We start from the raw sequence: 55426 nt of genomic DNA, 5'->3' as shown, positions 1-55426 counted from the left end.
CCCATGGAAGCCAGAAGCCGAATTTCAGCATCTCTTGCTAGAGTTCAAAGACTTGTTTCAGCACTACCTGATATATGTGCTAGGGTCCTGTGCATAGTTCTCTGACCAAGCAGCAAGAGCTTTTAAGTAGTAAAGTAGTAGTTCTCTATCTCATCCTCTACTCTTTTTTTTTTTTTTTTTTTTTTTTTTTTTTTTTTTTTTTTTTTTTTTTTTTTGGTTTTTCAAGACAGGGTTTCTCTGTGTAGCCTTGGCTGTCCTGGAACTCACTCTTTAGACCAGGCTGGCCTCGAACTCAGAAATCCACCTGCCTCTGCCTCCCAAGTGCTGGGATTAAAGGCGTGCGCCACCACTGCCAGGCTTCATCCTCTACTCTTAACCTAGAAAATCTCTAATGATACTTACAGAAAACAACATAGAAATTATCAAAGGAAAATGAAATGAAATTTGGTTGTAATTCCATGTAGAAGATTCTGGTTTATCACGTACCCACAGACACATGAACCTGAGAAGGGTCAGATTGCTGCCATTTGTAAGAGTCTGCAGGGGAAAATATTGGTTTTTACAATTATGACCTATGTGATATTAAACAGTTGTCCAAATGCTCTGTGTTTTAAATCCTGTATCTTTAAAGTTGGATGACAGTACTGTTGTCTCTGGGCGTTAGGAGAATTTAATGTATTAGTATGACAAGAATTTCCAGTGTATTGCATAAGGTATGTTAAGCATATGTCAGGTTGGTCTTTATTATTTATTATTATACTCTTTCATGATTTCCAACTTTATCAAAACAATGTGTTCTCTAAATGAGATCAGAGCAGTCTTTTCAGTGTAGTAGGAATCCTGCAGGAACAAAGGCAATTTTAGACATTTCTTGTGTATTAATCACTCAACTGAGAAACAAATATCACAGGTGGCATTCATAATATCACCTTGAGTTGTAAATAAGCAGGTGTTTCAGAATGTGGTGGCTAGTGTCTTTTGGCAAGCAGATTTCCTGGCAGTAATCCTTCAAACAATTGGTCTTTTCTTTGTGGACAGACTGTACTCTGTGCAGGTTTGGTGACTGTGGCCTTTTTACATTGATACTGAAGGGATGAGTTATCGAATTCCAATCAGTAAAGAAACAAGTTGACATGATGGCAAACTATCATGTTTTGTTTCACTCAGGAATGTGAGTGTAGGACCTGAGAGCTGGAGAAATACGAAAGGGTCTGATCTGAGTCAGAACAACACTGAGGACTAAAGTTTATCATGTAGCAGCAAGTAGCTACCATGGGCTCAACGCTGCTTGTGCACCCATTTTATAATGTGCACTAAGCATATTTAATGCTGCAGTGAGGATTATGCTATTCTTTATCATTGTTCACTTGGTCTCACATCCATTTTCACTCACGTTCTCTCCATTCTGTAACTCAGAGATTGACATATGAAGTCTACGGTTCTTAGGTTCATTGTTCATCAGATTCTCTTAGCTTGTGTTGCTAGGAAATACTTGCATAACACTAGGATTGTAGAAAATTAGTAAAATACCAGGACCTTCTTAGCTTCCAATGGTGGCTTGATATCCTTGGGAACTCCAGCTTGTGCATCTCAGATCTCTCCCTTTCTGACACACACTTTAACCTACTTTCCAGTTTGGTTTTCTAACTGGACTATGCCTTTTTAACTGTTTTCCCACGTTAAATATTTCTGCTGTCAGTCATGAACTATATTTCCTTCCTTTTACTTTGAGAATGATAGACATTATTTTTCATTTAAAAATAGAGTAACAAAGTGGCCTGTCCTCAAGCATAGAGATAGTTTGCAATTACATCTTCAAATTTGTGCTCATTTTAAAACATGAGTGGTTAAACTGTTGTACTCTACCCAAATGACACATGAGAATGGTTTTCATCAATTGTATTTTCTTCTAAAATTCATAGCATCATGGCAGTAACTACCGATCATTTCTTAATAATTCATTTCTCCCAAAACACTCTGTGGATTGCTCCCAATACCCTCTGTTGATTGCATAAGCAGGTGAGGGCAGGCACAATATAAGGTGAGAGCCTGTGTTTGGTTAGTGGATAAGGAACGTGGGATGAGAATTTTAGAGATGAGTACACAGAGTACAAAGGAGGAGAGAAATGGATAGAGAGGAGGAGGAGATAAGATGGAACCTGTGGGAGAGGAAGAAGACCCAGAATCACACAGTCCTGGGAGCCATAAGTATTGGGGATTTCTTAGATAGATGATTAAATAATAAGTAGGTTGTGTTTGCCCCAAGTAGGTGTGTAGCTTGTGTTTTTATCAGTTGAGTTTATAATTCATTGTGTGAGAGTTTTATGGGCTATTATGGGTTAAGAACTTACTAATATAAATCTGACTGATAAATTACAAACCTCTAGAGTTCTTATTTTATCTGGTTATAGGCATTTGTGATGGCTAACCACTGAGGGTGGATGGCTCAGAATGTGAACAGAATCCACAGCAAGAGAACCCAGAGATGGGTGGTCATTGCATGTGGCTAGGCATGAAGGGGTAGAGACCACCTGGGCCAGAGAGAAGCCAGCATTAACGTGGGATGGTGGCTAATTGAATATTTCAAGTAACAAGTCCCTGATACCTCTCTATAGCAAGCACAAACTATGCATCTTCCTACCACTAACATATACTACTGTGCTTAGAATTTAGTAGAGACTTATATTTGTGGAATGAATGCATAATAATCAGTGCCATTGGCAAAGGGACTCTTTCATTCCAGGTCTCCATAAGTGTGCTGATGTGAGTTTTATAGTTCAATCTTCAAGTCTTGCAAAATAGATATAAACATTCTGGGTTTTTAAAAACTGAAGATGCTTAAAAGCTTTTATAAGCAAATCAGATCATATGGAATTAAAATCATAATAATGTCTCACGCCTGGCATTATCTCCAGCTATCTCTTCCTTTTTACTATGTGAATGAGAAAATGCACTGCTATGTGCAGTAGAGGAATGTCCTGGGGTTTTGTTGGATTTTCAGATATGTGGGAAACATTGGATTGAGACAAACTCTTTCTTCTATGGGAAAAGGAAGTCAAATATTTCCTTCTGTGAGATCAAGAAAGATAACCATTTTTGTTTCATAAACTACACTTTTGCAGATAAAAGAAAAGAAATAATTGAAACAATCTGAAGAAATTATAACTCCCATGGTATCGCTCTCAAAGCAAACCCAGTATTGGCCAGTGAATAGTGTAAGGCAAGCTTTTTTACAAACTGTAGCAAATGCAGAGAACCTTGCAGTCTAGTACTTGAAACAGTTCAGGACACAGTAAAGATAAGTAGGGACTTACCAGCAAGAAAGGTAGGGAGATACCATGAAAAGGAAATAGCATGCCAGTTGCTGTAATGCTAGCTAAGTCAACCAGACAATTCATGCTGAGAAAAACAAGGGTAGATATCACCTGATGACGATTGGGGCATGCTGAAATGGACCAAACATTGAAGCAACTGTGTATTAGGAGTGAGCCCTCTCCAAACCGGCTTTGACTGATTCTTGGTTGAACAACAACATGCAGTTTCAACAAGCCTTAAATGGCTGAAAGCAGCCTGGTAAGACTGAGGTCAGAGCACATGACTCAAATATGGAACTTTGGCTTCTCTTGCAATTATCTCGTCATTGTCTAGATATGACTGGTACAGGAAGTGGCATTGATGCCATTCACAGAAGCCTCTGCTAAATGCAGAACTCAAGTCTTTAATTCCCTGTCCTATTTCTCAGTCTAGACTTAGAACACATCTAAACTGACAAACTAGCTAGATTGCTGGTGAAGGGATACTCTGTGTTCAAATCTTGTTCTGTGTGGTAAAACCACATGAATGGGTAGTGTTCTTTATATCTGATGAGGTTTTCCTATAAGCATCATATGCCAGGCACCTGACTATAGAAAATAAAAGTGTACCTATATATGTCAGTTTTAACAGATGGAATTTAGTATTGTCTCTATTGATTTCTGATTAGCAGGAGCTGACTAAAGTAAAATCATTTGCTGGGAATCAAACAAGTCATTGTTGATTCAGAAATCATTTCTTGACTCAGCCTTCCTTGACTTAGTATTGGTTTAAAGTGCTTCAGCTGGGAGGCACCCAATAGGCTGTATCTCCCAGATAGAGGCAACATGAGGATTCCAGAAATAGGTGCAATTTATAAGACTTTTGCTGCTGTGACTTTTTCTTCTCACAATGGAGAGGACCATTTCCTAAGGTTTCTTCACATATGCACTGTTCACTTGGCCAAGGTAAAGCAAAGCCTTTGTTTCCATAATTCAGCAATGCCCCAGTCTGCAGGGCAGTGAACTGGGACAGGGGGACCATCTGAAAGAGAGAATGGGGAACAAAGGCACTCAAAGAATGGACAGCAAGTCAAGAAGTCTGATCAAGCTGTCAAATTTTAATTTTTCCCAAACCACCAGGTTATAGACACATAGAAGCAGGATATGGGGAGGGGAATGACGTAGGGTCTCTTTGTTTCTGGGGAGCACAGGTGTTCTCAGGGGGAGTACAGATGCTCTCCAGAAGAGGATATTGGCTGGGTGAAAAGTTCACAGAAGAAGCAGGGTGTAACAGGTCACTACGTACCTGTCCATAAGATCTATTGGTCATTTGTTCTTATCTAGGCTAGGACTTTCCCACCAAGGCTACCTTTCCCTAGGATCTATGATTATTTGTTCTTAGTGTGTTCCCACAGAGGCCAAGACTCTGTAAGGAGTTAATATATAAGCAGGGTCGCTATCAACACAGTTAGTACAGACTGGTGGAATGAACAGCATATGTTTTTCTGATAATACAAACCGTGTGAATACTGAGTGTGAGTGAGCGCATTTATTCATTTTGAGCAAAGTTGTATTCTTCTGTGATTGAAATGTTATCTGAATAGGAGAAATTTCCTGAACAGAACACCAAAGAATCAGGCTGTAAGATCAATTATAGAAAAATGGGATCTCATAAAATTGAAAAGCTTCTGTAAGGAAAAGGACATTGTCAATAGTACACAATGGCAACCTACAGATTGGGAAAAGATCTTTATCAACTCTATATTGGATAGAGGTCTAATATCCAAAACATACTAAAAACTGAAGAAGTTAGACTCTAGGGAATCAAGTAACCCTATTAAAAATAGGGTAAAGAGCTAAACAAAGAATTCTCAACTGAGGAGTCTTGAATGGCTGAGAAGCACCTAAAGAAACGTTCAACATCCTTAGTCATCAGGGAAATGCAAATCAAAACAATCCTGATATTCCACCTCATACCAGTCAGAAGGGCTAAGATTAAAAACACAGATGCTGGTGAGAATGTAAAGAAAAAGGATCACTTTTTCACTGCTGGTGGGATTGAAATATGTTACAACCACCCTGGAAATCAGTCTGGAAGTTTCTTAGAAAATTGGACATCAGCTTACCATTCCTGGGTATATACCTATAACATGCTCCAACACATATCAAAGACACATGCTTCACTATGTTCATAGCCTTAATTAAAATAAGGCTATCCTCTGGAGGCTTGTGGCCCCAGTGTAAAGGAATGCTAAGGCAGTGAGGCAGGATTGGATGGTTGGATTGTGGAACACTGTCATAGATGCAGGGGGAGGAGGGATGGCATAGGGGGTTTGTGGAGGGGAAACTGGGAAGGGGGATAACGTTTGAAATGTAAATAAGCAAAATAACCAATTTAAAAAGAGATGATATTAAGGACAATCAACTGAAGGGTGCCCCCACTGAGGGTTTCTGCTCAATGAGTATAGAGTGTCAGAATGGCAAGGTAGTTACGGTTCTAGAAATCTGCTTTGTAGTAAGCACATCTATCTGAGGAATTGTGCACTGTTTTCTCAAAATATTTGAGAGAGCAGATGTTCCATCATATATCTTTAAAATAAACCGAACAATGAAAAATGGCTCGTATTTGTGACAAATTTTGCCAAAGAATAGGTGTAGTTACTCCTGATTGTAATGTGTATGTTAAAGACATTGCATTTTATCTTTGCTTAATTAAAAGTACAATGCACTACTTTCATGAGCATTGATGATTGACATGGATTTGTGGGTACACTCTGTGACACTGGGAGCAGAAGTAATTGTTTAAACAATGCTGTGCTAACAAAGGACACTGTTCACATGGCTGTCACTTACTCTGTACACATTTCTCATGTAGGTTCAAAGTGTTCAGAAACAGAATGTGACATGATTCAGTATTGGGTTACACAAGTTTTGTTGAATCAATGAAACATGTTTCTTTGCCTCTTTTTCTCTATAGACATATTTAAAATGCATCTAAAGTATGTAATATTTTTCAGAGAAAAGGTTGGCACATTAGAAGAAAGTGGAGGTTAATTTAATAATATTGAATCAGTTTTCAAGTGCCTGGCTTTGTGTGGTTTATTTACTGTCAAGACATTTGCTTGCAAAACTTCTCTGACAGAGCAAAAGTGTTTTGAAAGGAATCTTCAACTTGATCATAGAAAATACCAAGATGATTATTTAGTGCTCACAGAAAGACATATCTACTAATCTTCTAGGGACTGGACCCAGTTTCTCTTGGCTAAAAAAATGAAAAATGGATATTTAGAATGGTTATATTTTAAGCCACTAAAGAAAGTGAAGATAGCTTTGATGTGGGAGAGGAGTAAGTTCTCTCTTACTGATGAGTAAGGTGACTAGTCTGGGCTCAGACATAGGCAAGGAGGAATAAAAGAAAGGCTGATGAGAAATTGCTCTGTGGATAACAAAACAAAGCAGGTGAAGAGAGTTGAGACTTTGATGTTTCATTTATGTTAATTGTAGATTTAAATCACGAGCTACCTCTCTATTACAAATACCCCCCTTCTATCTTTCTTTCCTAAATCAGTATGAGGTCCTCTCAAGAAGTGAAGTAGAAGTTAAGTTTTATGTAGAAGCCTTTAGTCTGCAAGTTTTATTCAAAGGTGTCTTTAGAACTGCCGAGATAGTATTTTTAATTTTCCCATATTCTATGAATTTTCTTCCCCATTTCCACAAGTAAGCTCCTCTGCCTACATGGCCCCACTTAACCCATTGAATATTGATTGTTGATTGATTGTTGACTGATTGACTGGTTGGTTGATTTATAATAAATTTTAACTTTTACAGGAGAACCATAGGATCCTAGGAATCTGGTTCCAACCTACTTTCTGTGGTGACTGGGGTATTGTAAACAATTTCAATTCTCTAGGACAGCAAATTTGTCTTGGTCTGTGTTAAATCTTTGTGCTTCAAGCAGTGAATGGCAAAAGGTAGGTGATCAACAAGTATTTGTTGTAACTATAAGACAGTAAAGAGGAGAAGAGTAATATAAATATTATTCAGAGCATTTTTATAGATTAATACTGTGGACATTTCTGAGAAATCATATGGGTGTGTTAAATAAATTTTGTAGGATGATTATGAAATTAAGATACTTTAGTGGTAATAAAAATTATCCTACTTTGAAGACATAAAACAGATGAAGTTTGAAGTGGCTGGAAGAGGTGAATAGACCTCAAGTTACTTTTGTGCATTGCATATAAATACTCATAACAACATATTGCCTATACACGAGGGGCATGTTCACCCATACATAATATATATGTCATAAATGACCATATTTAGATATCTGTTTAGGTGCCTAGTCTTTCCCTAAACCCTAAATTTTAAAACCTAGCATTGTTGGATTCATCCACAAATGGTAGACTTTATTTGTTGTTTTTATTTACCTTGTTTTCACAATTACAATTCTGTGTCTCCACAGGTTTCTTTGAATCAACAGAGTCTCAGAGTGTTTCTCTTTTTGAGATTCCAAGGAAGCCTTAGAATGCAAAAGACGCAGGAAAGAAGATTCCTCATGCAGACTTTGTTTGCTCAGTGAGGCAAATATTGAGTACAAACAAAATGGACATCTTTTCATTCTTTTTTTTTTTGTTGTTTTTATATCACACTTAATCACATCAATGGCCCAATGTAACATGAATTATCTTAGGATTTCCTTGGATCATAAGGTGAGCGTACCTTCTTAGAACTTCTACTCGCAATGCCACAAAGCCTCAGTGTGTGTACTGGGCTTCATCCAGTGATTTTTATGGAGCCAGTGACAAATGGAAAATGTGATGGGAAGACATTCTATTGTTAGACTTCATTATACTACTATGCAGGGACTACAAATTTTTCCTGGAGTAATAGACAATGATTATCAAGGTGAGATTAAGGTAATGGCACAGGCAATTCAGAATATAGTCACCATTCATACAGAATGTTGTAGCAAACACCTCTGAGTTCCTGTAATCTTTACACAAAAATCTATACCAAAGCAAAATATTGAGTCTTCTTGTTTTCTTTATCTAAAAAGAGATACAATAATATTTTAATTTGATTAAATCTTTCTAATGCTGTAAATCTTTAGAAAACCTAAAAGAAATTTAAATTCTTCCAACTGTATTTTTTGGAGTATTAAAATAAAGTAGCTTTTAAGAATGAAGGCACAGCATAAGCGTAACTTTCAGAAGACAAAACAATAATGGAACAATAATGGAAATAAAATGGATTTTATGATCCAAGCAATCCATCTATGTCTCCTGTAACTTATTTTCCAATTCTTTGTTAGCCTCAGCTGACAATTTTCTTCAAATATTAGTCCAAACCATCTGGTAAGCTTTTAGATAAATAGCTTTTGAGTAGTTAATCTGATATGGGGTTGTGGCTAGTAAGTTAATATGTCTTGTGAAGGAATCATTGACAATTAGTTATTTCTGCTGTTAGGAAAAAAATAAACAAAATTTAACTGAAGCAGCAGGAAAATTTTAAGTTTTGGGCTAGTGGCATTGTTCTAAGCTAGAACATCACATGCTGCAACTTTAGCAGCAAAATCCTACCCATCATTCTTGTAATTCAGGTTTTGATGCTCTGTGACCTTTTGCTGAAATGCTGATAGTCAATAAGTATTCTCAGTCTGCCCAGGGAGCTGCAGTGGGCACGTGGGCACGTGGTATTGGAGGATCCTTTCTAGTACCACCGCCCATTCCTGGCCTGGGGGGAGGGGCCCACCCTACCCTTGCCAGTCAATACCTATTTTTTGTTTACCTCTTGGAAACTAGACTGACAAGGGAGACAGATGACAGGTGGGGGGGAGGGGCGAGTTGTGGGGGTGCCAGTGGAGGCAGGGGCGTGTCTTGTTAGCCAGAGGATGGGGTGACTCTGTCTCAGGCTTGAAGTTGGTGGAGGCACACTCATTTGGATCACATTGCTGAGCTGTGGAAAAAACTTTAAAGTGGTAAGCTGACTTTAGGGAAATCCATCGATAGTGGGGTGGACATCAACTGGGAATGCCTGGAATTCTAGACTACTTGCAGAGTCAGCAGTAGAGAAAATTGCAGAGCTAGGTGGGAGATTAATTGGTATTTTCTCTGCTTTAGGATTAGAAAAAGGGGTCAAGGGGTTTTGTGGAATTTTCTCCTTTTATTAATAATAATAATAACAACAATAAATAATAATAATAATAATAATAATAATTATTATTATTATTAATTTGGTTGTGAGCCTAGCCTTTAATGGCTGAGCCATCTCTCCAGACCTATTTTATTTATTTATTTTTGGCAGAGTTGTGAAAAGTACAGTTTTGCTGTCCAGGGGGAGGAATGTGCAACAGAAGCTCCGACTTAGCAATAAGGTATGTCTACCTTTGTAATGGAGTCCTGCAGAGTGCAGATTGGTTAGGTGACTGGAGGAGAAGCAGATGGGACACAGGGTCCATGCAGCTTTTTGGTGACTTTAATTATGAGTGATTTAAGAGGACCCATATTTTTCTAATCTGAGGGATCTTTTGTTTTGTTGTTTTTGTTTGATTGTTTTTGGTTTTGGTGTTTAGTTTTATGTGATGACAAAGGAAAGGAGACATCTGTTTCAAAGTATTGTCAATAGGCAAAACTGGTTTTCCTTCTGGGGTAGATGGGTGGTTTTTTTTTTTTTTTATTTGATATTTTCTTTATTTACATATCAAATGTTATCCTCTTTCCCCATCCTCAACACCTCCCATTGAAACCACCTCCCCTCAAATGCCCTCAAATTCCCCTAAGCTGAGACATTGAGCCTTCATAGGACCAAGGGCCTCTCCTCCCACTAATCCCCAACAAGACCATCCTCTGCTACATATGTGGCTGGAGCCATGGGTCCCTCCATGTGTACCCCTTGGTTGGTGGTATAGTCCCTGGGTGCTCTTGGGAATCTGGTTGGTTGATATTATTGTTCTTCCTATGGGATTGCAAGCTTCTTCTGCTCTTTCAGTCCTTTCTCTAACTCCTCCATTGGGGACCCCATTGGAGTCTTGCAAGGGGTGTGCTCTGTGAGGCAAGGATACCATGGCTGTAAGGGGTGTGCTCTGTGAGGCAAGGATACCAGGGATATCATCCCAGGATTGTTACTTGCTGATATGCTTTCCATGTCTCCACTGCTGTATCACTCAAATATCTGACATGGCCTAGTTTGTTTCCTGGGTCTGTACCCACTCTGTTGGTCAGCTTTCCTAAAGAATCAATATGAAGATATACTTTTATGTAATAGTCCTGTTTAGACAAATTGATGATTTCATAATTCCTGATAATGATCTTATAGAACTGCTGAACTGAGTCAAGTAATTGTAGGACTTCTGTATCATGAGCTAATTGTACTAGGAAAAGAAAATATGGTAAGAACAAATTTACAGTCAAGAAAAAATTTTCTTCTAAGTAAGAAATGAGGCTACTAATCTTGGTAACTACTGGTCATAAACTGGGAATGATCAATTTCTTATGTGACAATGACAGAAAATAAATGGTTGAGTAGATTATCTATGTAAGACTTCAAAATAATAAGACACAGGCTGATGACCTGTTTCTTGGGAAATCCTTGCTATCCTGTGACACAAAACTCTTGCTCTAAACTTACTATAAACTTGTGAAGCTAGAAAATACATGGAGAACATTTAATCAGATATGATGACTCTTAATGAAAGACATGTAAACAATTCTTCTGTAATTTCTTTAACCATTTTGACCTGTGACATGAGCTCTTACTATGGACTTATAGAATGTAAAGTTATTTAGAAAAAATGTAACCAATTACACTGCTCTATTGATTATACCTGTGTTTATGCCAGAATTAAAAAGACAGAGTTAATTGCCAAAAGCTTTTGGCGCTTGAAGATTCTAAATCCCACCTAAGTGCATGGATGTCAAGGCGGATGCACTCAGCCTTATTCTTGCTCAGGGACTGGCTCCCCAAATCACATGGCTTTCTATCGCCATGCAAGTGTTGTGGAGGCCTGAAGGTAATATTGAATGTCTTCCTCTCAAATTATCCTGTAAGTTTGCCAACTTGGCATACTGCTATGATTCTGCTCTCTGTATCCTCCCAGTGCTGGAGTTACAGGCAGATACAGAGAAGTCCAGTTTTTTTTTTACTTGGTTGCTTAAAATTTAAATGAATGTTCTCAATGTTAGAATCAAATTTTATCCACTAGACCATCCTGTGCCTGACAGTTCTATAGCAACTTCATACAGTCATTTGAAAAGAGGGAACCTCAACTGAAAATGTGCCCCAATAAGAGTGGCCAACTATCTAGTGAACAGTACATCTTCTTGATTGATGATTGATTTTGGAGAGTGCATGTAACTGTGGGTGGGGTAATCCGTGGGCAGGAGATTCTGAGTTGTGAAAGAAAGCAAACTGAGCATGTCATGAGGATCAAAAAGAGAAGCAGGGTTTCTCCATGGCCTCTGCATTGGCTCTTGCTTCCAGGTTCCTGCCTTGAGGTCGTGCTCTGATTTCCTCAGTGATAAACTGAAATATAGAACTCTAAAAAATCAAATAAACTGTCTTCTCTTTAATTTGCTTTTGGTCATGTTATTTCATCAGAAGATTAGAAACTCCAAATAAAACATCCTAACCCTAAGAGAGTTTGGGTAATTGTGCTTTGTTATTTTTTTTTCTGGTTTTGTTTATAATGACTTATTATAGTTCAATAAAAATTAATAACTGTCTGTTTTCTTGGAAAGAGAGTAGTAAGACATTTACAGCATTGACATCTGCAAACAGAAGAATAACATGGGAGAAACTGAGAAAAGAGTTCTAACCCACGGGGTCAGATGTTTTTCCAAGATCAAGGTATGGACTGTTTTTATGTATATATTCATGGAAGTCTTTTTAAACAAGCATTGAAAGTGCTTATATTACTCAGCTTGCATGAAGTTTGTTAACATGAAAGTCACTTTACCCAATATGTTGTTAATTTCTTGCCTTCAAAAAGTTGGTTTTATAATTACATATGTTTAATCTTGATTATCCATCAAAAAATTATAAAAATTATTCAGAGTTTTGTTCTCCACCTATGGGTCACAACCTTTGGAGTTGTCAGATGATTCTATCAAAAAGGTCATCTAAGACTATCACAAATCACAGACATTTACATGACAATTCATAACAGTGACAAAATCAATTATGAAGTAGTAACAAAAATAATTTTACGGCTAGGGTCAATACAACCTGAGAAACTATATTAAAGGCTCAGAAGCATTAGAGAGAGTGAGAACCAGCCACTGATTTTGATAATCTTATTTAAAAATTTAACTAATTTATTTATTTACATCCCTAAAGCAGTTTCCCTTTCCAGTCCCTTCCTCAGCCTTTCTACATTCCTCTCCTCTTCCTTTCTGAGATGGTGCTCCCCATCTCATATCCCCCAACCCTGGAACATAAAGCCTCTCCCACTGAGACAAGATAAGGAAGCCAGGAATACTTAGCTTATTATCTGCTACATATGTGCTGGCAGCCTTGTTCCAACACCTGTCTTGTTTTGGTTGGCTGCTCAGACTCTGAAATCTCCCAGGGGTCCAAGTTTTTTGACTTTGTTTGTCTTACTGTGGGATTCCCAACCCCCTTCATGACCTTCAATCAAACTCCCAACTCTTCCATAAGTGTCCCCTACCTTAATCTAATCTTTGACTGTGGTTATCTCTATCTATTTCATTCTGCTGCTGGGTAGAGCCTCCCAGAAGAGAGTTATGCTAGGTTCCTGTCTGTGAGCATAACAGAATTATCATTAATAATGTCAAGAATTGGTGCTTGCCCATGGTATGGTTTTCGAGTTGGGATGGTTATTGGTTGTCCTATCTTTCAGTCCCTGAGTGAGGTAACCCAGACCAAAAAATACATGGGTAGTATACACTCACTGATAAGTGAATATTAGCCATAAAGTACAGAATATACATCATATATCCCACAGACCCAAAAAAGTTAAACAAGAAGAAAAGCCCAAGCAAGGAAATTTGGATCACAGTTATAATGGGAAGCAAAATAGTCATAGGTGACAGAGAGAGGGAGGAAACTGGGTAGGAGAGGAAGAGGAAGGTGAATAGGAGGCAGGATCAGATATGGGGAGAGACGGGAAAGAGTCCCAGAGGGTCAGGAGAAAAATGGAAATCTGTAGCTACAGGGCATGGGAAGTGGAGGAGAGAATCTCTAGGAGGTGTCAGAGACCTGGAATAGAGAAGGCTTTCAGGAGTCAATTCAGGTGACCTTAGGTGAGGTCTCTGACACTGGGGACATGGAACCTGAAGGTACTTTATCCTGTAGCCCCAGTGAAGGGATAAGCACACCAGCACAGAAACAAAATTTTCCACCCAAAATTTATCCTGTCTAAAGAAATATAAAGATGGAGTAGAGAGTCTTACAGGAGGGTGGGGTTTACTATGTTTTAGGTGTTTAGGTGTATAGGTGTATATTATATTCTGGTAGAATTTAGCCTGTGCTTAGTTTTCAGGTGTTCTTGACAGAAGGTTAGGAATCACAGCTAAGAATGGGTTCCCTGATAGTAGCACTCTGTTGATTAATATGTAAAGATGGCTTTATAATCTAGTCACAAAATAACAACTATTGTTTTTAAGAATATACTCCATTTTGTTAGCTACTTGATAGGTTTTTAGTAGTTTGGAGACAATTATTGTTCTCATAGCTTCAATGGCATCCTTACATTACAAAATGTGATCTTAAAGTTAGGTTTACAACACAAAATGTGAATTTACATTAACCCAGGAAATCTGGGTTTCTGCAGAGTCCCCCAGAGTCTCCAGGGAGTCTATGAAGATGAATCTAGCTGAGATTTCCATCATTGGGGAATATGCAGCCTGAAGTGGCCACCTCCTGTAGCCAGGAAGGACTCCTAGTGGAGGGATAAGGACACCAATGTGCCCACATAACTTTTAACCCCAAATTTGTCCTTCCTGTAAGAAGTACAGGGATTCTGAGGAGATTGTGAGGGAATGGCCAACCAATGACTGTCCCAATTTGAGATTTATCCCAGGGTCAAGAATTAATCCCTGACACTATTAATGATAGTTTGCTATACTTGTAGACAGAAGCCTAACATAACTGTTCTGAAAGGCTCCACCTAGTAGCTGACTAAAATAGATGTAGAGACCCATATTCAAACGTTAGATGGAGCTCTGGGAATCTTGTGGAAGAGATACGGGAAAGATTGAGAGACCAGAAGGGGATAGAGACTCAACAGGACCAACAGAATCAAATAACCTAGACCCTTGTGGGCTCCCAGAAACTGAACTACAATTCAAAAAGCATACATGGGCTTGGTGTATTCCCCCAGTAAGTAAGTTACAAATGTGCACCTTGGTCTTCTTGTGGGTCCTGGACAAATAAAACAGGGACTATCCCTGATTCTGTTCTCTGGCTTTAGATCCTGCCCTCCTAACTGGGTTACCTTATCTAGTCTTACATGGGAGAAGATTTGCCTTGTTCTGGAGTGAATAGATGTGCCAGGGCACATTGGTGGCCATGCATGGGACTTCATTTTCTCAAAGGAGAAGGAGAGGGGGAATCATAGAAGACCCATGTGAGGATAGGATTTGGAGGAGATAGGGCACCAAATTTGGATGTAATGTGAATAAATAGAGTAATTAATGAAAAAACAGACAAGCGAAGCAAAACAAAGCAAACAAAAGAAGAAAGAAAGGCCTTCCAGGACAGGGGAAATCACGGCATTCATGGATTTCAGCTATATACAACTGGTGATTTCAGTAGTACCAATGCTTAGTTCTAATCTAGTGCCTATCCAAATTTCCTGTATTAAGTTATCTATGTCAAAAATACCAAACCAAAACTTATGAACCTTGGAAAAAACCTGCCAGAAATAAAGGTTTGGATAAGAAAAAATAGGAGAAAAATAAAGGAAGGAAATATTAACCCAAACATAGAATGTATGTTTCAAATTACTGATTTGTATGATATTATCAAACAGTATCTATAATCAATACAAACTGTTAAATAAAATAAAGGAAAACAATCTCAAAGGGTTGGTAAGATGCCTTGGTCCGTAAACTACTTGCTTGGGAAGCAGGGGGACCCGAGTTAAGTCCAAAAGATTTACATAAAACTGGGCACAGCAACACAAAACTTTATCATAGAGAGATGGAGTCAGGTAGATAAATGGGGCTTATCAATAAGACAGCATTGAATCTTGGGTGAATTTCTGGCTGGTGAGAGTCACCTTTTGTTGTTGCTGTTGCTGTTGTTGTTGTTATAGTAGTAGTTGTTGTTGTTTTGTTTTTAAGTATAATTCCTGAGGAAACATATGTATATATGCATACATGAACTCATCACACATAAATATGCATACACTTACACATGAAAGAAAAATGGGAAAAAAGAATATTCCCTTCAAAACCAAGAAATCTATAGGAGATTGCTTAAGATCCCAGAGTGCTAAGGTAAAAAGTCAGTAGGATTAGACTTTTAAGTACAGGTGTAATGTAGCAGGAGACATGAATAAATATGGTCACTGGTTTCTTTTACTTTCTACACAGAGTGAAATAATTTTGAGAAACAACACTGGACTCTTTAATTACTTAGCTTTGTTCTCAAAACATAAAAAAGATTTTTTAAAAAAAAATTTGGTAAATTTTATTTTTAAAAAGAGGATCTGAATTACAAAACTTATAAGAAAATTATTAACTCTCAGTCACATCCTCTGAAAGATTGACAGAAGGAAGAGAAAACTTCTCTGCAAATGGCATTTGGAGATAGAAGACAAACATCTACATTTTTGAACTATACTGAACGCTGTGTTCATATTTCCCAATTATTTTTTTCATATGTTTCTGCTCAAGTTTATTCAAATTAATTGGGATTGTGTCAATAAATTCATAAGCAGCGAGTACTAATGTAACAGAGTATAATATGAGTGCATATCTACCCTTTATCCTGCACCCAAGCAACTCCAAAAATGTTCTGCCCTGGATATCTATGCCATATCCACCACTTGGATGAGATAAAATTTTACAGAGAATATTCAACCAGAAAGAAAAAGTAGCCCACTTCAGTATGTTTTTTTTTTGCTTACAGTAGAGAGAATATAGCTTTTTCTGCAAAAGAAAGTAGAGAAAGAGGATAAAGTATTGAAATGGCCAAGGACATCTAGAGATATGTCATTCCTGCTGAGAGAACATAGCTGCCTTGCTGCAGACACAATGGCTTGGTGTAATTCTATTTTCTCTTCCTTTCCTTCCTAAACAGGACAACACTTGTCCTATGGATAACAATATAGTACTGAAGTTTTTTCTTACAAAGAACAACTCCATGTCTTTTTGTATGAATAAGGTACACTGATAAAAGGGCAAAGCCAGACCTATCAACAACACAATTGCTAACCAACTATTCTACCTGTATATCAGAGTGAGGGCAGCGTGGCAGCAGAGAGAATAAACTTTAAAGTTTCTTGCATACCCAATGGCTGTTTACATTGAATACAACTGATAGCCTAAAGTGAAGGCTTTCTGATCAATAGATGACAGATTTATAATAAAAAAACAAAGTTCTCAATTTTCATAAACATTTTTCCTAGGTGTTTCTGTTGGCATTAACAGGCGCATATGTATCCAAATCACTAACAGGAAGTTACATGACTTCCATGCTTCTACAAATAGAGAGGCAGTTTGGTCTCCCCACATCAGTAGTTGGGCTTATTAATGGGAGCTTTAATATAGGTGAGTTATTTTACACTTAGTTACTTTTATATGTTGATTTTTCTTCTTATTTTCTAATTTAGACCATTTAATCTGACTGAGAATCATATTTTCTGAAACTGATGGGTAGCTCAGTTTGATGTGAAGGAGCCGGTTATTTAAGTATTCTCATGATGTCAGCTAATGATTGCCACACACTCTGACAGTCTCTCTCTTATTTTCCTAAGGAGTGGCAGAAGATTTAATATATTGATATGTAATTGTCTCATTTTATAATTCAAAGAGAAGTCAAGAAATTTTCAGGGACATTTTAGAAGGGTGTTGTGGGAGCCTGAGGGAGTTTATGTTCCAAAAAAGATAGCAAATGTTTCTTTCTCCCTACTCTGTCTGTGAGGTTGATAGCTCACCACTTCTAGTCTGTAGGGAAGAGGCAGAACCTTTACTGTGTTTGAGTTCTGCAAGACATAATTCTTAAGAAGAGTGGATGAACTCCGACTCCTGATTTGTTGTCATAAACTGGGATATAGGAGTACAAAGTATGAAAGAGGGAAAGATTCCCCCTATAAACCAAGTGACATGGAATCCATGGTGCATCTTGTCTCTAGTTTAAGCATAGTTTTTGCTTTCTTCTGAAAGACCCCCAAAAGGGGACCCTCACCCAAGTCCGGACCTGCACAAACCCAAGGACATATGAAAAACCATCTTGATGCAATTGCAGAGGAGGTTTAATGACGAGGGCCCTCGGGCTGGAACATATCTCACACAGGAGATAGAGGTTCCGACCCAGAACCCAGGAAACTTGGGATATTTATGGGTAGGGGTTGGGGAGAGCGGGAAAATTTGGCGCGGTTACATATGATTGGTTGCACTTTCGCGTGGCTACACGTGATTGGTTGCACTTTCGCGCAGCTACACATGATTGGTTGTTTTACAAATTTTGAACATAGCACTGGGAAGACCAAGGGAGGGAGGGGTAATCAAGAAAAGTGGAACATTTCAGAGGAATCCAGCCCAAATGATCTAGAGTCATGTGAAAATCACTCTGCACACTCATTCTTCTCAAAAAATGTGGTTTTACCAAGTCACTGTCCCCTATACCATCATTACAAAACATTTCTCACTTCCTCCAGTCACAGTCTCACCTAGATGGCTTGTATTTTTTATGGTCAGGAATGTGTCTTCCTGCCTTGGGCCTCTTCCACCCATAGGTGGGCCTACTGCTTGAAGCTTGAGGAATGTAATTCATCCAGCAAGTGTCCTGGGGTATGAAGGCCTGAAATCTTATTTTCAGTTCCTCATTCTGGAATCTGCACTTTTTTGCCCAAGGTCTAAGGGCAAAAAAATCTACACATATTTCATAAACTGGCCTTTATAATTTTTCACTCTATACTTCCAGGTAATATTGTCTTTAATGTATTCAAGACAAAATAGCAAAGAAAGTACTCACTAAGTTGCCCAGGTTGGTCCTGAACTCACTCTGTAGTCCAGACTGACTTTGATCTTGCAGTCTTCCTCTGCTGGCCTTCTAAAAGTTGTGGACACAGGTTTTGTACTACCATGTCCCAATTGCTGTGTCAATTCTCAAACATTTAAAAAATATGCTCCCCACATTTTTGTTTTTTAAAAAAAATGAAGCTTTCTATTAAACTGCAAAGATGAATTTTGGTTTGACTTCTTGATTCCCACAATGTAGATCTAAATTGTATAATAAGTTGTACTTGGACCATTAGGATTTTGAACAGTATTATCTGGTTCAAGGAAAGGAGTGACAGTGGAGCAGGCATGCAGCTTGCCATATTGAGCAATAAATGTGTTTATAATAGTATGTTTAAAAACATGAACCCATGAAAATCTGCATAGAACAGGCACAGGATAGGGCAGACATGACATGGAAGCCTACATCTGCTTTTGTGTCCTATCACAAGTTGAGGGTAATCCTGAAGAGAGATTTTAATATGTTACAGAGTGGAAGAGATCCTTCCTTTAGGATCACAAATAATTTACATATCAAAACAATAGGGAAAACATCCATAGCTCCTGTCCCTATGTCCTTAAGGTGGGTGGTAAACAGTGAGCCCTAGAGTCCAGATGCTGGAGAGGCTGTTGACTAAGTTTGCTAACACTTTACTGAAGAAAGCATTCTCACTCCCCCTCCCAGGAAACCTTATGTTGATTATACCCGTGAGTTATTTTGGAACAAAACTGCACAGACCTATCATGATTGGTGTCGGTTGTATGTTTATGGGCATCGGGTGTTTTATAATCTCGCTACCTCATTTTCTCATGGGCAGGTGAGTATTCTATTCTTTATGATGTGATTCTTTATGATTTTAAGTTCACTCTTCACCTGCAGAAAATGAGGTTCAGAGTTTCCTCTCTGGGAGGAATCCTGCTCCCTCTTATTACTGAAGTCTAATATGGAAATTAGAGTCTTCAGTGTGACAGTATAATTTGTGAATCTTGTGGCCTCGGGTCCATTTAAGGTCTCATCCGGTCCATTTGTTAAGAGGAGGCTTGAGACACCTCTTTCATGAAGTTGAGACACATGAACAGATTCTCTGAGTCTGTCGATGGTTGTTCTGCCTCCTTCATCAGGACTATTTAGAAAGTTGGTCACCAGATGTCTACAGTGACATAATCATGTGTTACTAAGGCTGATTTTTATTTTCATGTTTATCAAAGTAACTTACACAGAATATTGTAAAAGTGGAATTACATTGACGTGTTCCTTCTTTCCTGCTTTCTGGGGACAATTTTCAGGTTTTTTTCAGGTTTTTTTTTTTTTTTTTTTGCTTGAGTGTCTAGTTAGGTTTTAATACATTAGTGTTAAGTGATTTGAATTTTTTTCTATTTATATTAGCTTGACTAAAAATGCTAACATAGAATCATGCTATTTTTTGCATAGAACTCATTTTTTTTTACCTTACTTTTATTCATTGTTCATTTTTTTCTATTTGATTGACTTTGTTTATAACTCTCAATATCTCACAAGTCACTTGCTAACTTATAGAGGAAACCTCTCTCAGCACACATCAGGGCCTTCACAGTGGTCATGGGGATGCACTTGATGTTTCCAATACCTCTCCTGCTTGTGAAATACCACCTTATAGGTCAGCTTAGTGCCTTCTCCTTGGAATTCTCTGTTATTATTTTCCACATGAGTTTGGTTTTTTTTTCTTGTCCTCAACTATTTCTTCACCCTGCCTCCCCATTTTTCATTCTTTCTTATTTCTTTCCTTTTAAGATCTTTCATTTTATGTGCTTAAGTGGTTGAACTGCATGTTGTGTGTCTCTTTGTGTGCTCATCTATGTGTGTGTGTGTGTGTGTGAGTGTGTGTGTGTGTGTGTGTGTGCGTGTATGTGTGTGTACATCACAAAGAGATCAGAATATATTGTTGGGACTCAGGAATGAAGTTACAGATGGTTGTTCACTACCAAGTGGGTGCTAGAAAAAGAACAAAGGCCCTCTCCAAGAGAAGCAAGTGTCCTTAACCACAGAGACATGTCTCTAGTTCCACTTCGATTGCCTTATTTAAAACATGGTCTTACTGTGTAGCCCAGGCTTAACTGAAATTTACTATGTGGCTCAAATTTGACTCAAACTCTTGGTGATCCCCTTCTTCAAGGTTCCCAGTGTTTCTATTCCAAAGATGAGTTGTAGCAACTACCCTACTTTGCTTCTTTCTCGCTCTTAATTATTCACTGGAGGAGCATCCTACCCTCTGGTTTGCTGTTTCCTCTCCCACTCTTCATTCTGTAGAGAAAAAAAAAATTCCTTATAGACTTTAAAGGTATTGTCTCAAAGTTTGTGGATTTTGGAATCAGAATTTGTATTTTAATTCCTGTGACCACTTTCTCCTTTAGCTTTTAGCTCCACAGTCTTAAACTAATGATTCTTGATATAAATCCTTTGCCAGCTATCAAATGCCTACACTCAGAACATTGTACAAAGTTTCTTATACTCTTTTTTTCCTTCATACTATATTCTTCCTTTCCTCCCCTCCCCTTTTTTTGCAGCCCCTACTTGGGCAATGGCAACCTATGTTCTATTAATATTTTGCCATCTTTATTTTTTTTTATTATTATTTTTGATTTGCTATTTTTATTTAAATTTCAGATGCCATCCCCTTTTCCCATTCCCCCCACCCATTAATCCCCTATCTTGTCCCTCCTCCTCATTTTTGCCTTTCTATTGTGTAAATTACATGCAAGTATTAAGGTCAGCTCTAGGTTGAGGAACTAGCAATACAATAGATGCAAATAGTCCAGGAACAAGAAAGACAATAAACCCAGATAATCAAAGAACATGCAAGACAAATATTATTGCCATCTTTATTTTTTAACTTTATGTCCTCTCATCTCCTTCCTACTTTCTGGGAGACTTAACTTTGTCATCCAGTCTCTTGAATGGGCAAGACACTGGTATTATCATACTTATGAATTTTTATTGTCAAGGATACATTGCTACCTTGACTATTTTTCTGGGGAAACCTCTTTTTATTTTGTCAAGAATTCAGTGTCTTTTCCTGTGTGACTCTCTCCTTATGTCATGATTGTCTCAGGCTCCTGACCTTCTGATTCAGTGGCCATTTGCATATCCACATCCCAGTCTCAAAATTGTATTGTACTTCATTCAGTTGGCTACATTTGCAGTCTCTCATCTACAGTTTTGTTTTAGTAGTAGTTGTTATTTTGCAATTTTTTATTTGTATATTTTGTGGTAGTAGTGGCAGTATATGTGTATAATTTCAGGTGAGGTCATGAAACAACTCTGAGGAGTCTATTCTTTCTGCTTATCTTCTGGTACCTGAGGTAGAATCTAGGTGGTCAGACTTGTACACAATCATCTTGAAGGTATTTGGTATCACACATCCTGTTTTCTGTTTGTTTTTTCTTTGTTTGAAATAGAGTTTTACATAGTTCAAGGTCTCCTCAAAATTGCTCTGTAGTTAAGGAGTTAAGGATATTCATGAACTTTGGTCCCTCTAGCCTCCATCTTCTGAGTCCTGAGAATACAGGTGTTTCTCACTATACCTAAATGTATTCATTGCTTAGGATCAAATCCTAGATTATTGACTGCCAGACCCCAGTGACCAATTAGCTTCATCTCCATATCTATATCACTTATCTTTGAGGAAATGGTCTTCCCCCCCCATTTCATTTGAAACCTTTTACTGCCATGTTAATACCAATTTGGGGAGTAAATGGCCCTTGAATGAACACCTTAAGTGAGCATCAAACCAAATGATGACTGTTTGACTTCTTGGGTATTTTTGAAAGAATCAAAATTTTGTAAATAGAACCTAATTTGATTTTACTTTCTATTTTATTTAATGTTACTGATACTTAATGTTAAAATAAAATGTTAACAATATTCATGTTAAGAAGTATTTGTTTATTATTTTGTTTTCCCACCTTCTGCCAAGCATGATAATTCTTTGACACTGTCCTGTCTTCATGGGATCATGGGAAAAAAAATTAAGTCCCTTGGCCAAAATTCACTAACAACCTCTTTGGGAATTTTTAGACAGTTGTTCAAATTGAAAGTTATTCTGACTTCTGTACTATATCATGTAGCATAGAAATTATGTTAACAAGTATAGCTTACTGCTAATATAGAACTCAGGAACCCATGTTTTTTTTTTTTTTTTTTTAATTTAGCATAGTTTGAGAACTAAATCCAAAATGATCTTCAATGGAGAGAGACTTAGATGGACACATTTTCCTCTGTGTTTGCATTGTCATTTTCTTTCTAGACAATGATCCTCAATATTAATGGCAATAAATTATTAGCACTTTTAGTCTCATGACACTGTGTTGTTAGGTGATGGATTCTGTCACCTCTCATTATGACATGTGTATTTTTCCTCTGTTGAAATTTTGAAAACATGAAAGAATGACTGTTTGAATTCACAGAAAAAATGTAAGAATATGTAGATTGGAATTTTAAAACACAGTTCATGCTATCACCGGTTAGGAACCAGCGAGCAGGCAGTCTTGGTCTATTCCCAAACCAGTAGACAGTCAGAGACTGCATTTTTCCCTTTTGCCACAGTGTGTCCCACCAAAGTTGCCTCTGCCTCTCCATAGCCCCAAAACAGTTGTCTCCTCCCCATAGCTGGCTGCTGCCAAACTCTCCCAAATTTCCATAGCTAGCTGGGGTGCACTTCTCACAGATCCACACTCTGCTGTGATTATCTTTCCTTGGAGCTCAGTTGAGTCTCTGTGAGGAGAACATCACTAGTTTAGAATCAACAGATAACACTATCATTGGGTGCAGAACCTAGCATCTTAGTTTCATCAACTATTCTAAGTTAGAAATCTTCCACTGTCAAGTGGATCCACCACCTGAACTAATAGTCTCTGGTCTACATTGTGTCTGCCTTGCTTCTGAAGTCCTTTTCCTATTCCTCTCTGGACAAAAAAGTCCCACCTCCTCCTCATGCAGTGATTGGTTTCTTGTCCTCTTTATTATCTAATCAATTATGAAAAATTTCCACTACATCTCACCGTTTCTGCCCAATAAAAAAAACTTTTCTCTTATAATTGAGCATAACTATTACCATTTTATAAAGTATAAGATACACCTGACATCCAGGCCATAATTTTTTGTCAATAATAAAGCACTCTGTTATCTATTCTAACTTTAAAAAGCTTATAATTCCATATCTGTTATGTCCTGGTTTAGCTTGAATATTATCTGAAATCATCATCTCAAATCTGTACCATCTTTCTCAATGCTAAACAACTTGGTTATAAAATTATAACTAGTCTTCAACCCCGTCAGAAATCTGAGCATGACTAATATTATCTGAAAATATAGGAATCTTAACACAACTTGCAGAACTGAGACAAATTGTAGAGACAGCTGCCTACCTATAAAGCCCCCTGTATCTCAACAAGTTGGAGCATCAAATGTAGGTATTTGGCCCAGAATTATCTGATAGACCTTGTGGAACAGGAATTATCAAGGACTAGCTTATTCCGTCTTGGCAGAACTGAGCTGTCAACTATCCTGTAACTTGTGTTCTCTCATGAATAGTACGGGTCTGTATTAGAAATGCACAATTTTTGCCTATTGGCTACCTTGCTGCAATGTAAAACATCATCTGTAGGTAGAGATGTTCAGTTTATTCTTTGAATCCAAGAAAAGGGTGTCAAGAGCAGATATGCCTCAACAAATGATAAATAACATCAAATGTCACATTCTGTGGATTTCTGGTGTTTTTGAAAAAAACAACTATATATGCAAGTAATCTGGACTGCTGTCTGTTAACTACCTTTAGCTATTTCTAATAGAAATAATTTTAAAAACACCCTAACAATTAACTCAGAGCCATGAATTTTCTATTTGGCCTTTAACTGATATGTTTAATCATCTCAGATCAGTTTGTAATGGCAGTTATAAAAGGACTGAATCTAGGCTTTGTATTTTTAATTTTTTTTTTATCAAGAGAAGAAATTTATACCAATAAAAATCTTGATTCTGTATCAAAATAAATTCTGTTCCAATGTAAGAAATTATAACTTTAACTTAGTAAATATTATAAAAATTTCTACCAAATGAGATTATGGCTACACAATCATTTCTAGCTATATCCTCCCTGCTAAATTCTGATCATTTCTAAATTCTCCAGAAAGACAACCTTAGAATAGCCATATCCAACCCCCAAGCCTAGGGAACTGGGATGACAACTCTTCGTAACTACTTCCTGCTGAATATGGGTGTTGAGATATCTTGAAGGGGGTCAGGGAAGGTAGGGAAAATGTCAGAGTTGGTTAGGCCTTAAGAAGGCCACGGCAATGATTGTTATAATCTCTGATGTCTGTATCCTGACTGGATCTGACTGAAAGTCCATGAGACCAGGAGTTCAAGCAGACCAGTTCAGCATGTCTAATGATCAAACTCATCAAAGCAGTACATTGTGCAATATACAAATCTCAAAACAAAATTTAAGGATCATCAAGATATCTGTATGGATTGTATTAGTCTGTGAAGGGTTTACAGACAAGTTATGATGAAATTCTGTTCGAATCATAAGTCTTCATTCCTGCTGTGTGAGGAATGGCACAAAGAATCTTTATCTTTTTGTTTGATTCTCTTGAATGTAGTTCTTCAGGGAGTCTGCTTCTAAAAATCTGATCTGTATAACTCTGGAAGATGTACAGACACTTGTCACCTCTTATAAACACACACACACACACACACACACACACACACACACACACACACAAATGTCTTTCTCCCAAATCAGCATACCCTTCAACTGGCAACCAGGAACACTTGTGGCTTGACTTCTCTCCCAGAGGAACAATAAGACAACCACAAAATTCAAAATCACACCCATTTTGATAAATAAAACAATACAAAACAGATGAAGTAAACTAAAAAATACTGTGTGAGCCAATTCTTAAGCCTTTTCTAATTTGTAATGCCAAGATATTAATCCAAAATTCACATCCAGCCTGTGTACAAAGAATATGAATATCCTGCAGACTAAATTATACTATCTGTCTGTTATGCTCTCTGTCTGGAGCTACAGACTTATTAATACATTTTTATTTGCAGGCAGTTATCACTGCTCTCTGCTTGGAGCTGGTGAGTATATTTTTCCCTGTACTAGTTCTGAACCATAGGCGAAATTCCCCATGTGACTAGGGCAAAAGCTGTATTTTAATCTATTCTAAAAGCAAATAGACCAAACCTTAAAATTAAATCACACTTCTATTAATTTCTGCCTAAGGAAGCAGGCAGCTTTTACTCTCTGGCTCTCTGACACAGAGCAGCCATCCTGTCTTTTTCCACATCAGGGGACCTCAGAGCCTGTGAACAGTCTGTTTTCTTTGTTTTAAGGTTACCCTAGAACCTTTCCACCCCCTACCCCTGCAATTGAGGCATCATGTAACTCATTTTTTCTCCCCTTGCCAAGAGCAAATCTCTAACTCACAGACTAAGAATCTTAAATTTCTAGTGGATTCTTGCCTAAGAGGTTGGATCTCCACCTTTTGCATGACATATTAAAACTCAATCTATGGCTATTGCTGGCTAGGCAGTGGCCAGCTGTCTTGGTCTGTTCCCAGCCCATCAGACAGGCCAAGCCCACATATTTATTTTATTTTATTTTATTTTTTTGCCAAAACCTGTCCCACCAAAGTTGGCTCTGCCTCCTCAGAGCCCCCAAACAGCTGTCTCCTCATCCAGGACCCAGCTGCCAAACCCTTATAACACTACCAAATTTCCATAGCTAGCTGGGGCGCACTTCTTGCAAATCCACGCTCTACTGTGGTTATGTTTCTCTGGGGCTCAGTTGAGTCTCTGTAAGAAGGAATACAACGCACAATCTTAGCTTAGAATCAAGAGATAATCGCTGTGTGCAGAACCTAGCATCCTAATTTGACCAACTACTCTAAGTTAGAAATCTTCTGGTTGATCCAAAATAACAGCCTCTGGCCTACTTTGTGTCTGCCTTGCTCCTGCAGTCCAAACATTGTTCCTTTATTCTCCTTTCCCTCTTTCTCTCTGGACCTGGAAGTCCTACCTCCCCCTCGCCCAGTGACTGGTTTCTTGTCTTCTTTATTATGTAATAAATTAGGGAAAATATCCACTATAGGGATACAGATCAGTGAACCAAGAGTAGATGTCTTGTTTATTGTTGTTTGTGTCTCCCTAAAGATATTATCTGCTTCATTCTACTTAATTATGTCCCTTTTTAATTTTTGTTTTTGTTCTTTATCTTACACAAATTATTTCTTGGGAATAGTCATTCAGAAGTCAGAGAGTTGACATTAGAATATCTGAAATCTATATTAGCTACATGTAGAGACTTGAAAGATAACTATAAATAAGTGGCACATTTTTGGTGATTATCAAGTTCTTTTGATATTGCCTACCTACTTTTATTCATTTGTTTTTGTGGATATTTTGGTCCCCCCCCCTTTTTTTTTGAGATAGATTGGCATTAAGCCCAGGTTGGCTTCAACTTGCTGCAAAATTGAGGCTAGCTTTGTGCTTCTGGTTCTGGTGTGTTCAGCCTAGAAGTACTTCAGAGACAAGCATAAGCCTCCACACCAATTTTATGCAGTTCTGGAGTATAAATCTAGAACTACATTTCTAATCTATTAATATAGATTTCTGTTTCTAATTATGTATTTTCTTTTTCATGTGTGTGTGTGTCTGCATGTATGTGCTTCTGCGTGTGTGTGTGTGTTTACATGTGTATATCAAAAGACTCTTTAGGCAGTCATATCTTTCCTTCCATCTTATTGTGGGTTCCAGGGACTAAACTTACATCATCAGGCTTTTGCACCAAATGCTTCACCAGCTGCATACTCTTGCTGATTTTGCTATACGATTCATAGTTATTAGACTGAATGCCAGTGGAAATGTCTTCACTGGCTCTGGACACCCTGTTTTCAGAGAAACAGGAGTCAGTAATTTGCAGATGCTCTCCTTGCACTCAATCCTTCACAGTGTATCTTTCCTGTGTTCACACAGATATGATTATGAAACAACAATTTCACCTACAAGCAACTTGTCATCAAACAGCTTCTTGTGTGTGGAAAACAGATCCTTGACTTTAAAGCCAATGCAAGACCCAGCAGGTGACTCATTCTTCTCATTGGTTTCATATCGGAGACTCAGCCACAGAATGTTGTTTTATGAAGAGCTTTCGCATGATACTGTATGTAGCAGATATGAAAGAAAAATGAACACAATTCATTTCTCTCTCCAAAGAATGGAAATGTCTATTAACCTAGAATACTCTTTCTCCTGAGTTTGAATATACTTACTAAGAATCCTTTGTTTCTTAAACAACACAAAAGAGTTAGTCTTCCAAGGAAAAATAATTCAGGATACATTTAAACATATTATATAATCTATGTGATTTGTCTATTTGGTTTTCTGTTGCTGTAATAAAATGCTGACTAAAAGCAACACAAGGAAGACAGGGTTTACATGCATTACCAATTATAGTCCACCATGAGAGAAGCCAAGGCAGGAACCTGTACGTACAGACCAAAGCAGAGACCACTGAGGAATGCTGCATGCTAATTTGCTCTTTTGATTTGCTCAGGTACCTCTATTATACAGATTAGGCTTGTACCTCTATTATACAGCTTAGGCTTACCTCCCAAGGGGTGGTACCACCCACAGTACTCTATGTCATCTCCTATTAATTATCCAAGAAGATAATGCATCATATACATACACACTGACCAATATAATAGAGGCAATTCCTCAACTAAGATTGCTTCTTCTTGGGCATCTAAATTTGTGTTAAGTTGACAAAAACTATCCATCACACTGATTATACAAATAGAAAATACAGGAAGAAAGAAGCTTCCCTTGATCTGTAATATATACCTTGTGTAAGTGAGTACTTATGTCAAATCTGAGAATTCCTTCTTTATTCAGGAGCTTACCTTTGAGTTTCCTTTTTCCTCTTAAACAGAGACATTACTTTACAGTTCAACCAAACAGTGGTGCTTCCTTTATTTCCTATGGTCCCAGCCCCTGTGGTATTGGCTCTAGCCCATCCATATGCTTTTACAAATATAGCCTATATATTTACATCAATGTCATTAAAATACAGGGGAAAAACTCAAGGGAGGAAATCTTTGTTTTCCCTCACTGTTTCAGAAGGTTCATCCTGTGATCACTTGGCCCCAGGTTTGTGGACAAAGTATCATGGTGGTGTGAGCCTTATCTAATACTGCTCTTTAGTTCTTGGTGAGCAGGAAGAATACAGAACAAGATACAGGAAGTGGTGAGATATAATGTCTGTGACCATGGAACCCTCACTACCAATTTCCTTCAAATAGACTCACCTCTTACCTTTCAGAACTGCTCAAAATGTAAATTTCATGATTGTATCAACAAATTAGTCCATTTAATATGTCAGAGCCATGATGGCCTGTCTCTGGACAAGCACTCACAGACATAGCCAGATTCTGTGTAACAATACATACGTACAAGTATTGATTACTTCTCTTTTACTCTGATAGACACCATGATGAAAAGAACTTACAAAAGGAAGAATTCATTTATATTTATGGTTCTAGAGCAGTGCTTCTCAACATTTCCAATGCTGCAGCCCTTTAATATAGTCCCTTATGTTGTGTTGACTCCAACCATAAAAATATTTTCTTGCTACTTTATGAGTTTGCTACTGTTGCGAATCATGGTCTTAGGTGACTTAGAGGCGTGAGAAGCAATCATGGAAGGGAGGCGTGACAGGAAGAACAGGAAGCTCAGAGCTCACATCTCAGTTACTAACACAGGACAGAGATAGAGCAACCTGGAAGTAAAGTGAGGCTTTAAACTCTTGAAGCCTGTCTTCAATGGAATTCTTCCTAAAATTTCCCAAATAACACCACCAACTGGAGACTAAAAATTCCTCAACTAGCTCATAACTTATTTTAACACATTTATTCTATTCTATGTCTACCATGTAGCTTTTAGATACCTCTGACCTCTTCTGAGTTCAGGTAAGCAATAATCATGTACCTGATTCTTTCCCAGCAGTCATATCTCATCCTGCAACTCTTACCTACAGCTTCCTGTCTTTGCTCTAGGCCATCAACTTTTTTTTTTTTTTTTTTATCCAATCATAGGGTACCTTAGGCAGGCAAGGAAGTTAAAAAAATCTTCACAGAGTGCCTATAAATATTATCCCTACAACATGAGACAGTAACCTTCACATTAGCTCACTCACTCCCTGATTAGATAATTTCCTCACACTAGTGCTCTCACCTCCTGAACTAACTTTTGGAAAGCCTTCTCTTCTTATCCTTACATTGCAGTAGAAGATTTGATCTCCCAATGTGAAGAACCCCAGAAAAACATTTCATTCTTCCAGTAGCTGATATTTCAGCCTTAATTTAGAAAAAAAAAATTGAGTATCACCCTGTCATCTTTAGATAGAAGTCCTCATGTCTATCAAAGATAAGAATCTGAATACCTCAAGATGGAAACTGATTTCACTAAACTAGGAGTGAATACTTAGTTGTCCTTAGGACATTTATGGGCAATGCTGACCAGTCCACAGGAGAAGGTACATCATCCTTCACTTTCCTGAAAACGTGATGTTACAGCTTCCCTAGGGAGTGGCAGTTCATTTAGTTTAGAACAAACTTGGGAAATGCCTGCAAACATTCAAAGAGCTCTCCTCTTGCCTTTCAGTTTCATTTAGCCCAGTTTTTTCTTATTCTATTGATCACCTGCTACCACAACTGTTAGAATACTTTATTGGTAATAAATGATGAAATTTATAGAAAACATATATTTTCTATTCAGTAAATATATGTAGTTTTTATAAAATAATTTAGGTCATAGATATTCAAACTTCCATAAAATTATTGTCTGGGGTGTGTAAAAACATCATGATATGTCAGAGTCATATACAGATGGACTCTTGTTTTTTATTTCTCAAAGTTTTAGAGGAGATGAATGAGGTACATAGCACACTTACTAACTAACTGGTCTTTTTGGTTGTTGGAATACTGAGTCCCAGTATGTGAGGGAGAGTCCTAGATTTTTCTGCTTGTCTATTCTGTAGTATGATTCCAATAATCAGTGAGTTGACAGTAAAGATTGAATTAGGAAGAGGTATTGATCTATAAAGTCATCTTTCTAACTCAAATGGGAATTGGCTCCAATATAACACTTATACTCTATTACGTATTCTTTCAAAGTACACAACAGAGGTGATTCACTGATTCAGAGACAGCATAGTAATGTAAGTCCTTAAATGGTCATTGTGGACTTATGACCTGATAAATGCTTACAAAAAACTTTTGTATTTACTTCCATTTACACTTGGCTATCAAATACTCATGCAGTTTTTTTGTGTTTGTTTTAATGCAGAGTGTGTGGAAGAAATTAAATCACTAATGTGGATATATGTACTGGTAGGGAATATTATTCGTGGAATTGGTGAAACTCCCATCATGCCCTTGGGTATTTCTTACATAGAAGATTTTGCCAAATCTGAAAACTCTCCTTTATACATTGGTAAGTTTGAAAAATCAGCCCTGGGACCATTTTTAGGAAAACAAGTTCTGGGGTCAAAGAAATTGATTATTGATTTGGATGCCTTCTGGTTTTCAGATGGTGAGCATATTGATGGAGATGTGCCTGTGATAGTGATCCTGAAGTGTAGCTTTTCACAGTTGATGGCTTCAAGCAGGGGTGTGGGTGGGAAAGGACTCTTTTATTTAAGAAACTGCCACTGGGAGTTTTGCCATGCTCCAGTAAGTAAGTGCCCAACATAAATTGGACATGGATTTCCCACTTTGGAGGAGGTGACAGGAGGGAGATATGCATGAAAAGACTGAAAAGTGAATGAGAACAAGGTTCATTAAGTGAAACTCCCAAATAATCAATAGAAAAGAAAAGGAACAATAATGTAGAAAATGATTCATGGTGGAGGTCACCTGTAGTACCAGGAGAGAATCATAGTATCAGGAAGCATATGAGAAGAATGAGAGACAGACAATGTAGGGAAGGAAAGAAATCAGTAAAAGATGGAGATCATATAGGAATCATAGTACAGAAGGCATCAAACAGTAGAGGCTGTTTGGGAGAACAAGGGAGATACAAGAGTTTGGTATTGAGAAGTTAGACACATAAAGGGAAAACTAACCCATAAAACTACAGAGAAGGAGGATAAGAGAGAATCTAAAGTGAAGAGAAGGAAGGAAGTTAACATTGTTCACATCTGGATTTCCTGTGGGTAGGGATGTCTCAGGAGAGAAGAGGAGAGGAAAGAGCCATCCAGGAATACATGGATAGAAAAGCAGAAGAGAGAAAGAAAGACAAAGAGGGGAGAGAGAGAGAGAGAGAGAGAGAGAGAGAGAGAGAGAGAGAGAGAGAGAGAGGAAGAAGAAGGAGGAGGAGGAGGAGGAGGAGGAGGAGGAGGAGGAGGAGGAAGAAGAAGAAGAAGAAGAAGAAGAAGAAGAAGAAGAAGAAGAAGAAGAAGAAGAAGAAGAAGAAGAAGAAGAAGAAGAAGCACCACTACCATTACCACCACAACAACAATCATAGAGTAGGATCAGAGAGAGAGAGAGAGAGAGAGAGAGAGAGAGAGAGAGAGAGAGAGAGAGAAGATTCAGAGAGATAGTGAGAGGCCAAAGAGTTGTTTTATAGAAAGCAAACCTGTACCTGGCTGTTGCTAGGGAATTGTTGGACAGAGCCTAGAAGAAAATGTTAACATATTAACAAATACAATTTCCTTCTGACAGGTCTACAGGTAAACCCAATGTAGACATTATTTCATTAAGACCCTTCTCCCAGGTAATTCTGTGTTGTCAAGGTGACAATGAAAGCTAGCCATCACAGAGACCCTCTGAAAACATGGCTATGGAAGAAGCATCAAAGGGCCTTACTCACATCATGGCTTTGATGGCATTGCCTTTATTAGAGCATAAAATAGCATGTGAAAGGTGTTTTTAAGTAAGAAGGCATTTGTTTCAGTTAGCTTTTTTCCATTTAATATATACCTGTGTTAATATTTATAAAGAGAAAAAATTCATTTTTCTTACATCTTGCGAGGTTTTGGTCTATGGACAAAACTGGAACGTGTGGTTTGGTGTCCGGCCATGAAGCACCTCATTATAGTGAAAGGATTGGTGCAGTCAAAGCATTTATCTTGTGACTGGGAAATAAAATAGATTAGAAAGAGGATATGGTTCTACTCCAGATGACTTGAAGACACACCTTCATGCACCGAATGACAGGGATCCATCAGACTGCAGTGGTACCCCTAAGAAATAATTCTGTAAGGTTCTGGGGAACATCCTATATTAAAACAATGGGAGCTTATCTCTCAGTATTTATAGAAAAATACAAGTATAGGTAATACATGTAATATATACACAGGAAATAGATACTGAGCTTCATTTCATGATATGTTGAACATGTAAAAATATCTGAGATAGTAAGCTACGTAGCTCCATGATAAAGTACTCAGCACAGGAAAAAAAAAGAGAAATCTTGGATTAAAAAAAAAAACACTCAAGTTTTTTTCAAGCAAATATGGTAATGTAACTTTCTATTGTTGTTTACTCTTAGGGATTTTAAAAACAGGAATGACCATTGCTACTATCATCGGAATTATCTTGGGATCTTTCTGTACAAACACTTATGTAGATATTGAGTCTGTGAATACAGGTAATACATGCATTTTTTTAATACAGTACAGTCCCCAGAATGTGGGTAAATACTCAGGAATGCTATTCTGCTGCCTCCTTTGATCCTTAGTTAGTTATATTATCACATTAGAGATGGTAGATATAAGCTGAACAGAGGAAAGTATAAAATGCCACCTTCTGCTTCAAAATGCAACATTTTTCAACTATGTTTCACCTACCCATCGGTTTCAAAGATGTAATCACATAAATTTTTCTAAATGAGGCAGTCAGAGTGGATAATGAAAGGGATCTTTCTGTTATGTAGTAGGCATCAATTTGCAAAGGTTTTACATGACAGAAATACTTATTTACTATTGGAAAATGTATCACCACATACTGCTTGATAAAATTAGATAAATATCTTAATAAACACACAGAACATAAAAATAATTGGATACAGTGTATTTTATTATCTATGTATGTGTGTGCATCCATGTGTGCATGCATGTATGTGTATGCCTGCTAGGTTAGAAGAGAGTATCTGTCTGATCTACTGAAATTAGAGTTATAGGCAGTGGTAAATTTCCATGTATGTGCTGAATATAGAACTCAGGACTTCTGCAAAAGCAACAAGAACTCTTGTTCACTTAATTGTTTCTACAGCCTTCATCCTCATATACTGTGATGTTTTGAGACCTTACTACATAAGGTTAAAGCTTATTTATTAAAGATTCCTCAAATACTGTTTCTAACTTTTCTAAATGCAGTTTTAACTACTATGTCATGTAGCACTCTAGACACCTTTCTTATTTAATTTTAAGCTCACACAGTTGGTCACCACAGATACTTTTTCTAAAGGTCTGAATTAGCACAAAGGGCTGCAGATGCCAGTATTTTCAGCATTTAAAAAGAAGCAGAGTACCACAAGGTCAAGTTATCCAATTCGAACAAGAACAAATTTTGAAAAAATTACAAATAATATACAAAGTTTATGCTTTGATGGAATTATGGATATTAATAATTTTATACAGTTTACACAGGAAAGAATGATGCAAGTTAATGTAATATCTATATTTCTTTACAGATGTCTTGACCATAAGTCCCAATGATACACGCTGGGTTGGTGCTTGGTGGATTGGTTATTTGGTCTGTGCAGCAGCGAATATCCTGACCAGCATTCCCTTTTTCTTCTTTCCAAAAACACTCCCAAAGGAAGGATTTCAGGATAATGTGGATGGGACTGAAAATGCCAAAGGAGAGAAGCACAGAGAAAAGGCTAAGGAGGAAAACCAAGGAATCACTAAAGGCAAAGAGGAAAACTTTTAACTCTGGTTTTGATTGGTGTATAGTTAGTGGGCACTTGTCACTTGTGCTGAGTTGAGATAATTTTTCACTAACTATTACTAATTGATTGCATTAGATGTCTTCCACTGTTACCACTTGAAGCAACTGACAAAATAGGAAACCTGACTTACGTTAAATTAGACTTTATGAAAAATACAAGTCTATCTCAACACTCAATGAGCAAATATATTTTCTTAGCTCTTTAAAAACATCCTATTTTCCAGTTATTATTAGTTCAAGTTAAACACACACACACATACACTAACACACACACACACACACACACACACACACACACACACACACACACACACACACACACAAATATAACCAGAAATCCAAGCTAAACAAAAGGGGTCAACTTTTTAAACTATCATATCATCTACAAATAGTGATGCTTTGACTTCTTCCTCTCCAATTTAAATCCCCACTATCTCTATTTGTTATGGCTAGAAATTCAAGTACTATATTGAATATATATGGAGAGAGTGGACAGCCTTGCCTTGTCCCTGATTTTAGTGGAATTACTTTGAGATGCTCTCCATTTAATTTGATAATAGCTATTAACTTGATATATATTGCTTTCATTGTGTTTAGGTATGTCTTTTGTATTTCTGATCTAAGATTTTTTAAATGAATGTATGTTGGCTATTGTGGAGACTTTTTCAGCATCTAATGAGATGGTCATGTGGTTTTTTCTTTCAGTTTGTTTATATGGTAGATCATGTTGATGGATATTGAACCACCCTGCATCCTTAGAATGAAGCCTATTTGATCATGGTGGAAGATATTTTTCTTGTATTTTTGGATTCAATTTGGTTGTATTTTTTATGAGACTTTTGAAAAGTAGCTAATACCTGTTATCACTGAAATTTAAAACAGTGTTTTCTTGGGCTATCTAAGCAGCAGTGTCTCTGCTTACCTCTGCTGCCCTGTTCTGTGGCCAGAGGCCATGCACATTCCACAGCTAGAAACAACCAGGCAGAAATACCAGCCCTGGCACCCACAAGATGCCAGCATGGGAGATGGCTCTGCCAATCTACCATGCTGTCTCCACAAGGTTGGGATGAGCCCAGATCATCCCGCCATCCATGTGGTACCTGGTAGAAATGAGACTCTAATGCTTAAAGATTATTCAAAGGCTTTATATGTTTGGTAATGCTCAATTAACAAGATGCCCACACAATTAGAGGTGTGTCCCAATATCTAATCTTATGATATAAGCTGTTACCCAGGACTGCTTCCATTACATGTGTGGTCCTCCATGGCTCCTACATTTCTACTCTTAGCTCCTCCTTCTTCCTTTCTTCACTCCTCCCAACTCCTTCAACATTATGGAGTTTATTGTAAAATATCCAGCTACAAATACCAATACTTCTCAAACTATTTCATAAAATAGAAACAGTAAGAACATTGCCAAACTGATTCTAGGAGATCACAGTCATTGTGATACTTAAACCATTCAAAGATGCAACAACAATAACACAAAAGAATTTCATCAATGTTCACAAGGGAAATTGGTCTGAAATTCTTTCTTTGTATGTATTTTGTGAAATAGAATGAAGAGTGCTGGTATTAGCTTCTCTTTGAAAGTCTGATAAAATTCTGTGCTACAATTATCTGGTCCTGGGTATTTTTGTTGTTGTTATTGCTGTTTGTTTTTTGTTTGTTTGTCTGTTAGTTTGTTTTGTTAGAAGTTTTTTGATGACTTCTATTTCTCTAGGGCTTAGAGGACTATTTAGATTGTCCACTTGATATTGATTTAAATTTGATCAGTAGAAACTGTTAAGAAAATCATCCATTATATTCAGATTTTCCAAATTTGTGGAGTACATTCTTTTGAAGTAAGACCTAATGATTCCATGGATTTTTTTTAGTGTCTGTTATTATGCCCCCCTTTTCATTTCTGATTTTATTAATTTGGACTCTCTCTCTCTCTCTCTCTCTCACACACACACACACACACATACACACACACACACACACACACACATACACACACACACACACACACACACACACAGAAACACACACAGAAACATTCTCTCTCTCATTTTGGCTAAAGGTTTGTCTAGCTTGTTTACTTTCTTGAAGAATGAGCTCCTGGTTTCATTGATTATTTGAATTGTTTTCTTTGTTTCTAATTGATTGATTTCAACCATAAATTTGATTATTTCCTGCAATCAGATTCTCTTGATTATACTTTTTTTCTTTTGTTCTAGAGCTTTCAGGTATACTGTTAAGTTGCTAGTGTGAGCTCTTTCCAATTTCTTTATGAAGGCACTTAGTGGTATGAACTTTCCTCATAGCACTGCTTTCATTGTGTCTCATAATTTAGGTATGTAGTACCTTAATTTTCCTGGGATTCTAGAAAGTCCTTAATTGATTTCCTTATCTGTTCTTTGACCCAGTGCTCATTCAGTGGCAAGTTGTTCAGATTTTATGAGTTTGTAGAATTTCTATTTTTCTGCTATTGTTGAAGTCCAGCTTTAATCCATAGTGATTTGATAACATCCAAGGGGTTATTTCAGTCTTCTTGTATCTGTTGAGGCTTTCTTTGTGATTAAGCACATGCTCAGTGTTACAGAAGGTTCTGTTAGGCACTGAGAATGTTTCAAATGCATTTGCTCCTCTGAGGTACTTATGAGATGATGAGATTGTTTGGGTTTCAGCATAATTCCTTAGCTATTCCCTTATCCACTCTTTCATAAAGAAGTGATAGTATCAGCATCTGAATTCAAACTTCATCAAAGTGAATTCCTCACAGATTCTAAAGGATAGACTAGTCAGTCTCTAGAGAATACAGGGAATAGAAGGAAAGGACAGAAAAATAAATGAAAGTGTGAATACAGATGTAATTTTACCTTCTTACAGTTTTATTTTATGGCCAAATGTGATCTGGCATTTATATAACCAGTATATTTAACTTACAGAAGTGACTTAAAACAATGACATAGAACTTTAGCTACATAGGGGTAAAGATTTATCAAATGCATTTTGTCACAACATAGAATCTGTGAAATTTTTGAAGAACTCTAGACAAAATGCAAGTCCAAGTTGACTTGGTGATCTCTACATGCTCTTGTTTCAGATTTCTTTTCGTTAATGAAGAGCCTCTCCTGCAATCAAATTTACATGCTTTTTCTCCTTATAAGTGTGCTTCAGCTCAGTGCATTTTTCAATATGACAAATTTAGGGCCCAAGTACCTGGAACAACAATATGGAAAATCATCTGCAGATGCAATTTTCCTCATGGGTATGTAATTTCATTATTTCTTTAGTAACACTCTTACCCCAAGGACATAGTCTTAGGGTTTTATTGCTGTAAAAAGAGACTCCATGACCCAAGCAACTTTTACAAAGGCAAATATTTAATGAGCTGGCTTACAGCTTCAGAGCCTGACATTATCATTATGGCAGGAAGTATGGAAACATTCAGGCAAATGTGATGCTAGAGAAGGAGCTGAGAGTTCTGCATCTTGATCTGGCTGTGACCAAGAGAAACTAACTCTTCCTCACTGGGCAGCACTTCAAAGCCCACCTCCTTCAGTGATACACTTCTCCTAGCAAGGCCACTCCTACTCCAAAAGGGCCACACCTCCTAATAGTGCCATTCCATATGGACCAAATATATTCAAACTACAAAAGACATGATAGTAGAGTCTCAAGAGCAAGATAAAGAGTAAGATAAAGAGGAATACACACTTAACTCACTGGGCTTCTCTATCTTATTCCCAGCATTTTACATCTTGGCTTCAATTCTTGTTCTCTACATTACTCCTGATTCAGTTGCTCAGACCCCTCTTGGCATAACCATAATTTTCCTGTTAGTACACTAAACCTAGGGATCCTATTTTACCCATGAAAACTGCCATCATCCACATTATCTAGAATTCTATGAAAGTCCAAACCCCAGTCGGATATATAAAAATAATGCAGTGGTATGGAGCTTCAAAGGATGGTTAATTTCTTCCAAGCCTGATTCTGGTTTTGTGTGAATCCATGCACCCAATGAAGAATTTTCTCTTACCTCTTTATTTTTCCTCCTCCTCCTCCTCTTCCTCCTCCTCCTCCTCCTCCTCTTCCTCCTCCTCCTCCTCTTCCTCCTCCTCTTCCTCCTCCTCTTCCTCCTCCTCTTCCTCCTCCTCTTCCTCCTCCTCCTCCTCCTCTTCCTCCTCCTCTTCCTCCTCCTCCTCCTCCTCTTCCTCCTCCTCCTCCTCTTCCTCCTTCTCCTCCTCCTGCTCTTCCTTCTCTTCTTTTTCTTTTTCTCTTTTGATTTTGTATCGGGAAGGAGAGTCAGGGAATAACAGTCAGGGACGTTGGACAACATCAACAATTGACAAAATGTTCTACACTTGATAAGCATGGACTCAGCAGCAAGCTTCAGAATTACCCAGAGCTGGGTCAAATTTCCAATATACAAAGTTAAAAGAAGTACATGAAACATCTAATGGCACAAATGTATGTATCTGTATGTGTGTGTTAGTGAATTTGTGAGTGTGAGTGTGTGTGTGTGTTTAGTGTTTATAAGATGTTTGTAACCTGTGCCAAATGACTAAGCACTAGGAGTTTTTTTTAAGTGACTTGATAGGCATTTGAGAAACCTCCTTCTATGTAACACGTGAGTGAACAGAAGTCAAAATCACTGTATAATGGAGCTAAAAATGTTCTTAAGTAAGATGTATTAGATAAAATTCTAATATGTTTTTATCTGCTCTCTTTTATCCATACTATGTTACTTGTAATTTTAGGTCTTCATATGTTACCTTCAATATGCCTTGGATATTTAATTGGTGGTTTGATTATGAAGAAGTTCAAGATTACTGTTAAATATGCTACATACATGGCATTCTGGCTATCCCTGTCACAGTACCTTCTGTTTTTATTTAACTATGTGATAACCTGTGATAATTTCCCAGTTGCTGGCTTAACTACCTCTTATGAAGGGTATGTTGTTTCCTAATGATCATCATACTGTTTCCAAAATTGATAATAAATTTTCTTCCTGAATCCGTATGACTAGATCATTTTGTTATGACTTAACTGCAGTGGTCCATAGTTATATTGCATCTTCCTTCCAACCGACAAGTCTATAGAATCCCATAGAAGTTGTAAGCTTATTATAGACATCTGAGGATGATTAGTCAGTAAGTTTATCATTCAATAGGCATATGGTGGTTGCTGTGTTGGTAACCTAGTCTGCTTTAAAGTGTAACAAAGTAAAATACCTTAAATCCCAGTAACCTAAAGCATTAAAAGTTAACTATAGAAGTTATCAAGACTTCATGGCTTTCTACAATGGGCTCAAATTTAGCATACTTTAATCTAATACATGGTAAGTCTATTAATATATGTATTCTTATGGCACTGCAGTAGTTATATTTCATATATTCTGTGAATCTAGATTTTGGGTTTCAAGGGTGTCTGTCATATTGTATATTAGCATGGGAAAATTAAATCTTATTTTAGGACACGGTAATATAATCAACCAATCAATTAAATGAAATACAACACAGACTTGTAGATTTCTTTCAAAGGTCTAGGGAGATGACTCCTTAGTCAAAGGCTTTCTCAGCATGCAAGAGCACCTGAGTTTATATCCCTGGAACCCACATAATGCTTGAGATGGTAAGGTATCTTCTCCTACAGTGAGCTGAGTGGCACAGGCATAAATATGTGAAAGTTCATGTACTTATTAATCTCTTATTTGTGGCAGTGAATAACAGGGGACTCTGTCTCCAACAAGTTGGAAGTTTGTCTTCTGATATTCACATTCACGTTGCTGTATAATGTGCCTACAAACATACACACACATACCAAAAAGAGACAAAGAGACAGACACAGAGAAAATGAAACAAAAACACAGAGACAAAAAAGGAGATTAAAACTAAATTGAATTAAAAGTCAAGATTTGATTAATTTCAAATACAAAATCTTAATATATATACACATATATAATATATACATATATATGTATTATACATATATATGTTATATATATAATATATATATATATATATATATATATATATATATATATATATATATATGAATGATTTGGATCACTTTTAAGACAGGAAATTTTCCATTTACTTTGCAGCTGTACAAATTGAAACTCCAGGGAGGATTAATGTGTTTGTGTTTATAAAAAATAGCTCCAACTTCCACAAAGAAGAATTATACACTGAGCCCATCTCCAGTCATTCTGACTCTACACAATGTTTGAGTAACAGGATTTGAATATAGCCTCTAGACTCCCACACTTTTTCTGTTTCAATTTAGTTTTTTTTTCAATTTAATTTTCATGGCTGAGTACTTTCAGATGAGCATGTTTGATTAGTCAAACACTGTTTTGGGAGCTAAATGCAGCATCTATCTTAGAAATTTTAGGTTTTGTTCAAGTCAGCCCTCTTTCATTATTTTCTACCCTGTAGATCAATGAGATTGGCCCTCTTCAACTCTGCTCTGACAGGACTGTATATTCCCATAGGGTAGATACTTTATGTTTGGTTTTGAAGTAATTATAAAAGGCATGGAACCACTGGAGCAGAAAACTTGTGTGTCGAAAACATAGTATAGAGACCACATGTTGATATATGGATGATATATCTGTTCTAGGGGAGAAGATGAACTGTGAAAATATGTTTTTCTCTGTCTCTGTGTATCTCTCTTTCTCTGTCCCTCTCTCTCTCCCTTTCCATCCTCAATTACTCTCAATGCATTCATATGCATTCACATGCTGAGATTAAAATATGAAAATAAAGTGCTTGAGTAGGTTTTTCAGAATCTGGAACATTATTTTAAATCATTTCAGAGTTCAGTACCCTCAATACTGGGAAAATAATGTCCTTGATGGCTGCAATACGAGGTGTAACTGTTTAACAAACACATGGGATCCAGTGTGTGGAGACAATGGCCTAGCATACATGTCAGCCTGCCTTGCAGGCTGTGAGAAGTCTGTTGGAACTGGAGTTAACATGGTAAGAATGCTTTCAGTGTTTGGGTTGATCTTTATATACATTAATATATGCTATAAATGAGGCCTACATTGGCTAAAAAGAAAAAAAATGTAGTCCTTGCTTAAAATAGATTAGTATTCTTTTTGAACAGTTCAATTTATTCATTATACACATATTTGACCTTACAATTCCAAGACATTATGTAAAACCATGACAGTGTCTGAGTAGTATTTCATAATTTCAAACAGTTGAGATCATTGTTCAAGTTATCTGAGTTACAAAGCTCTGGGCAGTTTGGAAGGGTAACTCAGCTACAAAGAGCACTTGCTGCTCTTTCAGAGGGCACATTTACTTTCCTGAACACATAAGGTTCAGCTCACAACTCCAGCTTTAGGCCATCTGACACCCTCCTCTGCCTTCCTCAGGCATCCACATGCATATATTTGTATGTACATAGATATAGGATCATATCCTTAAATCAACATTAAAGTTAAAACTAAGTTATTCTGGGAAGAATCTGCCCTTTTTTTGTAATAGAGTCTCCTGAAGCCCAGCTTGTCTTCAAACTTACTATGTTGTTAAAGTGTATAGAAACTTGTCTTTTTTATCATGAGTTTTGATTTTGGTTTATTTATTTATTTTCTATTTATTTATTTATTTATTTATTTATTTATTTATGTGTGTGTGTGTACTATTATTCAGGTGCACATGAACATGGAGGAAAGAGGCAACCTCACCTGGTGGCTCTCAGGATCATGTACTTTGTGCTTCTGAGACAGGATGTCATTGGCCTGGAATTTGCTAGTTCTGTTAGACCACCTTTCAAATAAGCCCTAGGCAGTCACCTGCCCCACCTTCAGATCCAGGGTTGGAAGCACATCCTCTATTCATGCACCTTTCACAGGTGTGCTGGGATGAGAACTTGGGTCCTCATGCTTGTGCAGGACATTACTGACAGTTAGATCTCTCCAGCTCTTATCATTATAGTTCAGCATAATAAAGACTCACACATTTTCCTTGATATCGACATGTTACAATACCTAGAGGTGGTTGGTAATCAAAATGAAATGTAAACTTTGATTCTTAATCAGACCTGACAATATAACAATTCAAAAACTACTGTCTTTATAGTTTAAATAAACTCCCTTCTTTGGGTATACTACTTTATTTTTTAGTAAACACCTAACTATTCCATCAACATTCTGAGATACATGTTGTTTTAGTACTTAGTATTAGGAAAAAAAACCCAAAGACATATTTATTTATTTTAAAAAATTATGTGTAGGCTAGATAGTTGGCTTACTGGGTAAACCCATTGCCAACAAGTCTTCCAACCAATTTAAATCCTGGGATCCACATAGCACTAAGAGAGAACTAATTTAAATTTTCAGTTCTATAAGCATGTGATGGCAACACACATGTACACCATATAGACACACACATGTACATGCATGCACACAAATACATATACACACACATACAAGAAAAATCAATGAAACAATAAAATACAATCTTCATTCAGAATAATTGAACTTTACTCCATGTATTAAGAAAATACCAATTATTAAAATCTATGCCTTTATATTTAAAGATAGAATTCTGAGATAGCAAAAGAAATATGAAAATTAATGGGAAAATATGCTATTTTAATTATTTATTGTTTTGTTTGTTTTGTTTTATTTGATGCTGAAACTCTAGTCCTTGTTCAGACTAGGTGAATGATCTTACTTGCTCCAACACTCTCCACTATCCAACTGGCTGTGCAGAAAATAATAAAGGTTTAATCCTAATATTTTCTACTTTATGTAGGACATTGTTTTGCTTTTATTTAAAATTTTTGACAGGTGTTTCAGAATTGCAGGTGCATTCAATCATCAGTAAACTCATCTGCTGTCCTTGGGCTGTGTAACAAAGGCCCTGACTGTGATAACATGCTGAAGTACTTTTTGATCATGTTTGCAGTCGAAGCTTTCGTGTTCTCATTATCATCCATACCTGGGTACATGGTTCTTCTGAGGTAATAAGTAGCTCCTTCATTTAGATTTCAATCTGTACTTCTTCATATAGTATGTGCACACACACTCATGTGTGCTGACACTTGCGCATGCGCATGACTGTCTCTCTGTGTGTCGTGGTGGGGGGTGTTCATGATTTAGGCTCTAGTGTTCCTCTAAATAGGTCAGAAGACAATGCTGGGGAATCATCCCCCCTTTTCATCTTGTTTTTGAGGCAAGATCTCTCTTATTTCTGCTGCTGTGCTATGTGTGTTTTCCAGTCTCCCTCGTGCTCGAGGTCCTAAGCAATTCTGACTCTTCCTCCCGTTTCACTGTGGTAGTGCTGGGATTTCAGACGCCTGCAGTTGCATTGGGCTTTTATTTGTTAATTTCTTACATATGTTCTTGGGTTCTGGGGATTGCACTCAGGTCACCAATACTTCCTTTATCCACTGAGCCACTCCATGATGTCATGTAGATATTTTTGATCAGTATTAAATCCTTTTCTCAATAAAGTCCCTTGGAATCACGGTTCTGAGTACCTTGATGTGCTAACATACCTTAATTAAGACTCTAAGCACTGCCAAATCTAACAATAACTCAAAGTTTGCTTCAATTTTCCTTTCTGTCCTCTTCTATTGTCTCTCTATTAATGGTAAATGAATGGATGTCTTGTTTTGGAATCTGAGAGTAGTTGCCTAGCACTCACCTACTATGGCTCAGTTAACTCACTGGCAGAGAGTGAAACTGTAACAGGGGGGAAGCTCCCTTGATATCCTGCCCTTAATCTATTTTCAGAAAAAGGAGGGGGGATGCAATAAGTAACAGATACTCTTTAACAAGGAGGTTATTCAATATTGAACTCTATAACATAAAGTAAGAATGTTGCAGCAGAGATGAGTGTCAAAGTTGTTGTTTTGTTTGTTTTTTTAGCAGCTGTTCTTTCCAGTCTAGCAAACTGTACACCACTGCCAGTGTGAAAAAGTTTAGCCCCACATTTCTTGTCCCTTTCTTTCCATTTTGAACCCCTTCCCCTCTCATCCTTTTCCAAATTTCTTTCCCCTTCACTACTTTGCTTCCCTCCTGTTCATCTCTCATTTCTGTTCTCTCCTCTACTCTCCCATCCTGCCATTCCCCTGCTTTCTCCTTCCTTTCTCCCATCTTCCTTTCACTCCCTGTTTCTAATCAACATACAACTCACTAAAATAAGCATGAATTTATATATTCATTTTCTATTGTAAGATGTTATATTCTTAACTCTACAAAAAAAGATGTGATATATGCTTTGGTTTGGGTTCATGGGTTCCTGGACAGAAAGAGGAATTAAGTTTTGCTAGTGAATAAGGCTTAAGACTTGCTATTACAAGTGAGGGACATTCGGCTGTGACATCTGTCACTCCATCACCTGCCAGCCAGAATCAGCTGAGGGGGCTAAGGGGTATCTCCTTTCTTCTTCACTCCTCCAGGTGCTTCAGTGGCAAAGTTTCTTGCTCAGTTTATATAAGGATGACTTTTTCTCAGAGAAAGGGCATGTGAGCAGCTGAACTCTCTTGTTAGAGTCTCCAAACACTCTAGAGAGATGTTTTCACATCTACTGCATGCCTATTCGCACTTCCATCCCTCATTCACATTTACAATTATCTTACTTTCTGAAGTTTCCACTAGGTGTAAAAAACATGGCTTATTGATATTTAAATCATGATTATTTAAAATACTTTGTATATAAGTGAGTCTATGTGAGTACCATAAATGTTCTCTCTCTCTCTCTCTCTCTCTCTCTCTCTCGAGTTTGTATGTATTTGTATACCATGACATGCATGTTGAAATGAGAAAATAGCTCACAAGAGTTGGTTTCTTTCCATGATGTGGGTTCCAGGTATTGAACTCAGTTTGTCAGGCTTAGTGGGAAGCAACTTTACACGATGAGCCATCTTGTACACCATAATGTATGATTTCTTGATGTAATGAAGTTAAAGCCTTTTCTTGGCTGATTTTAATGACTGTGATATAAATGTTAGAGGCTATGCTACTACTATTTGTGTGCTATCATTACGCTTCTACTCTGTTCAATTTTCTTGAAATCTTTCATGGAATTGCTGCCAAAATGAAATATTAATAGTGGAATAAATTATGAATTTCTTGCATGAAGGTGTGTTGGTAAGAAAAGACCACATTTTAACAGGGTTTCTATATTCCTAATTTATAAGAATATTTTCAGTTTTATCCTGGCAGCTTTATAGGCCACCCCTTTGTATGTGACTATCAGAGTCATCACATCTACTTCTGTAGGTAATACAGGAGAGGTCTACAGTTGTGAACTCCATATGCCATTTTTTAATGTCATAGCCTACATGATGAATTCTTTCTCTGTTTTCTGTGAAACCACTTATAAAATATTTTGATTTTTATATAATATATATTATATTTTTATCAAAATGACAAAATACCTGGCAAACAACTTAAGAAAATAAATATGTATTTGGTTTGTAGTTTCACAGGTTTGGGTCCATGGCAGTGGGTATGACATGCTGATTCCTATGGAAATCAGAAAACTATTCATCTAGGTTAGGAGACAATGACTAACTGTTAAATGGCTCAGCCATGATTTAGATGTGTACAGACCAGAGGACAGCTTTTAGAAGTTCTTATTCTTCTTCCTTTGTGTGGGTTTATAAGAGGTAGAGCTGTATCAAAAGCTTGAACATTAGAATCATGAACTATGATGGTCGTTGGGAGGATGCCAGGGCAGATATGGATTTGCATGATGTACTTTTACATATACATGTATGTATTGCATATTTATGTATGTATGTATGCATATATTTTTCAGGTGTATCAAATCTGAAGAGAAGTCACTTGGAGTTGGATTACATGCATTTTGCATTAGAATATTTGGTATGAAAAATTTACTTAACACATAAGACCAATATTAAATATTTAGTAAACCAACTGACTTTTTCTGAGTAAAAAAACAGCAAGTATACCATCAACCCAAAACACACCTCCCACTTGAGATGGATCTTTAAGTGGATAAGACAGGTCATTCTTAAATCAAACATGAGTCAACATGACATGGGAACACAGATTTGGGACAACCAAATGTCATATTCCAACACAGTGATAGTTGGTGATGTCTGTAGTTAGGGAACAAAGGAATGCATGAACAAGACTTGTCAAATATATCTGTGAAAAGATCAGGTACGTTGGTTACAGCAAGCATGGAATTCTGTGCTCTAGGCTCAGATGCTATCTGCTAGCATGCTTACTATTTGTGTGGGTAGAGGTTAGGTGCATGTTAAATCAACACAACTCAAACTACTTCATATGATAGTCACATGGATAATAAAGACAGACATACAGTTTGGCAATGAATCATCAATAAGAGGGATAAAGATAATTTGTCTCTGGATTTGTGATATCCCAACTGTCCACATCCAGAATGTCCCATGATCTTGTAGCATGAATAACATATGACTGCTCTGCCCGCTTCACCTGACCTTCAGTTTCCAACCTTTCTGCGTGGGACTGGCTACTTGTGATTAGTCTGGGAATCAAGTAACTTTAGTGATGAAAAATGTTCTGTTTGTTTTAAAATAACTTACCTGAATTTAATTACACCTTTTGTCTCTTAGTAGATTCAATAATAAAATTAGAAGAAAATAGTTGTATACATTAAACTGGTAGTAAAGCATCACAAGATGTTTCAGAACATTCACATGTTTCATGATTATGAACCCAGTGAAGTCTTTCTTCACATCTTACAGTTTGCATTGTTTTGATCTAGAAAATTTACATTAACTTAAAATTTCTAAAAGTAAATTTAGAGCATTTGATTCACTATTTATTATATTAATTTTTTAAATAAGGAAATTATAGTACTTCCAAAGAAAAATAAACAGATCTCTCACTGTTCTTTCTTCCTGTAAATGAGCTACTTATCTTTTTTTCTTCATTGCAGCTGGCATTCCTTCACCTATTTACTTTGGTGCTTTGCTAGACAGAACCTGTTTACATTGGGGAGCTCTGAAATGTGGTGAAAAAGCTGCATGCAGGATGTATGATATAAATAGTCTCAGGTAAAGATAACTTTGTGACCTAATTTTATAGTACATAACATGTTTCTATTCCTATCTAACATGCTCTTTAGTGAAAACATTGCCTTGACTTCATTTTCAGAATGGGTATGGATGATAATAACTTCATTATTCAATTTTTCTAATATTTGCCATTATTTTAAACACACACACACACACACACACACACACACACTCATGAGTGAATGCAGGGTGTCTGCATAGAGGCTCTACAGCAGTTTAGAAGAGTTACATCTTGAGCTGAATTAGTATGGCAGAATACAGGAGATTTAAAAAAACACAGTAAGATTCAGAGACATGGGACAATGGTGCTGTATGTGGAAATAAAATATATTAGCTCTGTCTACCCCATATTTATGGACACACAAGTAGGTCTCTTTTCTCTTGTCTACCCCATATTTATGGACACACAAGTAGGTCTCTTTTCTCTTGTCTACCCCATATTTATGGACACACAAGTAGGTCTCTTTCCTCTTTCAGTCATCCGGATGACAGAATCACAGCACATTCAGGTAGCATGTTTTCTTGTATTTGAGCTCCTGAAAAGTTCAGAGAACTCTTATGCTTAAAGTCTGGCTAGATGATAATCCTCAAATATTTGTAGCACTCTTTCAGCTTAAAAGTTATTTTGATAGCCATCTGGAATTCCAGTCTTAAGGACACCGTGCACAAATGATATATAGACATATATCCAGACAAAATGCAAATACACATAAAATAAAATGAAAGTTTAAAAAATACTACAGAGTTCTAATTTTACTGATTGTTATATTAAGCTATTTACTTAACACTTACATTATAAAACATACTCAATGTAAACATTTTTAATGATTTAATTTCTGATTTTAAGTTGCTTTCTGTGCTATGTGGTTTGGTTATTTATCTGGTGCTAGGAAATAAACCCTGGGTTCTTGATGTGTATATTTACCAGTGAGCTACACCTTCTGACCCAATTATAAACACATCATCATTCTCCTAATTTCTCACTTTTATAAACCATAACATGGGCACTGTGAATGGAACTAGATGCCTGTAGAAGCAGCCAGTGTGCTAAGTACTGAATGATCTCCCTGACACGACAAAAATTTAAAGACCAAAATAGCATACTTTTAAAGAATTTTTTGGGGGAAAACAAGTCATACAGGTCTAGTCTAAGACAATTTTTTAAAGTATTCAGAAAATGTTTTGAATTTAATTTTAAATAGGACAGAACTGAAAAATATAAAATGATTTTAAGTTTGGGAAAAGATGTAAGAAATAGAATGTGTGAGGGAGAATACAAACCACATGCCAGGTATAACTAGACAACCTTCTGCTTAAGGCTGATCTGAAGCAAAGACTGAGAGGAATCCATTGTTTGGAAATAATGAGATAGTAGGGAAGACAGGAGAGAGAAATTGGGTTTTCTCTATAAGATATTTGGGGAGAACCAGCATACTAAAAGTGAACTGATTCACCTTTAATTCTTTTTTGGGGGGTGACAGATTTTTATTCTGCGTGTGCACCTATAAGATACACCTAGGAACACAGTAATAAGTTTGCTATAAGATACACCCAGGAACACAGTGATAAGTTTGCTCCTTTGGAACATTTTCAGTTCAATTACACGAGAATTTTAGAAGTTTGATACAGCAGGCATGGTGGCACATGCCTCTAATCCTAGCACTCAGGAGACAAAGACAGAAGAATTGCAGATTCCAGACACCCCCTTGGGGTACATAGCAAGACCCTGTGTCAACAACAACAAAAAGTTTAATACAGACATAGTAAGAGAAGATATATTTTTAGTTAGTACTTTTACCACAGGGTGACATTTTACTGAATAAATGGAACATGTATTTTCATGTTTAATATTCCTAAAACCAGAGAACATGGCTCAGGGGTTAAGAGCACTGGCTGCTCTTCCAGAGGTTCTTAGTTCAACTCCTAGCACCCACATGGTGGCTCACAACCGTCTGTAATGTGATCTGATGCCCTCCTCTGGCATGTGTGTGTACATGCAACAGAGCAGTCATACATTAAAAAAAAATCACCTTCAACTCTTGCTTTCTTCCCCTTCGCATACCCCATGGTTTTATCCTACTTTGAACTGGCCCTCTGTATTTCACTCTTTCTTAGTCGTATCACTTCACACATTTTTTTTTTTTTTGCTCGTTGTAAGATGTCTTTTCTTCTGCCCCATTTTGTTCAGGTTAAACTTCATTGTTACTCTGAAGTAAGGTATGCTGTACCTTCCTAATACATGAATGAATAAAAAAATAGCATTTTTTAAAAAGTTATGCTGGTGGACTGTAACCCAGATGTGTGAGAGGGTTATCCCTTTCTTTCTTAAACTGTTTCCCCCCTCCCCAGGGTCTTTTATCACAGTGTCAGAAAAATAAATTAAGATGATATTTGTCATACTGTTTTTCATCTAGAGTAAAATTTAATTATATTTCTAAACTGATATATCTGAAGTCTTAAGCATCTAATTCAGCATCTATATACTGTACTGATACTTTCCTTCTGTAGAAATAGACATGATCATTTTCTCTACTCCTATGAAGTTGAAAATTCTCTGCCTAAAGAATGATGTCACCCACTGTGAGTTGGGTCTTCTCTTCTCTATTAATGTGACAAATATAATGTCCCATGAACATGTTCACAGGCCAACATTATCCACACAGGCCTTTACTGGAACTTCCTTGCCAGGGATTCTAGATTGTATGAAGTTGAAAACACTATTCATCACACCAGATTTTCTTATAAATATGTTGAGAATACGAACAAATACTTTCATATGTATTTATAAATAGACTTATTTCAAAAATACATATTACCCAAACATATTAAGTGCAAAAAAGGTAAATCTTATCTAGTTTACAAAGAAATTATGCTTATAACTGTGTTTAAGTTATTCTGCAAGCTATTCTAAGAAGGGTGGAAGGGAAAATTAGCTAATTTATTTCTGGAAGCTAAGGAGCCTACATATTTTAACTGAATAAATTCATCAAACAAAAAGAATGTGTGGCTAAAGAATGGCTCAGAGGTTAAGAGCTGTTATTGTTCTTGCAGAGGTCATGAGTTCAATTTCTCCAACTCATATTGAGCAGATCATAAAACCTGCTTAGTTCAACTCAGATATCCAGGACCACATAGCCACATAGAGACATATACATGCACGCAGTTAGAAATAATTTTCAAATTATCAGATAAGTTGGTTACTATACATGCCAAGTTAAGCATGAAAATTAAAAAAATTGAATCTACTAATATATGACTAGTTTTAGATACCCAGAGATTTCAATATCACAGTATCTATTGCTTTTAACACAGCAAACAGATGCTGAAAAGAAAAGAAAACTCTTTACTTGAAAAGTGACTCTGCAATGCTTTTACCTATGTGATCAAACTTTGGCCAAATACAGCAGAAGAGTTCCTTTAACCTTACATATGGTCTTATTGACTCAAGATAGAAGAGAACAGGCAATAATGGCAGAGGAGGCACAGGAGTGGAATGGGAGGAGGCTGGTCACTTTGCATGCTTTGTCAGGAAGATTCAAGTGCTAGGTGACCAGAGGATGGTGTTCACGTTTGCGGTGGAAATTCATTGTCATCTAAATTTTTTTCTGAAAACATCTTCATAAACACACCCAAAGATGGATTTCTATAATGATCCCAAATCCAGTCAAGTTGACAATGAAAACTAGACATCACCCAAATAAAGAAAATACAATACAATTTTATGATGGACAATTTTCAACATTTTAACAAACAGAATTAATAACTCAGCAAATCAGATTATATAAAATACATGGAGAAAATAATCATTGAATTTGTTAGGGGAATAAATGATCTGTAAGAATATATAAACTTAGCTTTCACTAAACATATTAAGATTTAATGCAGATTAATTTTTTCCATAGGCACCTTTACCTTGGATTGTGTGCTGTGCTAAGAGGATCAAGCTTTCTCCCTGCCTTCTTCATTTTAAAACTTATGAGGAAATTCCAAATCCCTGAGGATATGGACTGTTCAGAAACTGAGCTTGCAGAGATGAAGCTCATAGACAAAGAAAGCGAATGCACAGATGTGCACAAAGGTCCTAAAGTCAAGAGTGATGACGAACTGAAAACTCAGCTGTAATGTGTTTTTGACTGCCCTGTGCAAGTCTATGAACAGACTGTACATTGTACTTCCTTTGAATCATAAGACGTACTATAGCTTATTCTTAAGGGCCTCAAAAATATTTTTACTCTTTATAAAAATATTTACTGATTGTATTTTGAGAGGGTTTGTGTAGAGCTTAAATTTTTTCCAGGGAAGACTTGTACGGCAACCTCCATACTGAACTTTAAAGCTGCCTTCATTATCAAACAGCATTTTCTCTTTTAACTCAATCAAAGGAAGTGTGTGTTTCCCACACATCTTCAACTAGATTTGAAACTTTCCTACTCTAAAAGCACTATTTAAATGTTTTAAATTACACCTCAATGCTGGAAGTAATGAGTGCTCAAAATATGCATTCTCTTTGTGCCACATTAAAATATGAAATATTGAAATGTGCCACATTTGTTTAATGTGGTGGAACTTTCCCCTAATGAATCAAGATTATACGGTATGAATCACTGGATGAGAAGGTGGGTCTAGGGGAGAAAGAGGGAATGCAGGAGGAAGAAGTGACCTTTCAGACTGCCAGAGCCAGAGAGGCAGGTACAATGTAGGAAGCTGGAGGCTCTTAGTTCGAGTGAGAGATCTGCTAGGATCCACCACTGGAAGATCTATAACATTGATTAGTTTATAAAATTAGGATGCTAGGTTCTATACCCAGTTGTGTTAACCTTTGATTCTAAACTTAGACTGTGTGGTATTTTCCTTCATGCTGGTCTCAACTGGGTTCCAGATCTAACGGTGGCAGAGCATGGGTATGCAAGAGTGTACCCCAGCTACCTGTGGGAATTTGGAAACTCAGGGTAGGTGTGGCAACAGCCAGCCACCGAACTTTGCAAGCTGAGTGGAGAGAGTGACTTTGGAGCTCCAGAGAAGCAGAGCCAGCCTGGTTGAGACAGGTCCTGGTGAAAGGGTTAAAATTCTTCAAAAACTCTTAACAGACTGAACAGAACCAAGAGTGAAGGTCAACTTGGTCGTGAGCTCTGTGTTTCAGGAACCTGGCTGACCACAATATAGATGGTTGATTATGAATAAGCTCTTAGAGAATAGCCCATACAAAATGTTCCCCATGACTCTTCCTTGGACCCTGTCACAAACTGAATAATAGGCTGGTACTTTCCACAGGTACTCTCCAATAGCCCTCCTTTACTCCCCCTGGGTTGTGGTTTCCCCCCTGAGTTGTGGTTTTGGGCTTTAAATTCTCTCTGTCTCCAAAGCTCCAGGGTCAGACCCCACTGGCCCTGCGTGGGTCATGGGTCTTGACCTTAACATGTTGATTGAAATATACCTCTTGCTGATTACATCAAGTTTGGTATCTTGTGAGTTAATGGGTGGCCTCAAATTCCCGAGGCTTGGGTGAGGTCCTCTTTTTGTGGGGGCCTTACACTGGCTAAAAAATTATTGTATTGTGGTCTTGGTCTGTCTGCCAGGATGAAAACAGATGGAGGCCACCACCCATATCTAGCCAGTGACAGCATGGGTGCTTTTTTTTTACATTTCATGCAACAGGTGATGATCCAACATGTTAAGCAAGAATCCACTAGAAATTTAAGATTCTTAGTCTATGAGTTAGAAATTTAGTTAGAAATTTAGTGTGTGGAGCAGAAATAAGTCACATGATGGCTAAAGTGCTGGAACCTCGAAACAAAGAAAATGGATACGTTCTGCTAACAGGCTCTGAGGTCCCCTCCTGTGAAAAATACAGGCTGCTCTGTGTCAGAGAGCCAGAGAATAAAAGCTTCCCACATTTTTAGGCAAATATTGATAAAAGTGTGATTTAATTTAAAAGGTTGGTTTCTTTGCTTTTAGGGTAGATTTATATACAGATTTTGCCCAAATCACATGGGGAATTTTGCCCATGGTTCAGAATTAGTACAGGGAAAAATATATTCATTGACTCCAAGCAAAGAGCAGTGATAATTGCCTGCTATGAACAGATGTTGACAGAAGTCTATAGATCTGGGCAGAGTGCAAAACAGACAGATGGTATAATATATTCTACAGGATACTCATATTCTTTTTTTATAGGCTCCATGAGAATTTTGGCTTAATATCCTGACATGAAAAATTAGAACAGGTCTAAGAATAGGCTCATACAGTATTTGTTTAGTTTATTTCATTTGTTTTGAATTGTTTTTATTATCAAAATGAGTATGGCTATGAGTTTGGTAGTTGTGTTACAGTTCCTCTGGGAGAGACATCAAGCTATACACTCAGTGATTTCCGGTTACTGGACCAAGGACATGCTATTTTGGAAGAAAGGCTCTGTTTTTGTGTTGACAGGAAAGGAGAAAATTCTCTGGATCTCTTCCAGAGTTATATGGATCAGATTGGATAGAGGCAGACCCTCTGAAGTAATAGAATCAGGAGAATGAAACAAAAAATAAAGATTCTTTGTGGATCCGTCACATGACACAGATGAAGACTTATGATTGGAGCAGAATTTCATCCTAACTAGTCTGAACACCCTACACAGATTAATACAACCCATACAGATATCTTGATGATATTAAAATTTTATTTTGAGTTTTTTTTATGTTGCATTATGTACAGCTTTGATGAGTTTCATCATAAGATAGACTGAACTGACCTGCTTGAACTCCTGATCTCATGGATTTTCAGTCAGATCCAGTCAGGACACAGACATCAGAGACTACAACAACCATTGGTGTAGCCTTCTTAGGCCAACCAATTCCCTTATTTTCCCTATCCCCCTTCAAGATATCTCAATTTCCAGATTCAGCAGGAAGAAGTTATAAAGAGTCATTGTCCCAGTTCCCTGGGCTTGAAGGCTAGAGGTGGTCATTGTATCATTGTCTTTCTGGGGAAATTAGAAATGATAAGAATTTAACAGGGAGGATATAGCTAGAATTGATTGTGTACCCATACTCTCACTTGGTAGAAATCTTTATAATTGTTACAAGGTTGAATTTATAATTTCTTATATTGATACAGAATTTATTTGATACAGAATCAAGGTTTTCATTGGTATAAATTTCTTCTATTGATACAAAAATTAAAAAAAAAAAGCTTACACCCAGTCTTTCTATAATTGTCTTTATAAACTGATTTTATATGACTAAGCATATGAGTTAAGGACCAGATAGCAAATTCTTGTCTCTGAGTTAATTGTTAGGGTGTTTGCAAGATATTCTATTTAGAAATAGCTGAAAGTAGTTAACTGACAACAGTCCCAATTTTCTGCATAGACAGTTGGTTTTCAAAAACATCAGAAATCCACAGAATGTGACATTAATATTATTCATTCATTTGTTGTTGAGTCATATCTATTCCTAACAGCTCTCCATTCATGGATTCAAAGAAGAAACTGAGAATCCCTATCTCCAGGTGAGGTAGTACATTGGGGCAAGGTAGCCAATTGGCAGAAATGGTCTATTTCTTCTACAGACCTGTACTGTCTATGAGAGAACACAAGTTATAGGATAGTTGATGGCTTAGTACTTCTGGGACAGAATAAGCTAGTCCTTAATAATTCCTGTTTCACAAATGTCTGTCAGGTGATCCTGGGCCAAGCAGCCTCATTTTGATGCTCCTGTTTGCTCACATATAGGGGCTGTATAGGTAGGCAGCTGTCTCTAGAATCTGTCTCAGTTCTAGAAGCTGTGCTAGACTTCCTATATTTTTAGGTAATATTAGTTGTTCTCAAATTTCTGACAGGGTTGAAGACTAATTGTAGTCTTATAGACAATCCAGGCTATTTAGCATTGAGAGAACATATTTTAGAAG

The 55426-nt window shown here is 37.1% G+C and overlaps 1 protein-coding gene across 3 annotated transcripts; it reads left to right on the top strand.

Moving 5' to 3' along the window:
- The first annotated feature begins 7127 nt into the window (after nt 1-7127).
- Nucleotides 7128-53047, top strand: LOC117715223 (solute carrier organic anion transporter family member 1A4-like). Of its 3 annotated transcripts, XM_076940763.1 has the most exons (17): nt 7128-7264; nt 7759-8005; nt 9600-9669; nt 12032-12140; nt 16888-17029; nt 19167-19299; nt 27504-27610; nt 30876-31022; nt 33081-33179; nt 34224-34445; nt 37575-37739; nt 39235-39430; nt 41298-41463; nt 43287-43459; nt 46267-46331; nt 47395-47512; nt 51436-53047. In XM_076940763.1, exons 4-17 carry the CDS (start codon nt 12081-12083, stop codon nt 51653-51655), a joined length of 2013 nt encoding a protein of 670 aa, XP_076796878.1. In that variant the 5' UTR covers nt 7128-7264; nt 7759-8005; nt 9600-9669; nt 12032-12080; the 3' UTR covers nt 51656-53047. The 3 variants fall into 3 exon arrangements, with proteins under 3 accessions (XP_076796878.1, XP_076796879.1, XP_034367814.1); XM_076940764.1 differs by lacking the exon at nt 16888-17029; XM_034511923.2 differs by lacking the exons at nt 7128-7264; nt 7759-8005; nt 9600-9669 and having other exon boundaries at nt 9967-12140.
- Nucleotides 53048-55426: the final 2379 nt, after the last annotated feature.

The sequence above is a fragment of the Arvicanthis niloticus genome, chromosome 9 (genome assembly GCF_011762505.2).
Source record: "Arvicanthis niloticus isolate mArvNil1 chromosome 9, mArvNil1.pat.X, whole genome shotgun sequence".
Classification (NCBI taxonomy): Eukaryota; Metazoa; Chordata; class Mammalia; order Rodentia; family Muridae; genus Arvicanthis; species Arvicanthis niloticus.
Note: the sequence above shows the minus strand (reverse complement) of the source record. Positions and strands in the feature narration are given on the sequence as shown.

Coding starts and splice junctions, on each gene's coding strand:
- LOC117715223 (XM_076940763.1), top strand. CDS start 12,081: ATGGGAGAAACTGAGAAAAGAGTTCTAACCCACGGGGTCAGATGTTTT. Junction 39,431..41,297: donor TTAACTACCTCTTATGAAGG/GTATGTTGTTTC, acceptor AAATCATTTCAG/AGTTCAGTACCCTCAATACT. Junction 43,460..46,266: donor GGGTACATGGTTCTTCTGAG/GTAATAAGTAGC, acceptor TATATTTTTCAG/GTGTATCAAATCTGAAGAGA.